This window comes from Hevea brasiliensis, chromosome 5, assembly GCF_030052815.1.
Source record: "Hevea brasiliensis isolate MT/VB/25A 57/8 chromosome 5, ASM3005281v1, whole genome shotgun sequence".
Taxonomy (NCBI): domain Eukaryota; kingdom Viridiplantae; phylum Streptophyta; class Magnoliopsida; order Malpighiales; family Euphorbiaceae; genus Hevea; species Hevea brasiliensis.
This window is the reverse complement of record NC_079497.1, coordinates 104,497,008-104,569,096: the sequence shown is the minus strand read 5'-3', so window position 1 is coordinate 104,569,096 and position 72,089 is coordinate 104,497,008. Positions and strand designations below refer to the sequence as shown.

The following is a 72,089-nucleotide window of genomic DNA, read 5'->3' as shown; positions in this document are numbered from 1 at the left end:
CAATCTTCACCAAAGCTATCACCACTTAGCCTTAGGTTCATTATCTATCTCATCAAGTTCAAGCCAATCAATTACAAAGAGAAATTATACCCAAATAAACTCTAGAGCAATCCATAAACTAAATTGTCTCAAATGATAATGGAAATAAATGAATGGATGAATGATATCTCAATTTCATAGGCAATCCTTTTATTCCAATCTCTACTAGTATAGCAAAATACTATCAAAAGATCAAAAAGACTTTTAAGGGTTGTAATGGGGCTAAGGGGAGTAATAAAGTAGTTAACAAATAAAGGATAAAGGTAAAAAATTATGAGAATAATTAAATTATTAAAAGATCAAGATACACAATTTTTTTTTCTTTTTTTCTTTTTTTTTTTAATCAAATGGGATGAATAACTTTACAACAATTCACTAATGTTAGCATATAACTTTGAAGCTTTTGGAGGGACTACATACATTACATTAACTTTGAATTATAATTGTCCCTTTTAATTCACCCTCAAACTCATTTTTTTGTATACTTGGGTGAATTATTTTACAAACCATGATTGAATTTGCTAGCCTTTTTAATTTAGTTACTTCTCCCATCTAATTATTATATATATTTTTCTTTTTTTTTTCTTTTTTTTATAGTCTATCTATCACTTAAAGAATTATTCTCATGAAGGGTAGGTAAGTGTTTGGGTTTATGGCTAATTAGTAATATGGGTTCCAAATAATTAATAGGGATAAATATAGGCTCAAATTGGTTTCAAAGAGAAATTTTAAAGTAAGGTTGGCTAAGGTTAAAATGTGGGTTTAAAATTCAAAGAATGCTTGGATCATTTCTTTCTCAAGTGTATGCTTGGATTTCGCCTCGAAAGGTTTAGAATGATTGTTCTAGGATTGGTGAGACAACAATAGCTATTCTTACCGAAGAGCTTTTCCTAAGCACTCAAACTCAATGCAATTGATTGGGTGGCCCTTGGCTAAGAAGATATAAACTAAGGCAAGAATCTAATAACCTTATACCTATCAAGAACTTTCAATCTATCAAACCCTTCTAAAAGTAAGTTCAATTATTCTTCAAAGCAACTCTCACTCCTCTAAGGATAAGGTAAAATTTTATTTTTATAATATGCATGCTCCTAAAATGAATGCATAAATTAAATAAAAACTAAGTACAATCTTTATAAAAACTATATGCAAGTGTATATGTATATATATGTGTGGTATTAGTATAAGTATATGGACTAGCTATATATGAATGAATGAAATGCAATAAATGAATGAAAATGCTCAAAAATTTAAAAACTTTACAAAAATTTTACCCCCACCCCCAAACTAAAATGAGACATTGTCCTTAATGTCTATAAAGAATGTAAAGATGGGCAAAATTGAATAAATCAATCAATTCATAAAATATATATGCAATTGAGAATTGAGTTTAAGTAAGCATAAAAAATTCAAAATTAAACTCAAAAAGATATCAACAATGTATTTCAAAGAAAAAATTATGTAAATTTTCTTAAATGTATAGATTGACAATGCTTAAGAAGTTGCTTACCCAGTGTCAGCAGTGACATAAGGTAAGCAATATCATAAACAATAACAATATGCCATAAGCACATATAGCAAAAGGTCAGCTGTTACTTCATGATGATTTTAAATATGCAAAAGATCACGGAAATTTAGGGTTTTAAAGAAAAATGACTTAACTGATGACATGGGGCAGCGACACTAGATATGAACAAAATTACATGCCACAAAGAATATGACACTGGATAGCGACATAGGGTAAGCGATAACTTCAGCAAATATCGGTAGGTTTGTTTAAAAGTTTAGATTTTACTCACTAAAAACATCTCAAAAGCTACCGTAAGGCTACCCTAACTTTCAGCATATACCTAATGCATACTTACACTAGAAAACTAAAAACTTAGCCCAAAAACTTTCAAAAACAAGATAGACACAACATGAAAAATGCAAGTTTAAGAATTAAACAACTCAAATTCAAGCACATTCTATAAATAACATTATGTAGCCCATGAAATGAAAATAAACTTAAATTGATACTCAAACAACTTCATCAGCAACCTCTAAAGCACATATTAAGCACCAAAATCTACATCAGTAACATGAATAGCGACACCTAAAGCAACATGAACAGTAGCATGAACAGTAACATAAAATTTTGCTGTCAAACAAAGAACACCATATATATATACTAGAAAGTCAAAATTACAGCAGATATAATTTGGTACTCTAATAAAGCTAAAATCAATACAAAATTACTACTCCAAAATTTCATACTCAAACTAAACTAAGTTGCACACTCCAAAACACAAATTTCATGCACATAAACATACTTCATCAACCAAATTCCCTCATTTCAGTAAATTAACACACTTTGGCAATAAAAATTACTATTTACAGTTAATTAAAAAGTGCAAAATACTCCCCTGAATAGCAGCTTGTTTTACTCCTTTCTTTTTGTAGCATCTCATAATTTTCCAAAATTTGCAATTCACCTACAAAAGATAGACAAACATCAAATTTGAGATAAATGGGGGAAACTTCAAAAACTCAAAAAGAAAATAAACAAACTATAAAAGGTAAAGCTTGGGATGCCTACCAAAAAGTACTAATTTAAGGCCATTAGCTTGACCCTTTCAGATATGCCAATCAAAAAGTAGCTTCCTTTCATAATAATTATCATATAACATGAAATATGGATCTTGATGTAGAGTGCCTTCAAGATTGGTCTGATTAAAGAAAATTTTGCATTTAGCTTGAACAACACTTGGCTTTGAATCACATACTTAGAATGAAGATTGCTTTAGCTCATAGAAGATATAAAACGGTGCAGGAGGTGTCCATGACAGAAAATGGTCTTCTAGTAGTGTATGTGAAAGATCCATTAATGAACTGAAATTGATGGCGTTAATTTCCTCTTCCACAAATTTCTCTTCTAGCTCTTTTTCTTGTGGAAACTCTTCTAATAGCTCGTCTTCAAGGGATTTTTCTCCTTACAATTTAGGCTCCACTTCTTCTACATGTTCAAATCCCCATGAAGCTTTGTCACAACTTAATTCATTATCCCCACCTTGATTGTTTAGTTCCTCCTCATAAAGTCCATTCATCATCTTAATTGATAGTTCATTTTTCTTCATTGATGTTTCAAGATCATCCAATGTAGCTACTATCTCTTTAAGTTTCATTCCCGATCTTCTTGAATCTTCAATAGTTGGTTAAAGAAACTTTAAAATTTATCTTCTGCCTCTTCAAGTCCTACTCCCTTTTCTTCTTCAAACTTAAATGGTTGGTGTTAAATATTAGGTTGGTAGTGGTATGGGGGATATTAGTGACTCCAACCCTGCAGTAAAGGATCCCAATACCAATGGTAATCAATATCCACCATGTCATTCAATAAGTGAATGACATCCTCATGATTTCTTTAAAGAACATAATCACCATTTGCTCAAACTCCATAATTTACCCAATTTCTTGTCGCTTCATCCAAACCATCGTAGAAACAAAGAATTAAAGACTGATTTAAAAGGTTTGTGGTTGGAAAATTTCTCTATCATATCATTGAATCTTCCCCAAGCAGCATAAAAGGGCTTCAAGTGCATTTGAGCAAAACTTATGAAGACTTGTAGATGAAACATATTAATGTACCTCACAAAATAAGCAAAAGGAAACAAAATTAGAAATATAAAAGAAAAAATCAAAAGAAAAACAAAAGTAAAGTAGTAATAAAAGAAAATTAAAAAGAAAATATCTAAATTAACCAAACAACCAAATCATATGATATCAAACAACAATTCTTTGACAATTGCGCCAAAAACTTGATGTGTGGATTCTGCAAGTATATAGGCCGCATTAAGTAATGAAGTAATTAAATATCATTCCCACGAGAAATTATATTTAAGTGCTAAACTATATTTATTTCAATTATTTAGATCAATGGCAATTTATAGGAGAACTAAATTAGCTAAATGCAGCTATTTAAATAGAAAATAAAGAAAATAGGCAATAGGTAATGTAAATAAAGTCTTAATCTAAGTAAAAATTAACTAAATTAATAATGATAAGCAATAACAAAGACTAATTAATAGTAAAAATGATTCTAGAGTTGGGGTTTATGAATTAAATCTATTGGGATTTATCTTGGTTCATCCAATTTTAAGAAAAAAAATAGAATTTGAAGGTGATTGATTCTAAAATCTTTTGATATCCTTTTTAAGCAAACTAAAGAGTATTTTAAGAAAACCAAACCTACTTTCGTACGATATTTGATTCACTTAAAACCCACTAAGTTTTATAATAAATCGATAAATCCTCTTAAATCTCTAGTTTATTTCTAAATCTAGGTGTTTTAAGTTCAAATCCTTAATTATCTATCAATGATTTTCACCTTTTGGTCCTTCAATCAAAGATTAAAAACTAGAAAAAAAATCAAAACTCATATTTATATAAATCTAGATAAAACCCAATCCAAGTCCACAAATAAATTCAAAACATTACAACCCAACTCTGAAATTTTACAAAAACTATTCTATCATAGTAAAATTTACAAGACAAAATGATAAAACTAACAAAAGAAACATAAAAAAAAAAGACTAAGAATAGAAAAACTCAGGTAAAGGAAAGCCCAAAACTCTGAAAAACTGCGGCTATCTTAGAATAGAAAAACTCAGGTGAAGGAAAACCGAAAACTCTGAAAAACTGCTGCTGAATGTCACTTGGCAACAACTTTCCAGCAGAAATGGCATCCTCCCTTCTCCTTCTTATTCTTTTTTTATTTTTTTCTTTTCTTCCGTTATTCCTTCTTTCAATTTACTTCTTCTCTTTTTTTTTTTTTAGGGAAAAGATTTAAAAAAGATGCTTTTATATGGTTTCAAAAGTTACCCTAAAGTAGGTCTAAAAATGGATAAGGACAAATGAATGGTTACGAGATGAGACGTAGAAATTTTCAGGTCAGTATAATTTTTCATGCTCTGAATTGCCTGCTGATAAAGTTGCTTAACCCTAAGCAACATCTTAAGTAAATTCTAAGTCATGCATTGCTTGCCTGCATAAGATCTTAAGCAAATCTCGACAATTTTTGTGTTGTAATGAATTTTTCACTATGCTTGACTTTCAGCTTAACCCGAGCCACATCTTAAGCATTATGACATACCTTAAGCAAGATCTCAAGCAACTTCTCATGCAAATTTCGGCAGGTTTGGATTTCAAAATTTGATTTCTTCATCTTTTTCTATTCTTCAAGCTTTCAAACCTCCTTAAATTATCTCCTAATACATCATTGACCTTCAATTCACCATAAAACTTATTAAAAATATCAAAATTCTAAAAATTAAATATAAAGTAACTAAAATTAATAATTTAGCTAAACTAAAGCTAAAAACATAAAAAGTACTCAATTATAAGGACAAAATAGATGCAAAACTACCCTAAAATATCTATATGAAATGAGTGTAATACTATTAGCAACCAATTTTAAAATCGAATGCTAATTGTATATTAAGTTTTTTCTAATATCGATTAGTAACCTATTTTATTAATCAATTATAAATCGGTTGTTATTAGCAATCAATTCTTTAATCGATTGTTATTAGCAACCAATTTAAGAATTAATTATTTTACTAGAAAGAAAAACTAAAATCACAAATTGATTGCAAATTGATTGTTAATATGATTCGATTTCAATTGATTGCAAAAATTGATTGCAAAACTTATTATTTTTTTTAGTGAATTCAAAATAAAAATTAAGTTAAAATTAATAAAAAAATATTTCAAGGATTAAAGTGAAATAATCCAAAATTTTCACTAGGGAATTTGTCAATCATATGCCATAAAAATTAAGGTTTGAAAATTGTACGAGAGAATCACTATTTCCCTATGTATCATCAATGCAAAATGCATATTTTGCCAATCACCATGCTAGTAATCAGGCAAGGAGCATCATCTATAAGTAATTATAGATAGGAATAACAAATTTAATATTAATAATTTTTAAAAAAATTAATAAAATAATTAATACGCTCTTATATGTATTAGTTGAATAATATTAGGTCCTATTATTTGTGTTTACAAAATTATGGCCTATTATTTATTTAAAAGAATTATTTAGCATCTATTTATTTTATGAAAAATATTTTTCACATTTTTTTAGTGTTTAAAGTATTTAAAAAATGAATCAACAAAAAATATTTTTTAAATAAAAATATGATATTATTTTTTTAAAAAAAATTATTTTCTCAATTTTGATAAATTTATTAAAAATCTGAAAACACTTATTCTACATTATACAACTATATCTTATTAATTTATTATAATTAAATAATAAAAAATATTTTCATTTAAAATATTTTCTTAGAAAATAATTTGTATGAAAAATATTTTTATATATAATTTTTTTTTGTTAACATCTAACAACAAAATTATAAAATTTTCAAAGATAAAATTGTATTTTATGATATAATTTTTAAAATTGTATAGTACTAATTACTAAAATGAGAAATAAATTAACTTACCGATTAAGTATATTAATTATTTCTCACAAATATAGTGCTGAAGAAAAATATATTTGCTTTTTAAAATGACATATATATTACGACAATCCTTTGTATTTTTTTTATACAAGTGAATTAATTAATTTTATTTATATAAAAATATATTATATTAATTTTTATTTATTTTTTATTCTATTTGCAACTAATAAAATATATTTCATTTTTCATAAAAAAAATTAAAGTTTTTAAAATTATCTATTTCTAAAACTTTCAATGACTAAAAAATACTTATTAAAATTAAATAATTATATTTGTATAAGTTATCTTTGTTGCGTAGTTTACTTAAAAATATTAAATAATAAAATTATATTATCACTTTATATTAATTATAAATAATAAAATTATCTTTCTTTGGATTATATGCTTTATTAAATTACTTTTAAATTTGCATTCTATTTTAAATTTAATATTTAAATTGACATTATTGACAATTTATTAACATAATAGCTATTAGATTGCTTTTCACCACATGTGGAATGATTCTTTTATGTTAATCAATATATATATATATATAATAATAGTGGGTTTTCAGCCATAAAAAAAATTGATGTATTTTCATGTAAACTTTCTTTATTGTCATATAATAATTTATGATATATCAATCTTGTGATATAATGAATTAAAATGAAAAATATACATTTTAATTATAAGGATATAGCGGTATAAGATTTATTTATTTTATTTTATTTTTAACATTTAAAGATTTATGTTATTATACTATTAACACTTAAAGGATAAAAATTATTAAATGACGTCAATATATATAGATGTAACAAGTCTCTTTATGCTCTTAAACTGATAATAAGTGAGTTTCATATATATAGCTGTATAATCATATAATACATCTGGTAGCAAATCAAGAAAAATGAAAAAAAAATAGAATATATTGATATTTATCCTCGTGTTGTGAGAAAATTAACAGATAAATTAATATATACAGTTAAATAGGCGAGCCCACTTGCTTCACTAATTTAAATGCACAATAAGACTTGTCATGTTGGTATATATTTATGCTATTTAATAATTTTATCATTAAGTACTAATTACATAATAACAAGAATTCTTAAATTCAAAAAAAAAATAATAAAATGTACTTATTTCTTAAATTATATATATATATATATATATATTGTGACTATCTATCTTAAAATATTTTTTGGCTGTGGCTCTTTACTTCCATATAGAATTTCTCCAACAATTGCTTCCAAAGTAAGTATATTTATTATTTTCTCATGTTTGAATGATAAAAATATATGGAAAAGTATGAAAATGAAATAAAATTATTTGTCCATCTTAAAAAAAAGATAAATCAGAAGAAAATAAATTATATATTTTCAATTTGCAATTTATCCTTCTGTAAGGTAGTTATTTTATTGGATAATAAATTACAAAATTTTCTAGGTTTAAAATAATGTATATTTATTATTTAAGAATTAATAATTTTAATTTTTAATGACTTATATTATAATAATTAATTATAAGTTCTTTATTAATTACATTCAACAATATTAAATTTTAAAGAATTTTTTTTTAACTGAGTATTCTTAAAACATTCGTTGAGAAGAAGTTAAATTTCCTTATTCACTTATGTTGTTATATGATTTTACTCATTATAATAAATTTTATCAGGTAATTATTATATATGATCACTTAATTTTATAAATATTTTCATAAAACTTATTAAATTTTAATTTCTTTCATAAAACTCACTAAATTTTAATTTAATTTTATAATAGTTATTGTGATCAAGTTAATCTTTTAATCTGTTAATTATTTTATTAATAAAATTAAATTATTTTATTAATTTTAAAAAAAATATGATACATAAAACGCATTCAGCTACTTTCAATCGTTAACTTCCCTTTCTCCGTTTTTTCTCCATCAACAATTAATAAATTAACCTGAAAATTTTTCTTAATATTCGATTATAATAACTTTTATGAAATTAAATTAAAATTAATTAAAAAATACTTATAAAATTAAGTAATTACGTGTAATATTTAACTAATTTAGTTATGATTATGAGTGAATGAGTAAATATGAATCGTTTATTGTAAAATATCGTTATGATGAGTAAATTTTATAAAATATAAATATAGATAGCTATACTTTTTTTAATTAATTACTTAAAAACACTTATTAGGAAAAAAAGTCCAATTTCAAATAGTGATAAAGTAAATTAATTAAATAAGTAATTAAATATGAATTGTTATGGTGGCTTGGGCTGCATTGGGAAGAATGGACTATTAGCATAAACAATTTCGCCAAAGTCAAACCTTTTTGGTACCAAGATAATGCTAATTTTATTATACACTTTAATAACATTCCAAGATTAACATTGATGGAACGTAAATGTAATTCATTGGTCAAATAATTATTCAAACTTCTTTGTAAAGTTTATTGGAAAATTTGATATATTATGTGATTCGTGTATTTTATTAATAGGAATTTGTGGATTTTTTTTTTAATATTTAAGAGTTTATATTATTATATTATTAATATTTAAAGATAAAATTATTAAACGGTGTCAATATATGCTAACGTGGTAAGTTTCTGTGTTCTTAAATTAGTATGACAAGTAAGCTCTATCTATTTAGTTGCATAATCATGTCATCCATCCAATACCAAGTTTGAAAGATTGGAAAAAAGAAAAATAGAATATGCTGACATTTAACTCCTTCTTATTGTGAGGAAATTAGTAGGAAATAGGCAGACCGATATGTGTAATTAAATAGATAGACTCACTTGCCACACTAGCTTGAGAATACATAAAAACTTAACACATTAATATATATTGACACTATTTAAAACTTTTATACTTAAATTTTAATAATATAATAATACAAGCTCTTAAGTTAAAAATAATAAAAAAAAATTCAGACCCATATTAATAAAATGCGTAAATCGCAAGATATTAAAATATACTTACACTATATATAGAGAGAGAGGTTTATTTTGGGATTATTTTGAATTGCGGTTATCTATTTTTTTTACATATAATTTGAGTTTAATCATTTCCAAATTATGATTAATTTAAATATTACTTATTAAATTGTTAAATGGAAAAGGTTTCATCTTAAATTTAGATTAATTCATAGATTGTTGATATTTTGAGTTAAAATATTTATTTTTATAAGATAAATTAATTTTATTAATTTAATTTTTAAATTAAAATTTGTTACTTCTAGACATTATATTAAAAATTTAAACTCTAGTTAATCATTCATGCATTTTATTTTCAATTAATGAAATATATTTTTTAAATGAAATGTTTTTTAATGGTTTCATGTGTATTTTTTTTTCAACAATCTATTTTATTTTACCGACTAGAAAATACTTGAGAGACTAAAAATAGAAATAAAAAAGCTATCAACAAATAAGAAACATGTAAACTTATTTATCTTTATTTTATTATGTAATTTTTTTTAATTATTGGGGATTTATCCATAGAGTTCAAATTACGCTAAAATTATTAATTATGTTCATATTTTATTAGAGTTCTTTTTAATTAATTAAACCCATTATAAATAAAACATTTTTCTCTTAATTTTGAAATTTTTTTTAATTCTAATATAAGTAATATCTTAATTCATGTACAAAGATGAAAATGAAAAATAGAATTAATATTGATGCTATCATTGAATTCAGAAATGAATTTAGATTTGGGCTAATTACAATATTTGAACTATAATTAAATATATCGACTTTACATAATATCATAATTTTTAGATATTTTTAAAAAAATTTTTTATTAATAAATTAAAAAATTTGCAAATTTATAAATTTTAAATTAAATAATAGAATTCAAACGCAACCCAAGTTGATTCCCCACTTGACCAATTCTCCTGTGAGGAAAAGAGTCATGAATAGTGGAAATGAAGTTTCCTACATTTTTCATCCTTTTTGGTACAATGACCTTAGACCATGTCGGCCAATTTGTCAATATCAAGAGGGACCTTAAGCTCAATCAAGCCTGGAATTTCACATGATTGGAAACAATTTTGGAAGGATTGCAAGCTCATTTCTTATATTGGTCCCACTCCCCAGCAATGGCGAAGGAGAAGAAGGGGAGAGAATTAGGCGTATGATGGGTACTATCTTGTTGGATAAAAGGGAAATCAAAGAATGAGGCTGGGTTTTCACATCAACCTTTATTTACACTTGTTTTAAACCAATAAGGCAATTGGCTTTTATTGGGTATTAATTGTATATGTTAAAGAAAAGAAGTTTCCTCCTTAATGCCTTTTTGTTATGTCTAGAGATTCATGACAAGGTTGTTCATTGGAATCTTGTCCTTCCCAAATGTCATTTTCACTTTCTTTTTCTTTTTTTTTTTCTTAAAAAAAATATTTTTTATACTTTATCTTTTAGTAGGACAATTAGTAAATGAATAAGGGAAAATATTATTAGAAAAAAAAAAAGAAAATATAAATCTAATATTTTTAGAAATATATATGAAATTCACAAAGTTTTAAATAGGGTTTATAAATTTAAAGGTTTATGATTTAAATATAACTTAAAGTTTAATTATATTTCTGTACTTATTAAGAAAGTTTAATTATATTTCTGTACTTATTGAGAAAGTTCAATCTAATTTATTTTTAATTTTTTGTTAAATTTATGTATCAAAAGTTTTAATTTAAATTTAATTTGATTCAAAAATTAAGAAAATAATATAATTAAACTTTTCGAGTTTTGGATTAAAATTAAAAATTCAAAAATTTAGCTCCAAATTAAGAAATTAAATTTTTTAATTTCTTATTTAAATCAAAAAATTAAAAAATTTAACTCATAAATTTTAATTTTTGAACTAAATTAAATTTAAATTAAAATTTTTAAGTTAATTTGAGTAAAAAGTTAAAAATAAGCTAAATTTAACTTCTCCAATAAGTACATAACATTTTGCTATCTCATTCTTTGGCAAAGAAGTCCAAAACCTGAGACTGGTCATGTTCTTGATATCTTTAGGAATTTCTTCAAGCTTCTCACATTCTTCTAGTTCTTTAAGGTTTGCAGATGCTGCAGCTTGCAAATGGAATTGTGAGTTTTCTGATCTTACAATTCCTGTGAAGATCAAGATATTTCAAATGCCTCAAGGTACCAATTGAATTTGACAATGCCTCAAAATTTTGGAACTTCTTGGCCAGACAAATTAGTGCATGAAAAAGAAAGATAATGAATTTTTTTTCAACAGTTTGTGCGACTGATATAGCTAGATCATTTACAATATCATGCATTTTTCAGGTTAAAAAGAAACCATGATCCTCAACATCTTGGAGAAGAATCTGGGCCAGAATTCTTTCACATACTGCATCCCATGGTCTTCCAACTCCTGGTCTTACACTGGGTGAGTTAAGAAGTCCATGAGCCATCCAAAATTGTACCAGTTCAAAACTATACAACGCATAAGATTTTGGGTGGAGAGAACAATATGCAAAGCATCATTTTAAGCACGATGGCATTTGATCATTGCTTAACTTCAGCACCAGTAGGATGTCATTTTCCTCCTGTTTCAATTTCCATATCTAATCTATTATGGGCAGCCAATGCCTTTCATCAGTTTATGCATAAAATTAACTTCCCAATGTCCCTACTGCCGGAGGATACCCTCTACATTTCCTCACAATCTCATTCCCAGTGTCCACAAGGTTAGGATATTGCTTATCTTGTCCTACATTAAATGCCCATTTCAGAAACAAAGACAAGAAATTCTTTTGTGGAAGACTAGGCAAATTGTAAGCAAGCTCATTGCCTTGTAGTGACTAATTTTACTTCCCACAGCACAAGCCTCCAACAAGCCTCTTAATTCAACCATTTCACAGGAGTTTCATTCCGAGCACCATCCAAGACAAGCAACAACTTTCTACCACCCAAACTCCTTCGTAAACGTGCCTGCAATTGATCCATTGTCCAATCACATAACTTTTCCCAGTAGCAGAACTGGTGATTCCCTTGGCCAATCTAGTAACGTCAAAATCCTCACAAACCCACATCTTTCATTGAAAATTCCTATCTAGCCTTTCATCATTGCACAACATTTTAGCTAGTGTGGTCTTCCCTAAGCCCCCAATTCCAACTATGGGAACAACTACGAGATTTTCTAGCTCACCATGATGTGAAGAATATTCAATAATTTTATCTCTATCAGACTATCTCCCAAAACATCCAAAGCTTGAGCAAATGAGTGAGCCATCACTGTCAACAAGCAAATGAGTGAGCCATCACTCTCAACAATCTCATTTAATCTCTATCTAATTTCTTTCATTATATTTCCAATCTTGAAACGGAACACAAGTGGGTTATCAAACCTGGAAAAGAAGCGACGAACCTTAATATCATCTGCATCAAAAAGGGCGTCTTTGAACTTTGATAACCTGATGGTAAGCTCATGGTTCTTTCCTTGTTGCTCCTGGGCATCCAAGAGAACGGCTTGGACAGTGGACAGGGTGCTCTTAAGCTTGTCAAGGTAGTCGCTGACATTCCAAGCTAAGCTAATCTCTCCAAGAGTTAAGGAAGCTAACTTTCCAAGAACACTTTCTGCTATGTTAAAGAGAAAAGATTCTGCACTTTCTTTTCGCAGAGAGAAGGAAAGAAAAATGGTGAAAGTGCTTGAGACTGAAACTCGACGAAAAGAAAATACAGAGATGATGATTGATCGTTCGGTAAGGTCTAAATTTTTGCAACTCACTACTCATAGGCCCAGAGATCTTATTATGAGCTCTTCATCCGATACCAACTCAGAATCGAGGTCCTGCAGTGTTGCTACCGTCAGTCTCGGTTAGGAACCAACCTTCATTTCTGATCTCAATGAAGAATGACCATTATCTTTGTCAGAGCTCGCTGCAAAATCAGTAAGACTCAGATGCCGCTGCTTTCATGCATTTTTTAACAGCGATAATAAAAACTTCAATACCATATTCAATTCCTTACTCATCGGGTTTCATCAAAAAGAACATTTTACTAATATATTTGAAAAAGTGAGAATCAAGGAAGTGACGGTAGACATCATGCGTTACAATGTCAGTTGGCACCAGCGAAAATGCATATGACAGACCAAACGTGCAATGCATAATTGCAAAGATGTAAGCCGGAGAATAAAGAAGTATATTTCCAACATATTAATGATAAAAATTTACTAGAATAATAAGGGGGGCAATAATTAGCCCTGCAAAACTGACTAACCAAATGAGTTAATCATTTGTTTTAGGCCTAAGTTTTTCCCACATGTTACTGAGATGGTACAATACGTCTGTATACCGCTTGAAATGTTTGTCCCCCATTCCTAGCAACCTTTTGTCCTTCTTCAGTTGCTGTACTCAAGAGCTTTATGACAGGATCTGCTCCAAGCTCCACCACTGTAAGGGCTTCAAACAAGGGGTGACTTGCCAAGCAAGAATTCATCCATTCTCCTAGTTCTTCCACATCTGTAATTGTGTAGATAATCCCACCAATCTCAAGAACATAGGCATACTCATCTAGCAAATGCGGACTAATAACCCGCCGGCGATGATTCTTCTCCTTGAAGTGGGGATCTGGGAATAGGAAAAACATCTTTGAAAGTTGTCCTTTCCCAAAGTAATTCGGTAGGTATTTCATGGAATTGGTCCGAACCACTGAGATATTTTGATATTGACCTGGATTGGTTGCCCTTAGGGCCGAAATCCGTTCCTTAACATACTCTGTCACCTTGTCCCTAAGTTCCATACCAATCATTAGGGTTTCAGGAAAAAGGGTTGAAAGACTAATAAGTAGCCCCCCAAAACCACAACCAACATCTGCAAATTGGATCTTTTTGTTACTATCCACTTGATCAGATGAGACTAATTGAGGGTAATGAAAGGAATAGTCAACATGACAGGGGGAGATTGGAACAGGGAAGTGCGAGTCACTTAGTGGGTTGCTATGTGCCCGTGCTCTGTAGAAGCGTTTCCTAGGCAGGCCAGTTGACTTGCTGATTGTTGGGTTTGACTCGTTTTCTAACATGTTCTCAATAAGCTACATGGAAGCAACAAATATGAATCAGAAACAGTCACAGTTAACATTGAAAGATGGAGAAGTAAAGATGAATAAGGAGGACAAAGAGAAGGATAGAAGATATTAAGAATCAAATCAAATATTAGCATAACCTTTCGATGGTTCAATTGATTAAAAATCGATAAAATGAGGCTAATCAGGATAAAAATGAAATATATCAACCTAAACAAATTAACATCAATCTATTATCTCAAACAAACTACAGAAAAACTGCAACAGTACATTAAAACATCTCTTCTTGTCTAATTCAGATGCCCATAGTGAATGATCAAATAGTATATAACCCAACAAAAAGCTGCCACTGCCAATAAACAAAGTTATGCTAAATCAAGCAGAAAACAGTCAATTAAGTTCTGCTAATAGCATATGAGCCCTGTCTTAAAATCCACCAGCAGGTTCAATGTCTATCTTATTCTTTATTTAAAGAGATGCAAGAGAATTTAAACATTAGACCTATAGTCTCACTTTGTAAGACAAAGTTCTGTAATGCAGCTCTAAATGTAAATGCACAAAAGCCCATTATTATGCAGTAAGGCTTGATACTAAAATTCAGAAAATACAATATGAAGATCAGATCATCTCAGAATTTACCTACCCTCTATAGACTATAACCACCGAATAGAGAAGAACATACATGACAAATCTGAAGCACCGGAAAGACGCTTTGGAGGTCGGGCGACGTCGGGGAAAATCGACAGGATTCACCAGAGTCAGAAACTGCCGGGAATTTAAATGGTAGCTTCGATTCTCTTTTCTTTCTCCCTTTCCACAATTTTCCGACGGAGTTTCACTTCGCCGGAGCTTCACTGGTTTGAGGGGAGATGTATGGGCAACGGTTAGCTTGAAACACACTGGTAATAAGCCTTTTTTTGGCTTCGCCTGCCGTTTTCCGCAGAGATAAAAGCCCTAGATTCTCAGTTCAACTAAAAAGAGTACGAAATCCTAGGTTATTTCGAATCTGGGGGAAAACGGCATCGTATTAGGGGGCTCCAAACTTCTAATTGGATAATACAACTTAGCTGGGCTTAAGCCTTTAACATTTCGGCTCTGAATTCTAAAATTAATTTGGGCATTGAGTCCAGTTTAAGAATTTATTTAAGGGTTTTTATGAGCATATTTTTTGTTAAAAATATTAATATTTATTTATTTATAATAATATTTTATATTGCAAAACATGTTAGACATCATTAATATTGGATAATTAAATTATATTTGAATTGAGTAAGTAAAAATATAAATTAAAATTTTAAATATTTTATTTTTTTATAAATATTTTTCATTTTTTTCTCACATATTATACACATGATTTTATAAAATTTATTAATAATTTTAAGTTATATTCCCTCTAATAATAAGTTAGAATTTTATTATTTTAAAAAAATCTAAAAATATTTCTTTTTAACATTTTTCCAAAGAAACACCAATGTATTGGTCTCTAATAATTTATAATTTACTATTATAATTTAAATATTACTTGATTGTCATTAAATGAGTACAAATGTTTAATTATAAAAAATTTAATTGATAATTATTATTAAAAAATTAAAATGAAACTTTTAATTATAAGAGCGTTACGATTATTGACAACTAAATTCTTCCATAAAATTATTGATAATTATTTATATTATAAAAATAAAAATATTAAATAATTAATATATAACTTATAGAAATATTTAATATTGTATCATAAATAATTGTTAGATAAAAATGTGACATGTAATCACTTTCCCTCTAGAATTATAATTTCTCTTATGTCTTTTATTTTTTTTTATTATATATGTTAATTTTATATTAATAATTACAAATAAAATATCTAAAAAAATGCAATATTCATATTAAAATACAATTATTAAAATCTTTTCTTACTTTATTATATGTTGTAAGATTTTTTTATTTTAAAAAATAATATAAAATTGTAACATCAAATTTCTTTAAATATAATGATTTAATTTTATTATAAAGTTGTAATCAAGCCAATAGGTCACTCTCACACACACCTAAGCCTCAATAGATTCAAAAACACCTGTACCAAACTAGTGGACACATGTTTCATTCCACCATTGCTTTCTACACTTCCATTACATCATTGGATACCTCTAGTTGTGCATTCCCATTGGATAAGCAACACTTTCATTCAAATAGAAAGGATCAAATAAATAAATTAATTCATTATTTATTTAATAATGAATTTACTTTTAATGATTAAATGTAAAATTCTTTGGATTATAAAAGGTATCACTTTTATTTGCATGATGTTTGCGGATGATATTGTTCTGATAGATGAGACACGAGGAGGAGTCAATAGGAAGCTAGAACTTTGGAGAAGTACTCTAGAGTCAAAGGGTTTTAAGTTAAGTAGAACGAAGACAGAATACATGCATTGCAAGTTCAGTGAAGGCCAAACTGGTGATAGGGAAGGAGTTAGTTTGAATGGAGTGGCACTGTCCCAAAGTAATCACTTTAAATATCTAGGCTCAGTCCTTCAAGTAGATGGGGGATGTGAGGAGGATGTTAGTCATAGGATTAAAGCCAGATGGTTGAAGTGGAGACGTGCCACGGGAGTTTTATGTGATCGTAAGATTCCCAATAAATTAAAAGGAAAATTTTACCGCATACCATACGATGGCTATGCTATATGGTAGTGAGTGTTGGGCCTTTGAAAGAGTCGTATGCATCTAAGATAAGAGTTGCAGAGATGAGAATGTTAAGGTGGATGAGTGGTCATACTAGACTAGATAAAGTCCGTAATGAAAGTATTAGAGAAAAGGTAGGAGTGGTGCCAATTGAAGATAAGTTGAGAGAAGGGAGATTGAGGTGGTTTGGTCATGTGAAGCGTAGACATACGGAGGCTCCAGTTAGACAAGTAGAACACATTAGGCTAGAGGATAGAAAGAAAAAAAGGGGTAGACTTAAATTGACTTGGAGGAGAGTAGTACAGCATGACTTAGAAGCATTACACATTTCTGAGGATTTAACCCAAAATCGTTCAGAGTGGAAAAAGTGAATCCATATAGCCGACCCCAAATTTTTGGGATAAAGGCTTAGTTGAGTTGAGTTGAGTTGAGTTATAAAAGGTATCACTTTTCAAATTATATGCCAAAGATTTTTATAATTAAGGAAAATTTGCCAAAAAAATCTTATATTTTTCAAAATTTGTAATTATACCTTATATTATAAAAATTATCAAATAAGCCTATACTTTTTAACTCTTACTAATTATATCTATTATAGCGTAGCATGACAGTTGACGTAGCGTATCTGTTAATAAAATAACAATTTTGCTAACGATAGATTAAAATTAATAAGAATTAAAAAATTTAATATTTAATTGATAATTATCTTTAATTTTAGTTAAAAAAAGATAAATAGTGTGATTCTTAAATTTCCCTATAATATTTTTTAATATGATTTATTTCGATTGAGACTTGAATTTAATTTTTTTTAAATAACTCTAATATTACTAACGTAAAATTTATTGATAATTTTTAAAATATTATTTTACCAGAATAAATAAAGATATAGTATTAATTTTTTATTATGATTTTTTAACTTTTTATCTTTCTTTTCAACACATATACAAATAGAAAGTCACTGTCACGTAATAATATGTGTATATCAAATGTAATTTTGAAACTTTAATAAAAAAAGATTTTATAAATTATATTAAATTTATTTTTAAATTTAAAAAGAATCATAAAAATTTATTTAAAATAATAAAAATATTTTCTCATAAACATAGATATTCTTTCTCATCACTTAGTTAGTCGGATTTCAAATTAATTAATCATGTAATGACATCTTATCCGAGATAACATTAATCTATCGCACGAGACGTGGGCATCTTGAAAACCCATAAAGCTGATAAAAAGGGCAAGAAAAAACAAATGAATGACGCTGAGAATAAATTTAATAATTATTAAATTAAATATTTATATATTTTAAATATATTTAATTTAATTTATAAATTATTTAAAATTTTAAGTAGTTATGTGTTTAATTAAAGTAATCGTAAATGACTGATAAATAGTTAATATATTTTAAAAAAATAATTTATAATTATATTTATTACTAAAATGATAAAAAGATGTTAAATGATATTTATAAATAAAATTTAAAAATTAAATAAAAATAATATAATAAAATATTTAATTAAATTAATTTATAAATATTAAGATAAAAAATTAAAATTTTAAATTTATTTTTTTAATTTATAAATTTAAAAATTATTATAATTAAATATATTAATTTATTTTTAAATTTTATAAATTAATTTAATTAATCTATAAATTAATATAAATATCATTTATTATTAACATAAAAATTTAATAGATATTTAGTTATGGTAGGAATCATATTAAATAATAAATTAATAAAAAAATAATATATAATAGAATTAAATTTTATAAATTTAAAATCATTCACTTTTATTTATAGGATTTTTTTTAATTTAATTATAATATTAATTTTTTATTAATAAATTATGTCTATGAATGCACAGAACTTATATTTTATTTTCTTTAAAATTATCTAAAAATTAAAGAGATAATAAATAAGGGTAAATAATTTTAATTTAATAAGCATTAATTTTTCATTTTATTTCATGTATCTTATTTTAATTAAACTCTCTGAAGTGGCGTTCTGCCACGTGTCATTTATCTACAGAACTTTGATAGTTACTGTGCGACGCGTGTGTACAGTTTGACTGGTTCACCGCCACTAGCAAACATTGGTGGGGTCGTTGCAATTATCATTTTGGCCGACACTTCTAACCAAAATGGAAAAAAGTGTATTGTGAAGCCTTTTTGCAGACCAGTCCTCGAAGTTTTACACAATTTTCAGCAAGACCCATCTATTAATTATGCCTAGGGGTGTGCAAACGGTCGGTTCGGTTTCGAATCGAACCGAACCGATAAAATCGAAAATCAAAAATCAAAAATTTTAAAAATCGAACCGAACTGATTGATAAGATAAAATCGAACCGAATTGAATAATCAGTTCGATTCGATTTTAAACCGATCAAACCAAAATTTATAAAATTTCATATTTTTAACATTAAATCTAAATAACAAAAACATAAAAACAAAAAAAATTAGAAATCAAAACTCAAAAATCTTAAGGTTCGATTCGATTTTCTTTGATTTTGGTTCGATTCGGTTTGGTTCGATTCAATTTGATTCGATTTTTTTATTTCCTATATATATTAATAATTTCGGTTCGGTTCGATTTTTTTATTTTTTTATGAAAATAACCGAACAGAACCGATTAACCGAAATTATCAAAATTATAAACCAAACCGAACCGATTAAATTTAAAACCGAATCGATTGAACTGAATTAATCGATTCGGTTCGATTTTTCTGTTTAAACTGAAAACTGCTCTCCCCTATTTATGCCAATTCTAGAAAGGATGGGACTAAGAAAAACTTAAATCCATACGATAATGAGATTAATAATTGTTATATTAAATATTTATATTTAGATTATATATTTATTAAATATATTAATTAATTTTTTTATAAATTTAGATATAAAAATGTGATATAGTTATTATTAAATTCATTTTTATATAAGATCGAACTTAAAAGTATTTAATTTAACTTATAAAAATCAGTTTATAATCAATTATTATTTAAAAGTTAATTTAAATTTATAAGTATTTAAAATTTTAAGCAATTACATATATAAGTGATTGATAAACGGTTGATGTGTTTGATAAAAAATAACTTATAAATATATTTATTATTAAAATGATTAAAAAATATATTAAATGAAATATGTAACAAAATTTTAATAATTAAAAAAAAATGATATAATAAAATATTTAGTCAAATTAACTTATAAATATATAATTAAATATGAATAATATAATAAAATATTTAATCAAATAAATTTATAAACACAAACTTTATAAGCACTAAGATGTAAAGTTAGCATCTCCAACTTATTTATTTTACGTTTAATAAATATTATAAATAAATAGATAAATTTATTTTTAGAACTTATAATTTAGTTTGATCTACCTTTAAATTAAGAGATGTAGCCTTTTAGGAATCACTTTACATTACATTTGATTAGTAGCTCAACAATAATTCCAACTCTACTAATTGTAATTAGATGAAGCCTTTAATGGCTAATGTAGTAAAGACATTTATATGTATAATAACTAATAAGGGTATCATTATCATATCTACTATCCATAACTCAATCTTGATGCCCTAAATAATCTATTTAATATAGGAATCTACATGTGTAACTTAATAGGTTGCTATGAGTAATATGGTTAAAAAAGCATACTATTTATTTAAGATTTTCCTAGTAATTAGTTCTTGATAACTTTAAATATAATCAGAAAATTAAATTAGGCTTATTTAATATAAACCCAATCTTATATAATAATAAATTAAATATTTAATAAATTAAGTATTTATATTAAAATATATATATAATTAATTAAAATTATATAAAATAAATATATAATTTAAATATAAATATTTAATTTAATAATTATTAAATTTATCCTTATATAAAATTATCCAACTTTATGTCAATTGCAATGCACCCTATAGCTATTTTGTTTGACTTTATTTGTATAAAAGTCATAAAGAAATATATAATTAATGTAAAATAAGATGCAGACAAAATATGACAATTTGGGAACGTAAAAAAATAGTAATTTGTTAAATTAAAAAAAAAACGATCTCATTGGTTAAAGAAATTATTATATATGATTATATTATACATATAATAAATAAATATAAAATTAATACGAATGATAAAAGATTATACTCTGAAATAAGATGAATGTTTAATCATTATAAATAAAAATAATTTTTTAAATTTAATTTTTTATAAGGGTATAATGAATATTTGTAAAATTTACATATATTTAATAAATAAATTAATTATATATTTTATATAGAAATAAAAAAAATTCTTTCCGTTCATGTTCCTAAATGCTAAATCAATGCCACTTAGAAATGTCCAAATCTTTAGCCCTTTATCTCACTAATAATTCCATTCTTTCATAGCCATCTTCTCTACCCTCTTTCCACACACACGCTAAAAGTCCCCTCTATGCTAAGTGCTCAAGGACCCACGACCAGCACCGCCACTACTAGCGGAGAAACCCGTCATCACGACCACCGCGATCATGATGAAAATGAACATATCCGTGATATCCACGCCCTGACACCACCACACCCGCCACCCGTCCCCCGGGGCCGTTGGGAAACTGGCAGCCATCAGTCACACTCGACGTACATGAGTAGTGAAGGAGCTTTAAGTGAGAACTTCAACACCATGAGCAGAGAGTTCAATGCTCTGGTTGTAGCTGGTTCTGCTGTAGGAAGTAGTATGATCAACAATAATGGTAGCTCTGATCATAATAACGAGGATGTTAGTGGAAACAACTGGTTGGCTCGGATTGGAGAGGATGATGTGCCTGAAGAGATTAACCCTTTGGCTATTGTGCCTGATAATAACCCGTTGGACCCAGACCCCAGTTCAAGCTCAACAACGGTTGGGAACCACCAGTTGGGCGGTGGTGAGGCGGAGGTGTCGTCGGTGCAGAGAGTGAAGAAAGAAGAGGTTGAGACAAAGATATCCGCATGGCAAAACGCCAAGATTGCTAAGATCAATAACAGGTTTAAGAGAGAAGATGCTATAATTAATGGGTGGGAGGGTGAGCAAGTGCAGAAGGCTACTTCTTGGATGAAGAAAGTTGAGGTACGTTATACAGTGTTGAAAGTGATTATTTCTTGTGTGTTGCATGGTGATTAGTTTAGTTAATTAATGAATTAATTAATTAGTACTTTGATTGTTAATTAGTACTTTGATTGTTAATTAACTTTTGGATTGATGATCCAAAAATGAATTTTCTCCTCATGCAGATACCAATCATAATTTCTTTGGTGAATTTTAGATACCCATCATAATTTCTTTGTTGAATTTTAGAACCATATTGACTATAGACAGAAGTTCCTCTGTTACTTCAGTAAGATCTTCATCATCAACAGCTGTATTTATCAAGGAGAAAATGGACCACTAGTTGATGGACAAATGATTGAACGGATGGAATTTTAGCTAATGGAGGAAGGTTTCTGGCTCAAGTTTTTCTAATTTTGTAAATTATTTAATTCTGTATGTCCCAGAAAAGCACAATAACTCGCTTTTCCGCAGGAAAAGTGATTTTGAAGCTTCAAGCACTGAGGATAGATAAGCATATATGTGATTTGCCTTTTACTTGTTATGTTCAAATGATAAGGAATTTTCATATTGGCTTGTTTCCGAAGCAAGTTCTTTCCTTTTATTAATTGGTCTCTTTGTTTTTACACTGCTGATGGATTCTGTTTGTGCAGAGGAAGCTGGAAGAGAAAAGAGCAAGAGCTCTTGAGAAGATGCAGAATGAGGTAGCAAAAGCACACAAAAAAGCAGAGGATAGAAGAGCATCAGCTGAAGCTAAAAGAGGAACAAAAGTGGCTAGAGTTCTTGAAATAGCCAATTTGATGAGAGTCTTTGGGAGAGCTCCTGCAAAAAGGTCCTTCTTTTGATGAGTCTTACTACTGTACTATTTATAAAAACATATTTTTAAGAAATTAAAAAAAAAATGGTACAAAGAAAAAAGAGTGGTGGACAAAATAATTGCCCCAAAATATTAGGGTATCCTGCATCTTTTGAACGTTAGGGTACACTACATGAAATGGGGCAGTGAAGAGTTTGAAGTTTCAAGTGTGTTTGTGGTGAGTGCTTGTTGGTTGAAAGTGGTGGAACAACCATTTTGCCTTGTATAGTTAAACTGTTTCTTATAATGCGAATTAATACTTGTTTAAAGATAATTAATTAAGATGTTCAGTTTTTGGTGCATCTACCACTCAAGGGATAAATTGTTGTTTATGTTCACTGTGTTCTTGTGAGTAGCTAGAATTTCAAGGGCATCATTGATCTCCATGTTCAACCATTTACTAGCTAGAAGTCATATAAATCTTGAACTTTCAGGGATCAATAACAATCATTGTTCTTAAGTTTGAGTTGAAGTCAATTGTACTTAAAAAAAAAATCAAATCATTTTAAAGATGAAAATGCAGGATATATATGTAAATGGACAGATACATATACAAATCACAGTAATAATAATAACAACAATAATTAAACTTTAATATCGAACTAGTTGGGATTGACTATATAGATTCTTTTTCATTATTCAGTTCTATTAGACATTGATGTTACCGATGGTCTTTGGGTCTTGGTTCTGATAACACGTAAGCCTGCAATAAGAAAGAAAGATGAGATTGATGGCCTAATGGCAGGTCACTCTAACGCTCAAGTCAGAAATCTCTTCTTGAGAGAAAAATCAAAGATTATTTTTAGTAAAATCGAATAATAAAGTGAGTAAGTGTACCTTATTTTGATCCTTTGGTTGGTATTTATAAGCTTTTTTTAGGAAATAGTTATTGCTTCGTTTACGGCAGTGATTTTGGCTAAATCTTCAAGGTGATTTTTGTGAAATCCGCTCTTTATTGGATTACTTGCGTGATTATTACTTAGTTCGGGAAATCGGTATCTATTTGACAATTACTGCAATTGTTGTTCGATATGGCTTCTATTCGCCTTTTTAGGCGAACGAAGTTTTTGTTCGATCTTTATCTTGCTCGACTCGTTAGATCTTTTGATCCACATTTTTGTTCGACTTTCTTTTCCACCATATTGAAAGTATTTCTGTCTTTGACTTTCCATGTTGAACATAACTTTGACTATTTGACTTGATTTTTTAGGTAGGTCACATTAGATCCATATCAATATCCAAGACTTGTAAATATTTCGATATTACTTCCCTCTATGTCATTTTAAGCCTCTCATTTTCCTTCTCTCTCATTCTCCCTCTAACCTATCACACTTCCCTGCATTAAACGATAATCATTCATTTTATCTCCAATATGTATTACCAAACCATAGTGAGTTGGCTAAAAAAAAAAACAGAGAAGTTATTCCCAAGCTTGATTAAAATCCATCATTCAGATGAAAAATTAGTGTCAATAAATGGGAAGTTGATAGATCTAATTTCAAACAAAGAATCAACTGTTAAATGAGCCTTGGAATTTGTTAGGGACATAATTAGACATCAGTAGAATGCTAAGAAAACACTGAAAACCATCCATGTTATCGTTTTACAAGCATGAAAGAAAATGTCAACTTCAGCACTGAAAAAATAAACCAAATTATTTAAGTTATAAACAGTGAAAGGCATGTTATGAGTATTTATCAACCGTGATTTACGTTCTCATTGTCTCCCAATTTGGAAGAAAAAGGTCAGATCATGATATTTTTAATTCACATGTATCAACTTGAAATCTCAGTACGTGCTCGCTATCTTCCAATCACTAATAATGCACGTAATAGTATACCAGCATCACTATCAACTTAATTTTCTTTCACCCCATCACTAAAGTTTTGGCATAAACTGCCATGCCAGCATCCTTGCTGCATTAGAAAAATTACAGTACTTACATGCGAAGATTCCTTGCTGATGGCATCTACGGCTTATCTCTCATAGCTACTTGAAAGGCGACACGCTTAATTTATGGTATGAATAGAATCCAAGATACAGAAGAATAGACTTGGTTGATATGTTAATTTAATTTGCAGTAAGTTTAGTTGGTCCACCAATTTGATTTACAGTAGGTAAATTATGTTTATTCAATATGTAAATCATGTTTATGTAGTATAATTTTTTTTTTAATTTTATTTAGCATAATTTATTATCTAAAATTTATTTAATATAAGTAATTAGTTAATATATGATAATTTTATATTATCTGAAATCTAAAAGTCATTTTATTATTACTTGTAAAATAACATAATTTTGAATAATTAAGAATATAATTAATAATTAATAATGTATATTTCTCACTTTTTTCCCTTAGTGGATGAATACATACACTCCCAAGGCAACCCACTAACATTCATAGAATAAGATTAGCTTTATTGTAATTCCTTTCTCCATAATAAATATTTGAAACTATTTTATATTTTCAATTCGGTATACCATAAATTTAAAATATATGATAAGATTCATCTATTGAATGTATTCATGATCCTATATATTTATAGTACTCATCGCATAACCTTATAATTAATATAGGCTTATATAAATAATTAAATTACTTTACATATTACCCTTTTATTTTTTTATATTTTCAACATTACCAACACAGCCAACGCAGGGGACAAATAAAGCAAACATTTTGAACCAACTTAGCAAATTTCAAATCACCACATAACTTGCACGCATTGACCAAAGTTCTGCAAAGCAAGGTTAACTTTGAAAAAGTGCTTTTGTTAATCATATTTACTGCTTCTGAGAAGTGACCAGCTCCACTAAAAAGATCAACAACATGAGCATAGTGCTCAAGCAAAGGTTTAATTCCATACTTTGGCTCCATTATATTGAATAAGCTTGAAGAATGGCCAATATTGTGATCTCATCAGGAGCAATTTCTTTTTTTCTTCATTTCTGCAAATAGTAACGGAGCCTCTTGGCCTTGGCCCTGAAAAGCATAAGCAGAGATCATGGCATTCCAAGATATAAAATCATGGTCATTCATAACATTAAAACATTTTATGAGCACCTTCATTGCTTCCACATTTGGCATACATTGTAGCCACGGCATTAGCTACAGAAAAATCAGCTTCATGTCTTGTCTTAATAGCGAAAGCATGAAGACTTCTCCCTCTTTGTAATGAAGTTTGATTAGCTGATAAACTAGGGAGTCTTGAAAATGACACCAAATCTGGTTTAATACCAGCTAATCTCAGTTGATTAAACAAAATCATGGGCCTTCATCATCTCCACTGTCTTCACTTTCATAACCAAGCTTTATCGCAAATCCGTGGATTTGAAGTCCCAATACCAAGTTTTTACACTCTGAGCAGTAATCAAGACTGGTAGTCAACAAACTAGACTCAAAGTTTACACCAAGATCATGCAATTCCAAGAATGCATCAACAGCTTTTTTGCCATAGCCACTCCTTGTGTAGCCTGATATAAGTGCAGTCCATGAAATCAAATTCCTCTTAGTCATTGCAGAAAGCATTCTCTTGGCCTCCTTCCATTCCATTTTTTTCCATACATAGTAATAATTGCATTTCCAACTGAAAACTATAAATTGAAGAGTCCACTTCTTGTGTACATAGCAATCAAAGAAGTATCAACACACATTCTCAAGAAACCCAGATTTTATGACAAAACAATGGATCTCTGTTCCCCCAAATCTTATCCTCCGAGAAGCTACATGCTTGAAAAATCACCGTGCAAGTATGCTTAACTGCTCATTGAAATTGAGGTTTAAGCCAATCAGATTGTGATGGAACCTGCGCTGAAAAAGCCACTGCGACTTACTAAACCAAATCCCAGGCTAAGAGTGGCTGGCTAAGGTTTAAAGCTTCAAACTTGGGCTTTGATTATATGGTCCCCAACTGTATGGACCCCTTTGTTATATTGTGGCAGAGGTTGGGCCTATCAGAGAAATGAAAAGTGCCCAACCTCTCATTTTTATCGCTAGTTTCAATAACACCATGACAGCCTCATTTGCCAAATCCATTCTCTCCTCCTCTCCGTCTCTCGCTCGCTGACTGAGAGTTTTAGGAGTGAGCGAGCAATGGAGATGGCAATTAGCTTCAACAGTTCTTCCTTCTATTTGATAAACCCTAACCATGTTCCTAAAAGGACTGCTTCTACTCTTCTTACTAAGCGACTGTTTGGTCTCAGTTTATCTTCTTACCCAAAAGCTAGAACATCACTCAGGTGTCGTTCATGGAGTCCTTTTCACCGTCCAATCAAATGCTCTGCTTCTCAAGCTACTGAAACAGCCACTGGTAACATTTCAGTTTCCTTATTAGCCTTAGAAAAGAAGATTTTTAGCAATTCAAGTTGTTGAAAGATGGTTTTCATATTTTGTAATTGTGTTGAATCAATGGATCGTTAAACAATGGGATTTTGATTGGAAAAGAGAAAAAAAAAAATTATCCTTGCACTTGTTTCTTTATGCATGCCAAACATGTCCTTGTGCTGCTAAGTTAATCTATCCTGGTGCTCTTGGAAATTTTTGATCGCTTAATCTTGTTACACAGCCTCTGAGAAGAAGACCCAATTGAAGAGGAGGGGAGATATAAGGAATATAGCAATAGTTGCTCATGTTGATCATGGAAAGACAACTTTGGTTGATGCCATGTTGAAGCAATCCAAGGTAAATACTTCAGAAATTCATGGCTAAATAGTTATACCCTGTGTAAATGAAACATGCTACTTGCTCAAGACGTGTTCATCCAATCATACTGTGATGGAAGGTCAACTATGTACACGTAGGTACATGTGTAATATCTGTATATTCCTAATTAGTTTAGATTCTAGGGCTTAATTATAGGAATTTATATTCTTAAATAGGACATATAATTGTAGTATGTATTTGTATGATTCTATCAAGATGATTATGAATGATATACAGAATTTTTCAGTACATTTACCAAGCCAACAAACCAAACCAAACAGGCCTTACTTGTTTGATTAGAAAATTTAGTTCAGTGTTGTTTGACATTTCTGAATATCAGTGTAACCTGAACCGATACAAAGCAATAAGAAATATGTGAGATTGTGTGTGTATGTGTGCATAATATTGCTGTTTTATCATCTACTATACTTTTCAACAACCAGTTATCTTTGATAAGGACAAATAGAGACATTTATGCATACTTTTTTTTTTCAATCGGTTAAGGTCTGAAATGTTTTAACTGATTTTGACCAATCTGACATGAATTCCCCTACAAACTGCATTAAACCAACCTGTTAATATGCCTAGTTAGCCCCTTGATAATAGTTGAACTTGCTATTTTAATTGTAGATATTTAATCAGATTGAAATATTACCACCTATTGCATTGTGGAGTTATACAAGGCTGAATTGTCACAACTAAGACATTAATATTAAAAATAATAACAATAATTAAAAAAAAAAAAAAAAACCTCTAGAACCATCACTAGAGTTCTCCTTTATTGATGTCGAAAATCCTAAATAAATAAAATTCAATTGGAACAGCTAACTAGGACCATCTCATGAAAAACCATTCTGGCCACTTTTTAACTATGCTGACTGATAATTTTTTTATTGTGAAGAAAGAAATGAAAGAAAATATATTTATGTCCAACATTTTTGTGCAGGTATTTCGTGATAACCAATTTGTACGGGAGAGGATAATGGACTCAAATGATCTAGAGCGTGAAAGAGGGATTACAATACTCAGCAAAAATACATCAATCACTTATAAGGATACAAAAATTAATATAATAGATACCCCAGGACACTCTGACTTTGGAGGTGAAGTGGAACGCATCCTCAATATGGTGGAAGGGGTTCTTCTAGTGGTACTCTTTTTTACATACTATTATATGGAACCTCATACATTTAAACCTTGCAATTTTATCAGAATCATTCTTATATTGATGCTTTGTGATTATTTTGGTAATTTTCCCATGTCATCTGCCAAAATAAGCCCTCCAGTGAATATTTAGTGCCTTTCATTTTCAGAATCAAAGATGCACATGAAGTTAGCTTCCTGAAGATACATAAATTGTAAGAGATATTAATATCTGGATGATAAATTATAAGAGAGATTAATATCTGGATGATTCTCCATGTGATTTTGGATGAGAAAGCTGGGTTTCTAGGTCTACTCCCATACTGGCATGTAGCTCCTGTATAGTTGGATCTCAAATGAAACAATAAAATATTTTCTTATCAAAGCCTTTTCAAATACATAGAATCATTTTGTCAAGCTGAAACTTTATCTTTCTTGAACTTATTGTGCTAATCTTGTTTAACTATTTGTCTACTTTCCTTTGCAATCTTCCATAACACAACCTAGGCCTTATTCTATTAATATTTCAACAAGGCAAATCATTTGGAAGAGTAGAGTGAGGAAGAAATGTCAGTATGCTGAGTTCAGGTCAACATGACAAGGCCAATTATTTCCTGTTTCAGCTTGGCTTATCATTGATAGCATCTGTTATTTTCTTATTCTAATTGCTTCTAGCCTTGAAGGGATTAATCATGTCACTTGATCACGATATAAAAGCCCTCAAATCTACAGTGTAAATCCATGCAAAAAATTACTTTGCTTATTGATAGTACTTTGGAAGTTTGGGCTCTTGCATGTTTGATACTATTTTCTTGCCCTGCTTTGTGTTGACTCTATAATTTAATGAATACTTCAAGAAGGGGTTTGAATGGAATTTTTTGTTGATAATGGATTACATGAGATTTGTCCTTATTTGGTACACCCCCTACTTCATAAAATTTAGTTTTATTCTTCAATAATAAAACTGAAGGACTATATTCTCAACTTCTCTGGTGCTTTGATCATTAAGCCCTTTTAGTATTTCTTGGGTGTTTGGTTTTCCCTCCCTGTTTGTTATTTTGTTCACTGGGTTTTCTTTCAGTGCCCATCTTAGATCATTTAGGTAATGTATCGTCTTCTTTTATGGGATTATCTTACCAGAAAATTGATGCTGCTCTTTTATTTGTAGGTAGATTCTGTTGAGGGACCAATGCCTCAGACAAGGTTTGTTTTGAAGAAGGCTTTGGAGTTTGGTCATGCTGTTGTTGTTGTTGTCAATAAGATTGATAGACCTTCTGCACGTCCAGATTATGTCATCAATTCCACCTTTGAACTATTTATTGAGCTAAATGCTACAGATGAACAGGTACTTCAATCTTGTATTGCAAGGATTTGCAAGCGTGTAATTCATGCTGGGTATTGAGTTGAAATTCTCAATGCTAATCTAATTGGACCCATATCATTTTTAAATCTCATTATGACTATAGTTTCTGGGCTAACCAGATGCTGTGATAATTTTGTAAATTATTAGTTAGTTGTTACAACTTACAAGGGATAACACAGACAAAATGTACAAGAACCTAATGAAAAATCTGTGGAACAATTAGTAAACTAAACCCCCACTTTCACATTCTCTTCATGCTTTCTGCTTCATGTCTTTGAAGCACAACACTTGACGGCTTTATAGATGCTTCAATGGAATCAAAAGATAGTATCTAAATTCTGGTCTGATAGCATATTACACTTTTCATGCAGTGTGATTTCCAAGCAATATATGCAAGTGGTATAAAAGGAAAGGCAGGGTTATCTCCTGATGATTTAGCTGAAGATCTTGGGCCACTTTTTGAATCTATGATCAGATGCATACCTGGACCACACATTGACAAAGATGGCGCACTGCAAATGCTTGTTAGTGGTTGTTCCTTTTATTGCTATTGCAATTCTGTGCTTTCTGTATGCTTTTATTTATTTATTTACTTATTTATTTCTTTTTGTCTTTGTCTTTGGATTTGGCTTTCTTCAATTCAAATTTGCCTGTATGGCTCAAACTAGCACAAGAAGGTGCTGTCAAATTTTTGTTGTGTGGGCTGAACATTGTAACGAGACTAACCAATAGGATTTCGCATGAAAACACTGCCATGTAATAGATCAGGTCTTTGTGTGGGTATGTGAAGCCATGACAGGAAGGTTCAAGGAGAAGGATTGTCCTCGTAAATAGGCCAAGTGACATCTAGTAGATGGAGAGTGATCCTGGTTATTACTGGCTTTGATGCTGTTTCATATGAATAATCTTTTTTGAATTATCTCCAATTATAATTATAGGATGTTAGGACACATATCAATTTAGGAATGGGAATACTGACGGGAGTCTTTCCATAATTGGGAGATAGTAGACACCCTTAGATGATACTAGCAATCCAACAAACACATTTCTGTTCTACTTTCTAAGTTGAAGTTTTCCTTCAGTTCTTGGGGCTTGAGCTGTATCGTTTCTTTACTAAACCTACTCTTTGTAAATTGGGCATGAGTACATCTCTATAAGCATGTGTGCTGCATTGATATAAGGCTTTTACTATTCAGTATTGACAACAAAGTATAGGACGATTGTATCATTACCTGCATTTGACCTATTGTGAAAACTCCATGCCTGAAGATGAAGTAGATGCCAATAGTCAGAATTTTAAGATAGTTTCAGTTTCACTTGCCTACAGCAATTGGTCATCTTTAAATTCTTATATATAGTTCACATTTAGTTTTAACTTCAATTGGATCTTTTGTTTTAATCTCTTAACTTCCTGTGTGAACGTGATATAACATTGAAACATGTATTTTTATTTTCCATGACATATTTTAGGCAACAAATATTGAGTATGATGAACACAAAGGACGAATTGCTATTGGACGTTTGCATGCTGGAGTTCTGCGGAAAGGAATGGATGTGAGGGTGGGTTGTCCTGCATTCTGGAATCTGATTTAGACCATCTTTGTATCTACTAGTAGTATATATGATGCTTAGTCCTGCTATGATTTTGATTACTTTTGATTTTGGTAGTTCTTGAGCCATAATTGGTAATATTTGCATTCCTTGCCTAATCAATTTCTGTTCCTTGTTTTCCATGGCTCGTCTAGGGAAACTAATATGCTGATCTTAATTTGTGATCTATATACAAATCCCATTTGATTAGGTATGGCTTGAACAATCTTGAAAAAAAAAAAGGCCTAAAAACCATGATTTTTATAAATGTGATCTCCCTTAGTTTCTGAACTACTGCTGTGGACATTTTTGGTGATATATTGTCGTACTCTACTGAGTGCATAAATGATTACTTGCAGCAACTATCTGAAGAAAGTTTTTTCACAAATTAACATAGTGGGGTATGCAAGTTTATTCATTGTTATTGGATATCTTCACTGCAGAAGGTGGTTGAGACATCCACTTTGAGTCTTTTTTTCTCAAAGAAATATCTTTCTAAAATTTTAACTTTTAAGTGCTGCTAAATCCCAATATGCATCTGTTAGCATGAATTTCCTTACAGGCTTTTATGCTATACTAAGAACTGGTTTGATATCATGATATGTCTAATACGTATTTACTCGATAAAGGGAGTGTTCTGATTCTGAGCTTTTATGCAAAAATGGATTTTCCTTCCCTATTGATATTACTTGTAAAAAGTGATTGACATGTTGACTGCAAGCCTCAATTTTAGACCAAAATCAATGACAACCATCTAAGTGATGATTTTCTAGCGGTACTTGCAGTAGTTTCCAAAAATAAGTATAGGCTTCCTACTTCTTTAGTCATTTCCTTCCCCTGTTTGTTCATGATTATTTCAAGTTAGAAGGATTTTGGCATCCAAAAAGAAGCAAGCAATTTTTTCCCTAATTGTGGTTTCAATTTATCAGGTATGCACATCAGAAGATTCATGTAGATACGCAAGAATTAGTGAGCTTTTTGTGTATGAGAAGTTCAGTAGGGTTCCAGCAGATACTGTGGAAGCTGGTGACATTTGTGCTGTCTGTGGAATTGATGATATTCAAGTATGACCATATTCTTGTTACGCCCTTTTTGTTAATTCAAGTAGGGAATACCATATATTGTTTTGCATTGAGCATATGCTTTAAAAGTACTCATGTATTTCATGGTCAATGAAATGATTTAACTTTTCTCTTAAAACAAGAACCTTTATTTTTGGATTTGAAATATTTTACATTCATAAATTAAACATAAAAAATATATCTAAAAGTAACAGCTTACCAACAAAAAAGACAGAATTCTCTCTCTCTCTCTCTCTCTCTCTCTCTCTTGCATGGAACAATTATTATTCCTACTATGAGGCACCTCATTTACTGTATGATTTAAATGTGATATATCTAATGAACTTAGCTTTCTTCTGAATTTTTTTACAATTGATTTATTTTCGTTGATCAGATTGGGGAGACAATTGCAGATAAAGTATCTGGGAAGCCATTACCTTCTATCAAAGTGGAAGAACCCACAGTGAAAATGGCTTTCTCCATAAACACTTCACCATTTGTTGGCCGTGAGGTAAGGCCATTAAACAAAAACCTACAATTATAAAAATCACTTAGTACTTCTCTCTTTATCTCTCTCTCTCTCTCTCTCTCTCTCTCTCTCTCGTCCTTGCCTTTAGAAAACTTTGGCATGTAGCCAAGGGGCTTCCCATCTATTATGAAACTTTTAATTCATCTCATGAGCCTGCATACTGTGAATTTCATGATATTTTCATGCCATTGAAGCTTTGACATTCCTTTGGTCCATTTTAGGGGAAATATGTTACTAGCAGGAATTTACGAGATCGACTCTATCGTGAGCTTGAGCGAAATTTAGCTATGAAGGTTGAAGATGGTGAAACTGCAGATACATTTGTTGTTAGTGGGCGTGGTACTCTACATATCACCATATTGATAGAGAACATGTAAATAATTAAGTATAAGCTATTTTCTTGCAGTTCCATTTCTTTGTTTTGCATATTTGTTTTATATGCTCATGTTTTTCAGGCGAAGACAAGGATATGAATTCATGGTGGGACCTCCTAAGGTCATTAACAAGAAAGTGGATGAAAAAGTGCTAGAACCGTATGAGGTGAATTCCCAATTGAGATTTTCCTTTATTTCTACCAAGAGGATAGCATGAGGATATGACATAGATCTAAATGCATGATTGACATTGGTGTGGATGTTTTCTAATGTTCTTATTATTAAAATGCTTATATACTTCTTTCCTCTCTCTCTCTCTCTCTCACTTATATTCATCAGTTTAATACTTCATACACATGCATACTCATGCATAGATATATGCATGTATGTATCTAATTATGTGTGTGTATGTTCTTATGTGCATTGATGCGCAATGGCATAAGATTTTTACATTATATTATACATATCCTCCTATTGCTATATTTACCTGTTTTCCATTTAATTTATTTAAAAACAATTTTTTCACTTGTGCATGTTGACATGGATAAATAAAAGGCCAAATGCATATTTCCCCCTAAACTTTACCAAAATAAGTCTAGTGGCACTTCACCTTTTTTTTTTTGAAATCTCATCAAACATTTATTTTTGACACTATTAGACAGAAATTTTCCTATTCAGCAATGTGGTAAAGCCATGTTTGGTCAGGCAAGTGAAGTGAAAAGAAGAGGTATATGTAGCATGTTAAATAATTAAATAATATATTAAATTCCCTTTCCTACATTTTACCATTTCGTGCTCCACTTCTAATTACCCTCATCACCGTTCCCCTCCTTTTTAGCTCTTTCTCGTTTCTCTCTTGCAACAAAGTACCAATCATTGTTTCTTGGCCGAATCAACATTCACTGAAACCAAGTGATATCCATGGATGGCAAGCGTGAGCGAGAGTTTGCAAAGACAAGAAGATTAAAAAAAAAAAAAAATCTTGGGTAAGGGCTGAGGGAGGGGGCAAGGGGGAGCCTTGGCTCCTCCAACCCCTTTAAAATTTTCTTGTATGTATATATGTAACTAGGTTATTTTATTTTAGTTATTGGCCCCCAAAAATAATTTATATTGTTTTATCATAATATAGGTAAAGTGAAATATTAGAACTATTTAATTCTCATCATATGTTCAATAAATTTTTATATCATTTACACCTTCAAAACAAATTTTCTAGTTTAATTATACTCTATTGTAGCATTTTTTGAATATACAACATTAACCCCTCAAAATATATAGACAATGAGTGTAGTTAACAATTTTTGAAATCAATTTTATGTATAACATTGGCCCCCTAAGAAAAAAAATTTATGGCTCTGCCCCTGACTCCAAGCCAAACCTAAATACATCCTTCCATGCTGACCTCAGTACCCAACCATCACAAACTTTGCTGCCCTTATGTCTTCTTCCTCTATAACTCATCTCAAATCCTTCCTTCTAAATCTATCCAACACCAATGTTGGGGCTCCTCACATTTTGTTGTCTTCTTGTGCCCAATCCGAGAGAGTGTATCTAGGTGTAATTGCGACTGTAAGAGGTGCAAGCAGGGAGGTGCATATAGGTTTGAACTTTTGGGCTTTGAGGTGGGCATGGGCATGACAAGCGAGTGCAGACCAAGTTGTGACTGTGGGTTGGATTGCAGGAATTTGCTTAAAAGAAGAAAGCCTATAGAAAGTGATTTCATTGCTCCATTTGCACCCCTTCCACTATGTGCCCTGTTGCCTTGACCCTTTGCTGTTTTATTGTCAAGCTTCCACCCGTTCAATTGTTGATTTGGTTATCACAAGCCCTCCTCATCACCTCACCTCCCAGATTTGGACGGAATTTCAATTTCAATTGAATGTAGCTATTGAGTGATAATTAGGTTTTAGCTTTTAATTTGTTGTGGAAATTTTCAAATCAATTTGTGACTTTGTTGATTCTCTAAATTGGTTTGTGAAACAACTCTCTAACTTTACTTTTTTTTGTTAGCATCAATTTCTCACTCACGTTCATTTCTTCTTAACATAACCCTTTAATTTTATTGTTTTCATTGAATTTGCAATTTTTTTCCCTTTTTGGGTCACAACATGAACCGATTTCCCATCATTTTGGCTTCTCTGCAACTGGTGTTGTTTCGACTCTGGCAAGAGATGAAATGATGAAGGAGAAGGAAGAGGAGCTCCTCTCTCTAAGGAAAAAGAAAAGCAGGGGATGGAAGACAATGTTCCCATTGGAGGGAAATTTTGTTTTCCTTTTAGCTTAAATTATTACACATTAGAGTAATTTCTTACAAGTTAGCACACAAGTATTGAACGTTATGCCCTCTCTCGCTCAGACACTTGTCTAATAGTGTCAAAAATAAAAGTTCAAGTGTGTGATGGGATAAATTTTATTAAAAAAAGAAAAGGTAAAGGTATCATCAGGATTTTTGGTAATGTTCATGGGGCAAAATATATATTCACCTAAATAAAATTACAAGAAACACAACTGACAAGGTGATCTAAATTTTGATACAACAATCACTCCAGTATGTTTTGTTAACCGCTACAAAATTTGATGCCATGTTTTGATACTAGTAGGTAATTAAATCCTAAAATTCTAAACAGAAAATATATCTAACAAAAAAAAAGTAATCATATGTGGTAAAATGCCACATTTTTCAACTGCCTGATATCATTTATTCCTAATATTGGGAAGACTTGCAGATTGCCACTGTGGAGATACCGGAAGAACACATGGGGTCTGTGGTTGAGCTTCTTGGTAAAAGGCGTGGGCAGATGTTTGATATGGAAGGTGTTGGGTACGTAGAATTTTCTGTTTGGTGTAATTTCATCTTTACTGTTCAACTTTAATTGAAATATTTCAAAATTCATGGAATATTTAATGTCATACAACAACAAATAAGGGAATAAGTGCATTGTATATGTATGACATGAACATGACACAATAGTGGACAGTCTGAGGTGAAAAAGCCATGGACATATAGAAAACACAGTTTCATTGGTGCATGCATATTTGCTGACCATGTTAGAAGGAAAACCAGCACATGCTAAGGACCTTTCAAAGAGGGGAGCCTATACTCCTATTTTCTTTCGAAATATGTGTTTATGATTCTTCCAACCCCATGCTCTACTGGTCACAATCTATCTATTGGATGCCAACTATCTGTCATAATATCACCATTCTTAGTCTGCCACCAAAAGAAAACAAAATGCTCTTTTCATATTTTACCTATGAACAACACCACAGCAAGCATTGCAAATATTCCCACTTGACCAGTCAGCATGTTTGATGGGATCCATATGCTATTCAACAGAATTCAGTAGTGTTGGTATACTTTGGTAATTCTCAAGTTTTCCCTCTTACAAAAAGATGGTGCCCATTGTTCCATTACTGTTTTGCCATTTGTTCATATCACCACAATTTCAACAACGTTAAGTTTATGTTAATTGGCACCCATGTTTGTGTGGATATTGATGTTCTATTGTGGAATTCTTTTGTGCACAAGGTCGGAGGGAACAACACTACTAAAATATAAGATTCCTACACGTGGCCTTCTTGGATTGCGGAATGCAATTTTAACAGCTTCTCGTGGCACAGCAATTCTTAACACAATATTTGATGGCTATGGACCCTGGGCTGGAGATATATCTACACGAGATCAGGGTTCATTGGTAATCACTAACTTTTGGGGTCATTTTTTATATTGAAACTACTGTACTAAAGGTGGTATTTTTATAATGTCACAGGGATTACACATAAGCTATATTATGTTTGATGAAATTGAATGGGTATCCTTTACCACATGTTTGTAAAACAATAACATCAACAAATAAAAATAAAGTAGATGAAGAATAAGAAGAGAGAGAGAGAGAGAGAGAGAGAGAGAGAGAGAGAGAAGGTGGGTTTAAGAGTGCATAACCAGCTACGTTCAACATCTTAGATAACAAGGAAAGACGCTGAATCTTAAATCTAAAATAAAACAGAATAACATAATTACTAATTTTATATCACAGAATTTTATGATGCAATTAAGGAAAAAAAGGTGTAGGAATTATTTTGATTTAATTCTTTTTTTTATGTAAAATATTTTATTTAGGAATATTATTTAATTTCCTATTTGGGATCTTACATCTAGGAAATATATGGTTATCACTATTTAGAAACTCTGTTATTTAGAAAACTGTTTGCTTTCTTTTCTGGTACCAATTTAAGAGTTTTCCCTGGTTTGGAATTACTAGACCTAATGTTAGGATTAGTCATTAAGTCTGTAAATACATATGTAACCAGTTATTTTCTTTGGCTTCGATAATGGAAAATGCATTTTGATTTGATTAGAGGGGCATTGGGGCCAATATTAATTTTTGGAGATAATATTGCTATATAATACTTCATTTGAAACAGAACTGAACTTCATTAGAGGCTTATGCATAGATACTGTAAATTCTGCAAAACAAGTGATGAATACTATTGAACTGTAATTACATCTTGATGAGGTTCCCATACTTTTTGAAAGGTAAATACCTCTTACATTTTTCAACAGTAGCAAATTCAATGACAGAGACTGATTTTCAGGTTGCCTTTGAGGATGGAACATCTACTTCTTATGCCCTTTCTAGTTCACAGGAGAGGGGGCAGATGTTCATTGGTCCTGGAGTGGAAGTTTATAAAGGTCAAATAGTTGGAATCCATCAGCGACCAGGGGACCTTTCACTTAATGTGTGTAAGAAAAAGGCTGCGACAAATATACGTTCAAATAAAGAGCAAACAGGTGGAAAGCTACTCCTCATTGCCTTAATTTAGTTTCTCCACCAAAAAAAAAAGGAAGAGAATTTGATTTCCTATGTAATTTGCTAGAAACTGCTAAGCTTGACCAAATGATTGTCAGGAGATTGGGGGTTCTGGCTCTGTCTTTCTTTTTCCCTATTGCCTTGCAAATCCTCTATTGTTTGATTTTATTAGATTGATAGCACCTTAAAATACATTTCTCCATAAATTGGATTTTGTCTGTTTTGCTGACTAAGCAGTGCCCCAATCAATAGTGGGAACTCTTTTTTTTCCAACATAGGTGTCTACTTTTTGCTGTTAATCACGTATGGTTTGCTTGTATTATATGTGTGTGTTTTAGGCAATTGGAGCTATTCTAAAGGAAGTTGTCTTTCCAAAACAAGTCCCAGTTAAATTGCCAAATAAGAAGAATGATAGTATGAAACAGAGTGCTGAATGCACTTAGTGAAGAAAAAATTGATGATGATGTCATCTATGGAATTGCTTTGCCCCTTCTTATTTACGATAACATTAGGAAAGCCTGCCCTTTAGTGAACATATCTCCATTGAACAGCCCAATTGAGGCGATTAAGCAATTCCTGTCATTTGTATTCATGATTATGCGTCTTCATCCTTGCAATCTGCCATCATTTACCTAAAGGAAATTCAGAACCATTGAACCTTTAATTCATTATTATGCTAATGCTTGTTTGTGACATAACTATCCATTTTGTCCTCTATATGCTTGCATGTCTAAAGTGGTGAGGTTTCATTTCTTGCATCTAACAGCCTATATTTTTTTTTTCTCTATGCAGTGGTTCTTGACACCCCCTTGGATTATAGTCTCGATGACTGCATTGAGTACATTCAAGAAGATGAGCTGGTGGAGGTCACTCCCTCAAGTATCCGAATGTGCAAAAATCCAAAGCTTGCAAAAAAGACAAGATAAGCATTTCATAGACTTGCATCCAGTGAATCTGCTAGCAAAACCATCCTTGCTTGACTAATCTCAATGCAATAGAAGCCTCATACTTGCGCATTTAAATTCATATCATTTGCCATTCATCCGACTTGATATAGAATGAATCATTGTTTAGGAATGCCAAGCATTTTAAGTTTTGCTTCCTGATACAAGTCTGTATATAACTAGTTATATGGCACATTCAATTGGTGAATTGTATTGCTAGGAAATAAGCAAGTGAAGATTCTCAAGTCCTGTAATATCAGAATCAGGCACAGGCAGTCACTCTCTAAGAGGGGCTGAAATAATCTATTTTTGCTGAAAAATTCAGGATGTTTTAAGCAGAAGGTATCCATACTTCTGGTTCTCTTCTGCGGTCTTGTCTGCAATGGGTTGCAATGATCACATTTCTTTTGTCCTGCTAGGCTAATGAAGTATTGGACATGAATTAGCTCACTATGAAGCATAAAGATTGTGACATAAACAATATTATATGCACTCGGGGACCTGGATTTAGACCAATGTTTTTGTTAAAACGATTCAATCTTCAACAGCCGAGTCAATAAGGAAAAGATTAGGGATGGCTATGAAGAAGCCGTCCTACATCTACCAACTATATTTTAAATTTTAATGCATGTATCCATGGGTGGTTAGAAAGTTCACGAGCTGGTTTTTGTTATAAGAAAAATTTTAGTTGTTTGTTATTTTTTGGTTCTTTCGTCTGTGGAAAGGACTTTTGCATCATTGACTTCTATATATAAGAAAAAAATTTGAAGAAAATTATTATTTAGTTTTTGTATTTTAAAAAAAAATTAATTATTTAATCTTATTATGAAAATATATTATTTAGTTTTTCTATTTTTAACACAAGTGAATTTTTTTTTTTTAAAGTAATTGTTTTCTAATTCAATTATTCAGTGTGTAATTTAAATAATATAATAAATTAATTCTCGTAATTTTAAATCTATCAACTTTTTAATCTCTATGATTTGAATAATATAACTATAATGAAAGAGATTAAATAATTCATGGACTAACAAATGGGGGATTAAATAGTGTCTTTTTAAAAATAGAGGGATTAGATAGTTACTTTTATTAAAATATAAAGATTAAATGATAATTTTTTTAAAAATTTTAAGTCTCTATCTGATGAAAAATTTATAATTTAGTCTCTAAGTTTTATCTTATATTACACTTTAGTCCTTGTATTTTGGAAGATTAATCTTTAGTCCCTAAATTTTGCATTATATTACATTTTAATCCTTAAATTTTGTGAAGTTAATCATTTAGTCTCTTTAATTTTAATATATAGAACAATTTAGTCCATATAATTTTAATATTTATAACAATTTCATCCACTAATAGAAGGATTAAAATTACAAGGATTAAAGTGTAATAAAGTATAAAATTTATGGACTAAATAACTAATTTCTCAAAATTTAAGAATTGAAATATAATATAGTGTAAAATTCAAAGATTAACTAATTAATTTTTTAAAATTTAAAGACTAAAATATAACATAGGATAAAATTTAGGGATGAAATTGTAAATTTTCCTTATTTGATTAAATCAATTGTTGTCGTGAATGACTAAGTTCATCATCAAACCATAGACTTTTACATCTCTTTCGCTTTCCTCTAGACCTTCTTCCATTTAACTGAAAATTAAGGGAAGGTAGGTATAGGCTATGCATCTTTAATCACCTATGTTAAATGGGTATAGACCATACACTGCAGAATACAGAAAACTTCCATGTTTTGAGTTCTTTAATATTTTTTTTTATATATTTAAATGGATATTAACCATAGGTATGTATTTTCTAGAGTTCTTTAATTTGGAAATTTTTTTTTTCCAACCTCAACAATTATTTTTTTCTTTTAATGTCAATAACAAATTTCTTATTTTTTTTTTATGTATGTCTTAAAATTCAAAAATTAAAACAATAACATTTAATTTAAAAAAAGAAAAATTTAGAAAAAAATTAACAGAAGGCAGCTGTTGGCTGTATTGTAGGTGAGGATATTTCAGAGGATTGATTGACTATGGGCCTTCTAGAAAGGAAAATAAATTAAGAAGAAAATATGTATCTAAATGGATAAAATTGAAGAAGCTTCTCTTTTTTTTTTTTCTCCTAAGTGGGTATGGGGATTGATAGGAGAAGTGTAACATCACCCTCATTGACATTAAAGGCCAATGCTTTCCATCTAGAAGAGCACCACCACTTCAAATCATAGAAAGATAACTCCTCCACCATTTTTTCTTGAGTTTCTTGTGAATTTCACATGTAAAAGTTAGAAGTCATATTATATTAATATTAAAATATAAATATTATATCAATATCAATTAAAATTAATTAAAAAAATTTTAAAATTTATATTTCTAACCAATATAATTGATAATTAGCAAAAGTTTTTATTTTAGTTTATAAAAAAAAACTCAAATTTATTTTTTTAAAAATTAATTAAGAGATGCATAATATATTTGGTCATATTGTATGGTATTAAGAATAAAATAATTAATCATATAATGATATATTTTTTCATAAAATATAATACATTTACAAAAAAATTAAAATCAAGGAAAATGTTTACTTTTGTTATATTATTTTATTTTTTTGGTTATTTATTTGCTCATTTTATTTCTTTTAAACATGCAAATAATAATAATAATAATAATAATAATAATAATAATAATAATAATAATAATTCTTTTGACCAATTATTTTATGAGAATATTTAATTTAAGCATACTGTTAATTATAAAATTCTCTCACCAATCATAATAATGAATAATATACCCAAAATTTTCTAAGAAAATAATATAATAAATATCCATATTAAAATATAAAATATTAATATTCATCCAAATTTAGTTTAAAAGTCAAGCTTTGTTAAAGAAATTCAACATTCTAGATTACTAACACTGGCTTTGTAAAATGACTAAATTTTTATTTTTATAAATCAATCAATTTTAACATTGTTGAACAAATAGTTCAATTGTTAAATATCTAGAATTTAGCTAATAATTCAAATTTTTCTTTAATAAAATTAAGAAAATCAAAATAAAAAATATTCAATGATAGTGATGGAAACAATAAAAAATTTTCAAAATACTAGCAAAGACCTAGTTAATAATAATAATAATAATAATAATAATAATAATAATAATAATTTCATAACTTCTTGATTCAGCGTTCGAAAACATATTATTCATCTAATAATTTCATATTTGAGTCCTTAAATTCTTAATCCTCTAGCTCAAAATAATAATTGTATTTTTTTAAATTATTATTTATATTCTATCATTGATTCAATAAAATAAATTTAATATGTTATATGATAATTAACTAATATTGTAATAATTAAAAAATTATGAAAATTATTGTGATGCACAGCAGTCGCGTACGATTTTGATTTGATTTGGGGTTTATCTAGAAACTAAAATTGAACCAAAATTTCAATATGATTTAGATTTAGTTCTTCGTTATTTCAATTTCAGTTCAGTACGATTATTAGTGTCTTAGTTTTAGTTCGGTTTTAGTATGATTTCGATTTTGTTGTCAATGAAGAATTAAAATCGAATCAAGATTTCAATTCGGTTCTTCGTTATTTCAATTTCAGTTCAGTATGATTCTCGATTCTTTAATTTCGGTTCGATTTTAGTATGATTCTAATTTTGTTATTAGTGAATAATTAAAATCAAACTAAAGTATCAAAAAAATAATAAAAAACCCTCCATAATAATCTTTCTTATGCTATATTATTCCTATTTTCATTAAAAAATAATAATAATAAAGTCAAGACCCTCGAGTTTGACCCGAGCGAGCCCAAAAGAGGAAACAGGGAAAGCGTACAAGGGGAATTGTAATATGACAAAAGTACCCTTTTCAGTCCCAGCATGAAATGCGACGGATATTGGCTTTCTGATTTCTCGAGTTTTCTTTCGGAACAGGTTAGCCCCGACGCGATTGGGAATGGGCAATTATGTAATTTAGAATGTGAAATGCGAAATGCGATGGCGAAGAGTAAGTTCTATGCAAAAGTTTACCTACTTATTAATTTTTTAATATTAAATTTATTTTAAATTCGACTAAAATTTTTATAAATTATTCATAATTATTCTAAATTCAATTATTATTTAAATAATATTTAAATCTGTTTATACATATAAATTATTAATTTATATAAAATATATTTTTATTAATAATTTATATTTTGAAAATTTATTAATTCCATAAAATATTTAAATTATATTTAATTAAAATATAATATATTTTTATATATAATTTATAAATATTATTGTGAAACATATATATATATATTTACATTTACTTAATTATTTATATAAATGAATTTAAATAATAAATAATTAACACATAAAATCAAATTTAATATGCATGTTATTTTCTAAATTCAATCTGATTATATATTATTTAAATTATTTTAATAAAATTCAATTAAAACGAGCACATAAAAATATTTGACTTGTTCTAATTACATTAATTCTTAGGATCGTTAAAAATTAATAATTTTTTAAATGTGATTACATTAAATTAGTTGAATAATTAATAAAATGCTATCCATATAAATGCATATAAATATATAAAAAAAAATTACCAAATATCATAATTAGGTTAAAGTGATAAAAATTACACATTTAATTGCTAATATAGCTTATGAAGATGAAGATTAGAATATTAAGCTTTTTAAATTTATAAAAAAATTTATTTTAATAAATGTTAGATATTTGATTAGTGTGCATTTTAATCATTGAAATTTATTTAAGTTTCACTAAAGTAAAGTATTCCATGAATAATTTTGAAAAGTTGAGGTTTATATATATATATATATATATATATATATATATATATATATATATATTCATCATATGGAATTATGTAGGATGGCACATTATAGACCTTTAATTGGTTTTTACACAAAACCTCATGGGAGTGATGATGATGAAGGTTAGGGGTGTGTAAACAGTCGGTTCGGTTTGGAAACGAACCGAACCAATAAAACTAAAAATTGAAAATAAAAAATTTTAAAAACCAAACCAAACCGATTAATAAGAGAAAATCAAACTGAATCGAATCGATAAATATCGGTTCAGTTCCATTTTAAATCTATCAAACCGAAATTTATAAAATTTTATATTTTTAATATTAAATCTAAATAATAAAACATAAAAAAAAGAAATCAAAACTCAAAAATCTTAAGGTTAGGTTCGATTTTCTTTGATTTTGATTCGATTCGATTCAATTTGATTTGATTTTCTTTGATTTCTTATATATATTAATAATTTCGGTTCGGTTCGATTTTTTTTATTTTTATGAAAATAATCGAACCGAACCAATTAATCAAAATTATTAAAATTATAAATTGAACTGAGCCGATTAAATTTTAAAATTGAATCGATTGAATTGAATTAAATCGATTCTGTTCAATTTTTAGATTTAAATCGAAAATTGCTCTCCCCTAACGAACGTGACCAAAGACAAAGGAACCCAAATGATGTCTAGAATAATGATGATGATATTATTATTGACTCTTGAATGGCATTAATGATGCACATTTAAGGATGATTAATTAATTAAAAAAAATTTATTCTTCATAAGAACTTAATTAGGACCATAAAGAGATACAAATATCCCTTTTAAATCCTACTTTTCATCTAGTCAAAATACAATAGATTTTGCATTCTATGCTTAATAGAATTCTTTGCCTTGTTTTATCCATGATGATGCAAGAAGGTTAATCTTTGTTTCACATTTTCTTGATTAATAATAAAATTTTGAAATTATTTAAAAAAAAATTGTAATTTTCATAAGAATAGAGGATAAATTTTATGAAAAAATAATTTTTTTTATAAATATAATAAAAAAATATGAATTTTCGTTGAAATTAAAGTGATTACTTGTTATATATATTTAAATAATCAAACATAAAAATCAATCTTTAGAAGGTGGGGAGGTTTAACTTCAAGTCTTTTTATTTACCTCTTTTAAGATAAAATTATTTTTATTATATTATTTATCAAATATTTATTTAGAAAATTGTTTATCTAATATTTTAAAATCATATAAAAATTAAATTGACATAATAAAATTAATAATAAATTAATTCAATAAAAAATAATTTATTTTATTTATGGGTAAAAAAAAACTAAAAGTAGGTAAAAATAAAATAAAATTCAAATGAGAAAGGTCAAATGTAGAGAGAAGTGAGTGAACAGATTTAAAGAGAAATTACATGAAATTTTTGTGGTTATTTTGGAAAAACATATCATAACTCTTCCCTCTACTCCTGCTTTCTTTCTTCCCCTCTTCCAAGAAAAGGGGAAAAGCAAAAACAAAATCCTAAAACAATAACATAAAACATAAAAAAAATTGTCAAGAGAAAGGAAGGAAAAGAGGTTAGGAGGGCAGTCTCTCTAGAAAGGAGGTTTGACCTCTCTTTCTCTCTCTCTTCCTTCTCTTTGAATTGATCCACTGTCCTTTTGAATTCTTCTAATTCATCAATATTTTCAATATTTTCATGCCTCTTGCCTTGTAAATTCTTCTCATCCTTATTCCCTCCTTCCCTTCTTCCTCCCGATATATCTCCTCTCCAATTCTATTCCCTTTGTTCACATGCATACCTTCTTTAGTTTTCTATTTTTTTAACTTTAGTTTCCTGAAAGTCAAATTCTTCATTTTCCATTAAAATTGGCTTTTGTTTGGTCTTGTCCTCCAGAGATTTGATCATTTATAGCTGGATCTTGGATCTTCTTTCGCAATTACAAATACCCATTTCTTGATTTGCTCAAAGCGTTAGATTTTGACTGGAAAGACCAAATTTTTTTTATCTTCTGAATCCATTTTCTCTACAAATCTAAATATCCATCTCACCAGGAGCCGCAAAAATCCCAGCAAACAAGATTTTTTTGGTCAAATTTATATCTTTTTAATTTCTGATTCATGGGTAATTGTTGTGTTACCCCGTCAACAGCCCCAGATCACGATAATAAGAAGAACAAGAAGAAACAAAACCCATTTGCTATCGAGTACGGCCTCAACAATGGAGTCCAGCACAGGCTAACCGTCTTAAAAGACCCAACAGGAGGAGAAATCGAGCAAAGATATGAGCTAGGCAGAGAGCTAGGTAGGGGTGAATTTGGAATCACATATTTATGTACGGACAAGGAGACTGGCGACCATTTCGCCTGCAAATCAATCTCTAAGAAGAAGCTAAGGACGGCAGTGGATATCGAAGATGTCAGGAGAGAAGTGCAGATTATGAGACATTTGCCTAAGCATCCTAATATTGTGAGTTTGAAGGATACATATGAGGATGATAACGCAGTGCATTTGGTGATGGAGTTGTGCGAGGGTGGAGAGTTGTTTGATAGGATTGTGGCTAGAGGGCATTACACTGAGAGAGCTGCTGCTGCTGTTACAAAGACCATTGTGGAGGTTGTTCAGGTAAGAGACCTTTTTTTTTATTGGATCTTTTGTTTATTTCAATCTTCAATTTATGTGGATATTGGCCAAACGAGAGAGAATTGGATGCTACTATTTATTTTGATATAAGATGAATTTTGCTCTTCCTGAGTGCAGGGATCTAGGATCAATCCACAAGTTCAATTGATAAAAATCTAATAACTTGGAAGTGATTAATGAATAATATCTGATTGAATTATGGACTTTGTTTTCTTTAAAGGAAATTTGTTTTGAAGAATATACATGGCAGATGCAGATGATGATTCTTGTTGTCTGAAAATTTTGACTTTTCTTTTATGGATTCCCTTTTTTCATATTTCCTATTCTCCAACTTCCCCTTTTCTTCTTGTGCCTATCTTTTGTAACCTCCAACTTCTTCTATTAGCTTTTTTAATTATTTTCCTCCGCAAGCGTCTTCCTATTATAAAAAAGCTTGGTTACCATGGGTTCTGCCTATTTACAATATTAAATATTTCCTCTTGTCACTTTTAAATTATTTGTCTGACTTTTTTTTTTTTTATCGATAAATGGTTTACTAGAATTCTGAAAAATTGTTGAGTTTGCTGTAAATATTACTTTCTTGATAGTAAGTTCTATATTGTCTTGTATCCATTGAAGTGGTGGCTAACAGGGGGTTGACTTCTTGTGGTAGGTTGCCAAATACTGAATTCGTATATGATTCCAACAGAAACATTTAGCTGGTTTGCACTGTACTTCTATTGAGTTTAATGCTTTTGTTGTCTGTCAGATGTGCCACAAGCATGGGGTGATGCATCGGGATCTAAAACCTGAGAACTTTTTGTTTGCAAACATGAAGGAAACTGCTCCTTTGAAGGCAATTGATTTTGGACTTTCTGTGTTTTTCAAACCTGGTAATGCCTTGATCATTACCTATTGTATTTTGTAATCCCACTTTTTAGCCACAGTTAGTGGGTGTTCACGGTTCACCTTCCAAGTACATTTGCTGAAGTTTGATTAATTTTTGCAGGTGAAAAATTTAATGAGATAGTTGGAAGTCCATACTACATGGCTCCTGAGGTTTTAAAGAGGGATTATGGCCCAGAAGTAGATGTCTGGAGTGCTGGTGTCATACTTTACATCTTACTCTGTGGTGTCCCACCCTTTTGGGCAGGTTGGTATTTTTTGTTTTGGTTAAAGAAAAATCATTCCTAAACATAATGATGTTTGCATTTGGTGCATGTGTCAAAAAATGCAGATATGTGAATACTAGTTATGCATCTGTATTCATACAGGAGAAACCACTTTGATGTTTGTTAGAGATGTAAAATTATTCTTGGGGCCCTCATCTATAAACTTAAACTTTTAAAATTGCATAGTTTCTTGACATGGTATTAGGGGTGTCTTTGACCAAAATCTCCATAGTTCGAGTCTTAGCCACCTCCATTTATTAATTAAATATTTTAGCATAAGGTAAAGTGGGCCTATACTTGTTCATGCTTCAAGCCCAATGCGCATTTGCGTGGGGGGGTGTGTTAGAGATATAAAACTATTCTTGGGGTCTTCACCTATAAGTTTAAGCTTTTAGGTTGAGTGGTTTCTTGGCAATGTTGATGGGTTCAAACATTTATGCAAGACATTTTTCTAATTTTATAAGTTTTCTTTTCTCCCTTTCATATCCATAGTGATCTCTAAATGGCCAATAAACTAAAACCCATATGGTTATTGACATTGCATGTTGGGAAAAAGTTGCAATGACCTGTCATCTAAAAGTGTTGTGTTATGAACTTATGTTATCTAAAAATCTGACAATTTTTTACTGGTAATATCTTTAAACTCAAAACACTGTCATAAATGACCTTCATTGGAGGCTATCAAGTATCAATTCATTGAACTTTCTACATTGCTACATGGGTCAATTATCATGCATAGTCCACTCTATGGCAGGTCATTTTTTGCATGTATTTATGCAAATTAGTAAAAAAAAAAAAAGAAATAAAGTTTAATTTAATTGAACTGTTGAAAATTCTATGTTTAGATTTCTTTTCTTTTCATAAATTTATTGTATCTGTTCCTGTACTTGATTTGTTAATTTATCCTCCTGTCTTCCTACACAGAAACTGAACAGGGAGTTGCACAGGCAATCATTAGGTCTCGTATAGATTTTAGAAGGGATCCTTGGCCCAAGGTTTCTGATAATGCCAAAGACCTTGTGAAAAAGATGCTTGATCCTGACCCAAAGCATCGGCTTACAGCACAACAAGTGCTAGGTAAATGTGATTTCTAATCAAATGGATGTCTCATGTTTATGAAGCTTTTCTTGCTTACTGTTTTGAGTGACTAAGAAAATTCTCAAAATTGAATAATTGCTTGTTCTTTGAGTGCAGATCATCCTTGGTTGCAGAATGCAAAGAAGGCGCCTAATGTTTCCTTAGGTGAAACGGTGAAAGCAAGGCTCAAGCAATTCTCTGTAATGAACAAACTCAAGAAAAGAGCTCTTAGGGTAATGTCTCAAATCTTTGTTTTCCAATTAAAGAAATATTTGTTTTGGCCTCATGATTCAATGTCAAATTTAGTTTTAAGTCCTATCATACATGTTATAGTTAATTTGTTAATTCTTTTCAATGTCAAATTAACAGGTAGTAGCTGAGCATTTGTCAGTCGAGGAAGTTGCTGGCATAAAGGAGGGCTTCCAACTGATGGATACTAGCAATAAGGGAAAAATTAATATAGATGAGCTAAGAATTGGGTTGCAGAAACTAGGTCATCAGATCACTGATACTGATCTTCAAATGCTAATGGAAGCTGTAAGTCCTCAAGCACTAACTTGATTGTTAAAGGCTTTTATCCTGGTTTAGATGCCGTGCTGATCTTAGCTTTAGGAACTTACAAACTTGTTGCCTTTGTATTCATTGCTTTGACTGGATTCAAATTAAAAATGCCCCTGATAAAATTCTTATATCATCTTGTATGGAGCCTTTTAAAAAGCTTTGAGTTGTGTCTTATCAAATCAAATGCAAATGGACAATGTGATATTGTTATTTCTGTTCGTTTTATGATAGTGCCAAATTTTTGTCTAAAATATTTTTTTTATTTTTTATTTTTTGATGAGAACTTGCACTTGAACACTCACAAACATTAGGTATGTGTTCAACCAAATAACATTGAGAAAGAAATCATATTTATTGTTTAAATTTTTCTTGAGCAAAAATGATTGTTGATATACGAGACAATAACTTTTATTATTCTTCCTTCTACCCAAACAGAAACAAGAAACTGTCTACATTTTCTTTTTGGCTATTGAAAACGATAGATAAATAATGACTTCAATGTACAATAAAGTGCCATCTTATGCTATGATCTTAATAAGCATTTTCTATATTTTTACAGGGTGACTTAGACCGGGATGGGCATCTGGACTATGGGGAGTTCGTGACCATTTCTGTTCACCTAAGAAAGATGGGTAATGATGAACACCTTCACAAAGCCTTCAAATTCTTTGATAAAAACCAAAGTGGGTATATAGAAATTGAGGAGCTAAGAGATGCCTTGGCTGATGAAGTTGATGAAAACAGCGAAGAGATCATTAATGCTATTATTCATGATGTGGACACAGATAGGGTTGGTCCTACTTTCTTGTCAATTGCTCTGCTTTTGGTTTTGAAAGTAGCGTACGCATTTCCAAATTTGTGTGATGCTTTCCTTTCAAGTAGTTATTTTTGCATATATGCAGAGGCATGCATCTTTGATAGCAGCAGATTATGGAATTGGTCATTCTAAACTACTTTGTTTTTTTTCTTTAAAATTATATTTCTTCGGAAGTTAAAAATCGTACCATTAATGCTATGCTTTCTTGTTTGTGCATAACCCCAATACTTGTGCTCTGACCCACTCACCACCTGAGATGTTTTCTTGGAAATCTTCTTGCTTTTTTGAGGAGAGTTGATTTCCTCTTTATGAGGACTGATCTAGTATATTTTATGGAGCCTTGGCAATCTCAATTTTCCTTTACATCATATAAAATTATTAGTTCATCATATGTTCTTTTTCTTCTTTAGGAATCTTACCTGAATATTTTCTTTAAACTTACAGGATGGAAGAATAAGTTACGACGAGTTTGCCACGATGATGAAGGCTGGTACAGATTGGAGAAAAGCATCAAGACAGTATTCGCGAGAGCGGTTCAATAATCTGAGCCTCAAATTAATGAAGGATGGGTCATTAGAACTGAACAGTGAGGGTAGATGACTCAACAAGAAAGAATCATGACTTGTGAAAAGGCTGAAAGTACAATTTTTTAGTTTTTGGTTTCCAGATTTTCTTAACCCTTTTGCAAAATCCTTTTTTGGTAAATAGGATGTGAGCCCTGGTTGTTGATTTTTGTTATGTAATTTTCACCTGAATTTGGAATGTTTCTTGTTCTTGTTGTGAGAGAGTGGTGGGACAAAACTAGTGATGAAGGTTGAAGAAGAGGCTGTTATTTGTGGTTGTAAATGTTGTTACAATGTTATTATTAATTCAATGCTTATAGAAGAAATGTTATTAATTCAATCCATCCTTACATGAAAATTTTGAAATTTTTATTTGGATGTTAATTGATATATATATATATATATATATATATATATATATATATATATATATATATATATATATATATATAACTTTAATATTTATCATAAAATTATAATTTCTTTGTAATAAAAAAAAATAGCTTGGTTTTGGTTTTGGTTTTGGTTTTGGTTTTTGGAGCTCGTCTCCTTCGTTTTTGCTGTTGGTGTGCAGCTTCCCTCTGCCTCTTTGGGCATGGGAGCTCCTCCTCTCTACTCACGTAGTTTTTGAGTTTTATGGTATGGGCTTATCATGGGCATCTGGCAACATAGCTGGCCCAAAAGGCGCAAGTGGGATGCCAAAGAATACCTCGCCATTTGCCTTCTGCGCTTATTGGTTCTGTTTGGCTGCATTTATTGTCATTTCTAGAGTTTCTTTACTGGTTGGACTTCCTGGAGGCTATTGGGATGAAATTGGAGGAAAAGCTTTCTATGAGCATGGACAAGCACAATGACCTCGTATGGTTTGCTGTTTTACTCTGAATGAACTTCTCTGGTGCTCCTCTTTGTGTTTGTAATCGGCCCAACGGCTAAAAGGCTAGTTGATGGTAGTGCAGCACTGTATTGGGGACCGCTGTGTTTTTGGCTACCAGTCATGGAGGTGTTCTCCACGTTGAACGCCCATTGCTTGCCCTAGGGCTTTGCTAAGTGGGCTATGGCTTTCCTTTTATTGTCGACTTTGGGGTTGTTGAATTTTCTATTAGATTGAAATCTTGTAATTGGCCATAGGTTTTGTACCCAATCCTTTTAATCAAACTGCATCTCTATCTTGAAATAAATAAATAAATAAATAAATAATTTGTAGCCTATAAACTAAAATCATTCTCATCATCACAAATCATGATCAAAACCTTTATGATTACAAGAATTTGTGTGATGATGACCCACTCCTTTCTACATTTTGATGCCAATCAATTGGGTATAGCCATACACATGGATGTTGCCATGCCCACATGTTGGTGGGTCAAATTTTGATGGTGGCTTCTTGATTTTAATTTTAATTTAACAGTTTTTATATATATATATTTTTAAAAAAAGTAAAAATCAGATTTTAAACTTGATATCAAACCGAAGGATCTAATTAAAAATAATTTTGATAAAAATAAAATTTTTAATCTCAAATTTTAACTTTAGTCAATAAAATGAATATTTGGAAAGAGAGCATATTTAATTCTTAAAAGTTTTATTCATAATGGTTATGTCAAGTTATGCATCAAACACTTAATGCTTAATTAATTTTGGTCCAAACTGGGGGTGGAATGAAAAGGGCCTATACAATTGCAAATTGGACTTTCCTATCTAAATCTATTAATGTGGCAATTCTCAATACCAAGTTATATGATTAATGGCAACCCTTTAAAGTTTAATAGCCAATAACACATTACCAATCATTTGGATTTCTTTGTCTCTATTCAAAAAAGGCCATGATATGATATTACATGTTAATTAATGAGTTCTTGGAGATGATTAAACTAAATGATGTTTCTTTTAATTTATGTCAATATATTCTTTGATTAATGAATTATATATATATATATATATATATATATATATATATATATATATATATATATATAGTTAATTTTAATTGAGATTTGAATTTTTAATTTAATTAGTTTCATCAATTGATACATTAAAGGGTGTTTGATTTAACTTATAAGTTTGTCAAATTTACTTATAAATAGAAAATTATAAGTTGATTAATATTTAGTTTGACTTATAAGTTAAAAATTTACTTAAAATCAGTAAGAAGTCATAAACAAAGTATCTGTTACTTAAGATTTATTTACTTATTTTAAAACTATGTTTTGATTAAGTAAAAAACTATATTATCCAAATAATTTTTTAAAATATCAATATTGTCCTATTTTAACAACCACAACACTCAATAATATATCACTTTTTATCATTTTGATAAATTAAATTATTTTTAAGTATTTTTTGACCAAACATATAACTCATTTAAAAATTAATTTTAAATAGTTTTTCTCAAATAATTAATTATTTATTTTTAAATTTATTTATAATTATCAAATACAATCACTCAATTTTATAAGTTACTTAATTTTAATTTATTTTATAAAATTTATTAAATTTAAATTTAATTAAATATAATTACCATGGCTAGAAATTAAAAGTCAATAAGTTAACTTAATAGTTTGTTAACTATTTTACAAATAAAATTACTTGAGTAGTAATTGTTATTGAAAAAAAAAAGATTTTCATAGTCAAGTAGTAACTAAATATATATTTTCCTTTTTAAAAAAATTAATAAAATAAAATAATTTTTTAAATAATTAATAACTAATAAATTAATTTAAAAAATTTTAATTATTAATTTAAATAACTAAATAAATTATTAATAAATTTAAAATTCATTAATAATTTAGTAATCAATTACAAAATTTTTTAGTAAATTACCAACGGAAGTTGAATCCGTTGATAATGTCAACATCCAAAATTTTTTGTATTTTAAATTACTAATGGATTTAAATCGATTAATAATTTATCATTGGTTGTGAATAGGGGTAAGCATTCGGTTCAAATCGAATTAAATTGAACCAAATCGAATTAAATTACTAAAACAAAATTACTACATTTTAAAATCGAACCGAATCAAAATAAATGAAAAATCAAATCGAACCGAATCACTTTATTTCGGTTCAGGTAGGTTCAAATCGATCGGCTCCAAATTTTACTTATTTTTTAATTTAGACTTGATTTTCAAGTTATTTGATTTGATTTTAATATTAGTTTGAACCTAATAACTATTAACCAATGAAATTAAGCAATATATATATATATATATATATATATATATATATATATATATATATATTCCCCATAAAAATAAATTAATTCAAAAATAAAAAATATTATTCCGTTCGGTTTGGTTCAAACCGATTTTTTTTTCCAAAATCGATTCGAATCAAAATAACTAAAATTTTTAAAATACAAAACTAAACCGAATAGAATTATATCAAAAACCAAACCGAATTATCGAATTATGATAGTTTGGTTTGATTTTTTCAGTTTAAACTGAATAATGATCACCCCTAGTTGTGAATGAGTTTGTGTGAACTTATAAAAGCTAGCATATATTAATAAAATTATCATGATTTTATTGAGAAACACGTCTATTTCTAAGCTTGTGTGTGCGCGCACGCATGCACATATTTATCTTTGATTAAAAAAGGTAAAAAATACCGAGAAGTTAGCTGATGTCACTACTATAAATATTGTCTTTTAGAGAGATATATATCTTGAGACAAATAAGATATTTGTTATTAATAACTATTATATAAGGTAAATTTTTATTAGTATCTAAATATTATATTATTTATCTTTAATGACTCATTTTTTGAAATAAAAACTTATTAGCCTCTAAATATTATATTATTTTTTTTAATTCATTAAAATTAACTTTATTTATATAAAAAATTTTAAGGTCTTTTTTTTTTTAATTTGCCACTAAAAAAAAATCCCTTTTCCATATTAAAAAAATTTTAATAATTAATATATATATATATATATATATATATATATATATATATATATATATATATATATATATATATATATATATATATGAATAAATTATGTAAGACGTGTTAAGTATGTATAAATTATATGTAGTTAAATAAAAAAGTAATTTTTAAAAAATGTAACATGTAAATACATAGACATATATACTTATATTGTATTATGTTTATCTATATTAAAATAAATATATTATATATTTTTTAATCTATATAATTAAAACTTTTAATCAACACATTTTTGTTAATCATTGAGCTAAAAAATAATATTAATTTCTTAAGGAAAAAACTAAAAAATTTGATAAAAACACTTTTACCATTAAACTTAGAAATATTTTGATGATTTGAATTTATTAATTAAACATATATTAGCATATTTATTTTCAATTATTATCTTTAATTAAAATTATACTTAAAAATATATAAGTACTATAGTATATAAAAAATTAAGCTTTAACGATTTTAACTACTAATTTTTATTTTTATTGTTAAAAATTGAATCTAATAGCCGAACTAAATATATACTAAATTGAATTTATTTAAATGTAAAAAATCTATTAATTCAATATATATATTAAACAAGAATTTAATTTTATATCCAATTTCATTTACCAAATAAATAAAAGATAATATTTATTTTTTTTTGAGAAATTTTAATGGGCTGTAATATGATATAAAATTATCATCAAATTTTATTATATTAATACATAAAAGATTTAAATCAGAAAATTTTCCACCCCAGATTTGCTTGCTTAGATTATTGGCAATGACGGAGTTAGGAAATTGAGTTGTTGGGTAAAAAAAAATTATTTTAATTATTTAAAAAATATATTATATATATAATAAATTATTTATTAATAAAAAAATATAATAATATGTGCAAATATTTAGTATAATACTATAATCGTAAAAAAATAAACTAATTTTATAAAATAATAAATTTTTACTATAAATTAATTTTATAATTGTGCTAAATCAGTTTTATTTTTTAGATGCATAGTATGATTTTTTCATTATTAATTCTATTATTGACAATTTTTTAATATATATAATTAAATAATTTTACTACTAATATTCCATTTGATTTTCTAAATCAGTCTTCACAATTTTCATTGTAAAAAATAACCTTTCAATAAAAATAATAAAATATGAATTATGAACATATCTATTAAGATCGATTATTATCGGTAGATCCTCAGTGAATAAATTTTTGTGTATGTATAGAAGTGATTTATTTATTTATTTTTCCTTGAAAAGAATATTTTACAAAAAGCCTATACTTTATTCAACTGGAGATTTAAATTTAAAAGTTATCTGTTATGATTCGTAAAAAGACCGAATAGAGTGTATAACTAGCCTATTAAGTGATCAACAAGCTCTGTCAACAATATTTAATTTTTAAAATTTTTTATTATTTTATATACAAATGATTAATTTTATTTATATAAAAAAATTACATATTAATTTATATTATAATTTTCATTTTCAGAAATATCATTTTAAATATTTAGAAAACGATATACAGATTTTTTTCTATTATTTAATTAAAATTTTTGGATTAAAATATGTAAATTTTATTTGAAAATAATTTGCAATCTAAACAATATAATGACGTTTTTCTTAATGTAACTCAAATAATAATATAAAATTTGCTTCTCTAATTTCATTAAATACATTATTCTTAAAAATTAAAAATAAAAATTGTAAAGAAGTGTTGCTATTAAAACTGCTATTAAAAAAAATCACTTTTTTAAATATATTAATTAAAGAATATTAAAAAATTTTAAAATTAAATTTAATAGATTTTAATCCTAAAAACAATACATTAGCAAAATATTTTTTTTTCTAAATTACTATTTTTAATATCATTTAAAATAATAATTTTTTTTCTTGAGAAATAATTTTCACCCTCTAATATTAATACCAAATAGTAGGGGTGAGCATTTAGTTCAAACCGAATCGAATCGAATCGAACCGAATTAAATTATAAAAATCGAACCGTAAATTTTAGAAATCGAATCGAACCAAAATGGGTGAAAAACCGAATCGAATCAAACCGCTCTATTTCAGTTTGGTTCAGTTTAAACCGATTGGTTTGATTTTTTATTAATTTTTTAATTTAGACTTGATTTTTAAGTTATTTGGTCTAATTTTAACTTTGGTTTGAACCTAATAATCATTAATCAATGAAATTAAACAATTAATATATATATATAATTAAATATAATTCATAAGTTTTTCATAAAAATAAATCAATTCAAAAATCGATTCGGTTTGATTTAGTTTGATTTGACTATATAAATCACTATTCAGTTCGGTTCGATTTAATTGATTTTTTTTTCTTCAAAACCGAATCAAATCGAAATAATCGAAATTTTTATAATTTAAAACTGAACCAAACCGATTAAATTGTAAAACTAAACTGATTGAACCGAATTGACTCGATTCAGTTCGATTTTTCGATTTGAACCGAATTCTGCTCAACCCTACCAAACAGTCACTTATTAATACCGAACACTCTCATGAACCTTTATATTTTTATCTCTTTTTCCCCTGTTTTGTTTAAAGCGTATAAAATCCAATATATTATAGTTAAATTATCAAACAATATAAATCAAAGTATTAATTGGTAAATTTAATAAAAGAATTTATAAATTATATCTAAACTAATAAAATTATTATTATTATTATCAATTTTTTTATTTAAAAATTTCATAGAAATAAATTATTTATAAGAAAAAATTCAATTAAATTTTCACATAATAATATTTAATTTTTAATTTTTTTAAAGTTAACAAAATTAAATTCTTTCTGATAATATAATTAATTTTTAATATTTTAATTTCCAAACAAGGTTAAAAAAGTTTGTCTAGACAATAACTCATTTCAGAAATTAAAAGTTTGATATTCACACCATTTTATATAAAAAAGAAATATTTTATTATATTATTAAATTAATTAATTAAAACAGTGATTGTGCTTTTGATTAAGAATTTAGATTCGATTTTTAAAAAAAATATTATTAAAAAAAATTATCATAATTCTTAAAAGAATTATTTTTTTATATTGTAAAACTGATACGTGGAAATAAAAATATCCGATAAAAAAAATTAACAAAATCCAACGGTTGTAATTACGTCAAAAATTAACCATTTTACTGTATTATTGCATTGGGAAATCTATTGTGTTACAGTCAGAGCTGACGTGTTTTGGGCCCCACACACTGTCATGATTAAATCTAATAATTATAATTAAACTATGGCTAAACCTCCACCTACCCACCCAACCATTCCAATTCCAGGTGGGTGGCTATTGTGACTGGAGCCTGTCTCTGTACAGATACGAAGCCAACGTGGCACGAACGACCACGATAGGATATTGTCTCTATATCTGACGTGGAACTGATGCGTGTTAATATGTAAGTGGGCCATGCATTTGAGCACGTGACCACAGCGTCACGAATTTTTGTTGGTTTGCTTAGTGCCTGATTTTGCAACTTGGCTGATAGTTTAGCGCTCATTTTTATTTTTATTTTATTTTATTTTATTTTATTCTTTTATTTTTGATGGAAAAGTCATCAGTGTAAGCCACGTAATATCTAGTGATGTAATGCATTTTTTTTAGGAAACTGATGTAATGTATTGTGTTGTTATGCTTTTGCTTTTCCAAATTTCTAATTTTCTATGAAAAATGGACTTTTTATTAAAATAAGATTAATATACAGTTAACGACAGTTGATTTAATAGATTGGGAGTTTAAGTTTTATTAATATAAAAAAATAGATTAAATCAGATTTAATTTTATCTCCAAAGTTAGTTAAAAAATATAATATTTGTATAAATTTTATATATAGCATAAATATTTTATTATAAATTAATGTGAGATATACATCATTTTTACATCTAAATATGAAATTTTGAAGCGTGAAATTTATAAATAAATATGTTTATGAGTGACTCAATATTAAAACATGATAGATTCTAATAATATATAGAAGAAATGAATCGAATTTAACTCTACTTAAAAGTTAACTTAAAAAGAGAAGGTTTGTCCAAATTTTATATATAATGCAAACACATTATTTTAAATTAATGTAAAATAATAATTAATTATTTTTTTATGAGCGACATATAAATCTCAGTGCAATCTTTTAATAAGGTTGATAATATATCCTGGGGTGAGAAATCTCTTTTTTTTTTTTTTTTTTTTATCTAGAAAAAACTGATAAAATCATTAAGAATATCACCAATTAAGTGTGGCTATTAGTTTTTATTTTTTAAATTTATTAAATTATATTGCGCACATGGTCAATTTTTATTGGACTTGTACTAACCCTTCAATAAAAATATCAATATGATGGCTAAATTGACATGAAATAGTTAATATTGAAACAATTAGGGTGATGGAAATATAAAATTTTTTAAAAACTAAATTATAAGATGATGAATTTTCAAAATTTGAATTATAAGGTAAAGGATTCAATTTGATATAACTAATAAGCTTAGTCAGTATTCTTCCATCTATTTCTATATGTCAGTATTTAGATTTTTCTTTTATTTAAAATTATTTATTACATTTAAAAATTTTAAATTAAGAAGTTTTTTTTTTCTAATTTTTCTTTTTATCTCTATTAAATATAATAAATATTTATATAAAAAATAATTAGATGAGAAAAATGATAATTTAGTCCATTACTATTCATAAAAATGAGATTATTTTATTATTTTTTTAATTACTATATAAAATACAAATGCGAAAGTTAAAAATGGATGGAGTTAATATAAAAGTTATTTTTAAAATTATGAAATTTTGGATTTAAATATTAATTAGAATGAAACAAAAAAAAATCAATCTCACTCAAATTATAACATTTACTGATTTTTAAATTAAATTTGAAGGCCAATATTAAATATATGATAAACTAGAAATTATAAATGAATAAAATTTATATTAAATGGCATGTAAAGTGTAAAAATGCAGTGGTGTATGACTTGACAAAAATTGAGGCAATAGGAATAAGGCTATAATTTCATTCTTGAAAAGTTAAGAAATTAAAAATGCAATTAATTAGATAATTGTAAAATATTGATGCATATATAAATGCGTAATCACTTTTGAATTTTTATTAATTTTCATTGTTAATTTTCTTAATCCTTATATTAGAGCATCTAAATATCAAGAATGCCATACAGGACTTGTGTTGGCATTAAATGGGGATAGTTTAATGGGCAATATCTTGTCAAGATATTTTCAGCGTATAGCACTTAGACTGCTACCTATAAAGGGCTAAAGTTGCACTTCTACTAATAATTTAAACTTTTGGTAAGTGCTCGATTCTATAATTGACATCAGAGTTGAGATCATGGGTTTGAATCATTGTTAGGTGGTGGAGGGATTGTTGAGACTGAGTATAAATAGCTCAGTAGGCCAGCATCTTGCTTATGTCATTTAGCCCATGTTGCTTGGACTATTACACTATAAAGAAGCGTTAGAGTTGTGTCTCTATTAATAATGTAAGCTTTTAACATGGTGGCTCGATCCTACAACTTGTTTGGCATTGTTGTTAGAGTTGTTGTTAAGAAAAATATATATATTTTTAAATATACTAGTTAAAGAATATTAAAAAATAATTTAAAATTAAATTTAACATGTTTTTATCATAAGAATAATAAAATAATAAAATAATATTTTAAAACTTTTTTTCAACAGTGATATAACCTGCTTAAAACCGAGTCAAAAAGTTAGCAAAACCAGCATGGCGATCATAAGAGCCAACATGACAGTTAAAGAGTCAAAGAATTAGAATGATTGAAAAGGTCATAAGAGGTTGCTAGCCTGAACGTTAGATGGCTCGATTTGACTAGGCCGAGTATCATATTACTCAACGAGGACTAAGCATCATATCGCTCAGGCAGAGCCGAGCTGGGCATCAACTTATGTGGAAGCTGCCAAGCATTAGAAGCACCAGATGCTCGTCTAACTCACCAAAGCAACACCCAACTAAGCGCTGCTATGGGAAGTTAATCACATATAAGATTTTTCTCGTGACTTCAAAAAAATTAAATGGGCCAAAATCAATTCATTTAATATGACTTGATATTAATTAATTTTTACTTTAATTAAAATAAATCATAATTATAATTGTATAAAGATTACTTGATGGATGTACCAAATTAAGTATTGAATAGATATATAAAAATTGATTTTCTCTCTATCCATAAGGTTATACACATCTTCTTTCATAAAGTCAAAGATATTAAAGTCATTTAAAGAAAGTATTCAATCGCTAAATTTTGTGTGTAAATAAAAAAGGGTAAAGAGGGAGAAATTAGTTTGTTAAATCAATGGGTCTCTCTCAATTATTATCATGGTATGAGAATTTATTTGTTCAAAATTTATTATTAAAGTGATAGTTAAATTTTTGAGCTTTCAAACGATAAATATTAGAGAATAAAGTTCAAATTAGGTATGCTTTTCTATACTACTAAGACTCTGTCAAAATTCTACTTAACATAGGCGTTGGAGTGGTTGGCCATTAGGCCACCAACATCTCCTTATATATATATGTTACAGACTGACATGGCACCAAAATCAGTCAATGAGACTCATGACAATATCAATATATATAATTGAATAATGAATAAAGGTAATCAATCAAGCTCATTAAAAGAAACAAGGACATTAGACCTAAAATTTCGGTGCATGTTTTCCAAGATCGCCGGCTTCACCCTACAATAGTCACGGGACTACTACTGCAACTTTGGCCCTTTTATAGAAGCTTAAAAGATAAATTATAATTAGATGGCAAAATTCACATATTAATTTTTAATTTTTTATAATAAAATTTTAGTATATTGATATTTTTTAATTTAAAAAATTTAATTCATAAAATTTTATTTTATTAATAATGTGTATATAAATTTTATATTTAAATAATAATAAATATAAAAATATTCAATATTTTATAAAATATATAATTATTTAAATATAAAATAAATAATTACTTAAAAAAATTTACAAATGGAGATTACTTTTTAATAAAACAAAATTTTATGAAATTAATTGTTTCAAATTGTAAAGTTGTTAACACTCAATTTAGATTGAAAAACTAATTTATGATTTATCACTAAAATTATAACAAATTTGTTTATAGTAAATTATAAGTATTACATAATTTAATTTTAGTGTAAATTTTATTATTTAAATAAATAAATAAAATTCAAGAGATATCAAAATATTATACTACATTCTTAATTACATAAAATTTATAAACTTAAAAATAAAAATATAATCTTACATTCTAAAAAAATTAGATTAAATAGCATAATAGTGAAAAATTAAAAAATTAATAATCACCATTTATACAAATTAAAGAGACATTAAAAAAGAAATTAATATATATAAATATATATATATATATATATATATATATATATATATATATATATATATTAATTTAAATGATATAATAGATAGAAAAATTAAGTTTCGCTTGTTTCACGAAAAATAATTTGTACATAGAAAATATTTTTAAAAAAAATATTTTTCATTGTTGATTGTTATATTAAATTAATAGTATATATTTATTTTATATATATAAATGTGTTTACATTTTAATAAAATTGATCAAAATTTAAAAAATAAAAAATAACTTTCTCTTTTAAAAAATTTAAAAATGACTTCATTTTTGATATATAATTTAAAAAAAGAAAGTCATTTTTTTTATTTTCTAATTTTTGATAATTTTATCAAAATGTGAATATATATATATATAAAAGAAATAAGTACATTTTATTATTTGTTTGGATTTAAGAATTTGAATTATTATGTAATTAGTACTTAATGATAAAAGAAAAAAGTACATTTTATTAATTTTTTGGATTTAAGAATTTAAATTATTATGTAATTAGTACTTAGTGATAAAATTGTTAAACGATATTAATATATGTTAACATGACAAGTCTTCTCATGCTTTTAAATTGATGTAGCAAGTGGGCTCGCCTATTTGGCTGTATAAACTAATTTGTCTGTTGATTTTCTCACAACACAGAGATAAATATCGATTATTCTAATTTTTTCTCCTTTTTTTCTTGATTTGATATTAGATGTATGATATGATTATATAGCTAAATAGGTGAAATCCATTTATCACCAGTTTAAGAGTATAAGGAGATTTGTCACATTTGTATATATTGACGTCATTTAATAATTTTTATCTTTAAGTGCTAATTGTATAATAACATAAATCTTTAAATGTTAAAAATAAAATAAAATAAAATAAATCTTACACCCCTATATCCTTATAATTAAAATGTATATTTTTCATTTTTACTCATTATATCACATGAGTGATATATCATAAATTATTATATGACAATAAAGAAAGTGTACATGAAAATATATCAATTTTTATATGGCTGGAAACCCACTATTTTCTTCGTAACCTTCTTCTATTTTGTAGGTTTCACGTCTACAATCCTTTAAGATTTTTATACTTTTCGAAGCTTATTAAGTATGATTATGGGGAATTGATTTCATATAACGTGCACGCAAGAGATGAATCAATTGATTTAATTTGTGAGTCTGTGGTGAAAAAATTGAAGCACATTCATTTCTCAGTACATTGATCTTTTGAGATCTTATATCAATTATGGAGTGCGTGTGAATGCAAGTTACATAAGAATAAAAATTTTGTTAAAATTATCATAATTTTAACGGTAATTCATTCTCGTCACTAATCCGTATATATGTGTTCTATTTCTGATAAAAAAAATTTAAACAAAAATTGATTGCCTATATTAAATTTTATTAATTTAAATAATATTTAATTCACTATATATATATATATATATATATATATATATATATATATATATTGTTATTGATTAACATAAAAGAATCATTCCAAATGTGGTGAAAAGCAATCTAATAGCTATTATTTTAATAAATTGCCAATGATGTCAATGTAAATATTAAAATTTAAAATAGAATGCAAATTTAAATGTAATTTAATAAGGCATATAATCCAAAGGAAGTTAATTTTATTATTTATAATTAATATAAAGTGATTTTATTATTTAATATTTTTAAGTACACTACAACAAAGATAACTTATACAAATATAATTATTTATTTTTAATAAGCAGTTTTTAGTCTTTGAAAGTTTTACAAATAGATAATTTTAAAAACTTTAATTTTTTTTTTATCAAAATGAAATATATTTTATTAGTTAAAAATAGAATAATAAATAAATAAAAATTAATATAATATATTTTTATATAAATAAAATTAATTAATTCACTAATATTAAAAAAAATACAAAGGATTGTCGTAATTTATATCTCATTTTAAAAAGCAAATATATTTTTCTTCAGTACTATATTTGTGAGAAATAATTAATATACTTAATCGGCAAGTTGATTTATTTCTCATTTTAGTAATTAGTACTATACAATTTTAAAAATTATATCATAAAATACAATTTTATCTTTGAAAATTTTATAATTTTGTTGTCAGACTCTGTTTGTTAACAAAAAATAATTTATATATAAAAAAATATTTTCATTATTTACTTATAATAAATTAACAGTATACAGTTGTATAATATATATATATATATATATATATATATATATATATATATATATATATATATATATATATATAAGTATTTTCACATTTTTAATAAATTTATCAAAATTGAGAAAATGATTTTTTTAAAATTATTTTTTATTAAAAAATATTTTTATTAATTATTTTTAAAATACTTTAAATATTAAAAAAATATAAAAAATATTTTTCACAAAACAAAGGAATGCTAAATAATTCTTTTAATGGAAATAATAGGCCATATTATAAACACAAATAATAGGACATAATATTATTCAACTAATACATATAAGAGCGTATTAATTATTTTATTAATTTTTTTAAAAAAATTATTAATATTAAATTTATTATTCCTATTTATAATTACTGTAACACCCTAGGTAAATCCCACGTCGGCAAAACATGGGAGAGATGCTGGGTTTATAAGTTGGTGGTTCGTAACTCCTTAGTGACTCGTTTTAAAATCGTGAGGGCTTCGGCCAAGAGTGGACAATATCACTAGTGGGCCGGGCCATTACAATTACTTATAGACGATGCTCCTTACCTAATTTCTAGCATGGTGATTGCTAAAATATGTATTTTGCATTGATGATACCTAGGGAAATAGTGATGCTCTCGCATATTTTCAAACCTTAATTTTTATGGCATAAACTCAAACTCAACTCAAACTCAACTAAGCCTTTATCCAAAAAATTTGGGGTCGGCTATATGGATTCTTTTTCTACATTCTGAACGATTTTGGGTTAATTTTTATGGCATATGATTTACAAATTCCCTAGTGAAAATTTTGGATTATTTTCACTTTGATCCTTGAAATATTTTTTATTTATTTTAACGGGTGATTTCACATGAAAACAGGGCTGTGGAAAAACACATGCAAACTTTTCTTCATCGTAAGAAGAAAAAGGCAAGATTATTTTGTTCTAGTTTAAAATTTTTGCTTTGTTTTTCATCAACAATTTTGAACACAGCTACGATGAAGCTGAAATTGTCAAAATCTCGTGTCCATTATTTTGGTCTTGCATAGTTGCCCTCTTTCCTTGACTGGTTTGGGTGGTGCACTTGGGATGCATTTTACAATAATGTCACAGCTGGGGGTGTTGAGGAAGGCCTTAAAAGGTATTTCAGAAATGATGTTGGAGAGTGAATTAACTCTCAATTTATATATGGAAGTCCGAATTAATGAGCAACTATAAGTTAGAAGATTGAATGACTGACTTGTGGTCTTGTTATGATTGCAGCCTATCCGAGGGAGGGTCTCCACTACGATTTTTGATCATAGATGATGGTTGGCAACAGATTGAAAATAAATCTATTGAAGATACTAATATTATTATGCAAGAAGGGGCACAGTACGAATCTCTCTCTCCTGTATCTCGTTTATTAAAGCTGAGATCATGAATCTCCCATCTTCCGTTAATTAATACTAAAGGAATTTATGGCAATTGGCAAGTTGTGTTTCGCTAACAATATATCACTAGGACCAATGAGAATAAGCCTTCGATGTTTGTGATGATGTCTTTGTGTATTGATTTCTATGCTTGTTCTTTGATTTAAGCTTTGAGGGCCAGATTAGGTAAATTATCCTTTAACAAATATTTGTATGTCTTTGGACTGATATAAGGACTAAAGTCTGCATCATTGTCAGTCTAAGCTTAATATTTCCACTTCAATGCGTGTTCTTATATGATCTTCATGAAAAAAGTTTCCCATTTAGCATTTTGTTGATTAAATTAAAATTTCAAGTTGTTAAAAAAAAAAAATCCTGCAGATTTGCAAGTAGGCTCACTGGAATAAAGGAGAAAGCAAAATTTCAGAAGAATGGTGAAAAGAATGAGGAGGCTAGAGGACTAAAGCATGTCGTGGAAGATGCCAAGCAACACCACAGTGTGAAGTGAGTGGTCTTCATTGTTTTGTTTCCTTAGAAATTTTCTAGTTTTCTGCGGCTGCTAATGGAGCATATTCATGTGATTTCATAACTTTCATAAAAGTTGTTTTATAAAGCTATTTTTAGTAGTTGAAAAATAAATTGAATAATAGGTGAACTTAAAAAGAAAAAGAAGTAAAAGAAAGAAAAGCAATAACTAATTAAAAAATAATGCACCTGAAAATTTCATTCTGGTTTATTATTTTGCATAGGTCTGTATATGTATGGCATGCTTTGGCTGGTTACTGGGGTGGAGTGAAACCAGCATCTGCTGGTATGGAGGATTATGACGCTGCGTTGGCATATCCAGTTCAGTCTCCTGGTGTATTAGGCAACCAACCAGACATTGTCATGGACAGTCTCTCTGTCCATGGCCTTGGTTTGGTGCATCCCAAGAAGGTTTTCAACTTCTACAATAAGCTTCATGCCTACTTGGCCTCATGTGGTGTAGATGGAGTAAAAGTTGATGTTCAGAACATCATTGAGACCCTTGGTGCTTGTCATGGTGGAAGAGTTTCCCTCACCCGCAGCTATCACCAAGCTCTTGAGGCTTCGATTGCACGAAACTTTCCTGACAATGGATGTATTGCATGCATGTGCCGTAACACTGATGGGATCTATAGCGCCAAGCAGACTGCTGTTGTGAGAGCTTCTGATGACTTCTACCCTAGGGACCCTGCCTCCCACACTACTCATATTTCTTCTGTGGCTTACAATACCCTTTCCTTGGAGAATTTATGCAACTTGACTGGGATATGTTCCATGTGAGTAAAAGAGGATAACTTCAGTTTCTCAGGACATCAATTACTATATATTAACAAAATATGTGGTTGCAGAGTTTACACCCTGCTGCAGATTATCATGGCGCAGTTCGTGCTATCGGTGGATGTGCAATCTATGTCAGGTACCTTCATCCTCACGACTGATTCAAATTATGCATCAAGATTAACATCAAAAGATGAAAATTAACAAGATTTTAACAACTCCAGCAAAAAACAAGACTTTAACAAGCGAATGTTTTCTCATTGTTTAATGTAGTGATGAGCCTGGCAACCACAAACTTTAAGCTACCGAAGAAGCTAGTCCTTCCTGATGGTTCAGTTCTGCGTGCTCAACTTCCTGGCAGGCCAACCCGTGATTGTCTCTTTGCTGATCCAGCAAGAGATGGCATCAGGTGTGTTGTCCCCGTGTAGCTCAAAATGAGCATTGATTTTGATGATAACAAAACTCAAACAGAATCTATCTAACCCAACTTTAAAGTGATGTGTAGATTCTTTTTCTTATTCATAAAGAATCTTTGAAGTTGCATCTAAGTAGGAAGAATACTCAAAGACATCTCAAGACAAATCCAAGATGAGAAAGAACAAGATTATGTAAGCCAAGACTCAAAGTAAAGGTATGAAAGTCATAGAGTTATAAATTGAGTCTTAAGACTTGTATAAAAAGAATAGATGAAAGTTTAGTCAAATGGAGCTCAAAATTAAATTTTTTCTTTTAATTATTTTATAAAATTTTCTCTCATCATGACCTTGGATATTACTATTGGAGTATATATTTTTCTTAAGGTCTAAATCATTTTTGTAAGATTACAATTTGAAACAGGCATCTGGTAAATTAGTTTGCTAACCTGTTTGCTAAAATATTAGTTTGCTAATGTGTTTGCTAAAACATTAGTTTACTAACTAGTTTACTACTGTTGCCAAAATTTCATTAGTTTGCTAAATGATCAGAGTTGCTTAACTTTGCACAAAAAGACAAAATAACGGCTATTTTGCCTAGAACAGAGTGTATAACGTTCCAAAAAGGTTTCAAACGGTTTAAAATGATTTGGGACTATAAATACACCTTCTTTACTTCATTTTACACTTGATGAAAGCCTACATTTGCACTCCAATCTTGATTTTTTATTTATTGCTTTCATTCAAGAGCTTTAAAATCTTTGAGCTAGCATTGGCAAATCAACTCATCTCTTCTTTATAGTTTAATTTGTATTAAGTGAAAGTGAGTGTTAAAACATTAAATTGCATTTAAGAGAGGTTGTACAAGCACCTATTGAAGCTTGAGAATGGGAGTGCTTGAGATAGCACTTGTCAAGGATTCAAGCTATCTTGGTAAAAGCTTGGTGTTGAAAAAGTTGTAAAGGGCTTTTGATCTCTTGCCTTTAAAAGAGCAAATAGTAGAGAGAAGACTCAAAGAGGATTCTTTGAGAGAGTGAATGTAGGCTAATTAAGCCGAGCCACTATAAAAATCATTGTATTTGATCTCTCTAACCTTAATCTCCTTACTTTTATGTGATTTAATTTCTATGCATGATAGTGAATGATTGATTGAATAGATTGAGTTGATATACTTGAAGATATATTGAGTAGGTTGAGAAATTGGTTGAAAATCTTGTGATGCATGTTATGACAAAAATTGTTATAAATATTGATTGAAACTCAAACTGAAATTTAGGGACATATTATTGAAACATATATCACTTTCACAATATATATAAAAGAGCACCTAGTTGAACAAAGCCACAATTTTTCAGTAGGCTACAAGCAAGGGCCGAAAAATTGTAAAGTCCAATTTACCCCCCTTTTGGACTATTTTGGGACAACAAATTGGTATCAGAGCCTGTCTCTCTTGCTTAGGGTGTTACAACCTTGGAGTGATCCATAATGGCTTGTTCATCTAGCAACACTGCCAGTATACCCGCACCACTAGCTGAAGGCTACTCAATTACTAGACCACCACTCTTCAATGGCACTAATTATTCATTTTGGAAAGTAAGAATGAGAAATTTTATACAATCTCTAGATATTGATGCGTGGAGAATTATTAAAACTAGTCCACATCTTCCTCAAAAGAATGGTCAAGAAAATACTAAAGTTCCTAAAAATGAAGATGAATATGATGATAATGATTGGAAGAAAATTTCTATAAATGCTAAAGCTATTAATATTTTGCATTGCTCACTTGACCTTAATGAATACAATCGTGTTTCAGGATGTTAATCTACTAAGGAAATTTGGGAAAAGCTTGAAGTAACTTATGAAGGAACGGATGTCGTCAAGGAATCCAAAGCAAACCTCCTTATCCGAGATTATGAGCTATTTGAAATGAAGCCAGGAGAATCAATTACGGATATGAGTACAAGGTTTACCGATCTTGTCAATCATCTCAAAGCACTTGGTAAAAGATTTGAGGAAGCTGAACTTGTGAAGAAAATTCTTAGATCACTTCCAAAATCTTGGAAAGCAAAGACTACAGTTTTCCAAGATACCAAAGATTTGAAAACTTTCACCTATGATGAACTCATTGGATCTCTCATTGCACATGAGATGGTATACAAGAAAGATGAAGTTGAAAATGAGCAAAAGAAGAAGAAAAGCATTGCTCTCAAATCGAATAAGGATGAAGATAAGAAGAAAGGAGTTGTACTTAAAGTTGACTCAAGTGACAACTCAAGTGCTTCAAGTGATGATGATGATGAAATGACTATGCTTGCAAGAAAATTCAAAAGAGCTTTCAAGAAGGGAGGAAGTAAATACAAGAAATTCCTAAAAAAGTATACTCCCAAGGATAAACGTTTTAAGGATTCAAAAGAAGAAGTTGTATGTTATGAGTGTCACAAACCTGGACATATTAAGCCCAAATGTCCATTACTCAAAAAGAAGAAAGGAAAAGAAGACAGGAGCAAGAAAGCTATGAAAGTAGTATGGAGCAACAGTGAACAATCTTCAAATGATAAATCAAGTGACAAGGAGACTGCTCACCTTTGTATGATGGCATATGAAGAGAAATTCGAGAGTTCACAAAAGGAAGAAGAAAGTGACAATGAGGTAAACTCTTATGAATCTCCTAATGTAGAAGAACTTGAGCTTGCATTTGCTAAAGTATATGATGAGTATAGAAAATACAAGAGAAAGTGCACTAAAATGAATTTAGAAATTGAATCATTGAGATCACAAAATATTGCCATGTACAATGTGTATAAAGAAAATGAATTTTACAAAGGACAAATTGCCTTGTTTAAAGAGCTAGATTTAGAGTTAAAAATCTCAAAAGAAACTTGTGAAATGCTCATTGAGAAAAATAAAGTTTCTGAAGCTAAAATAGTATCTTTGACAAATGATTTGGCAAAATTTACAAAAGGAAAAGAAACTCTAGATGTACTTCTTGGAAACCAAAGAATTTCGAATGAAAAATATGGAATTAGTTTTGATGGTTTCATGAACTATGGCAAATACAAGAATTATTTCATTAAAGCATCTACATCCTCCTTGCCCATTATCACATGTTATTATTGCAATAAAAGAGGTCATATGATTAGTTCTTGTGCACTTAGGAAGGATCTTCTTAAGGTAAAGAAGGTATGGGCGCCAAAGGGAACCTTACCTAAGGTCACTAACCCCCAAGGACCCAAAGTTGCTTAGGTACCTAAAGCTAAATGATTAAATTTCAAGTTTGTTTCAAAGGGATGAAGGAAAGTGAAAAATGGTATATAGATAGTGGTTGTTCAAAGCGCATGACAGGTGAAAAGGACAAGTTTTCAAAAATCACAATGGAAGATGGAGGACATGTGAAATTTGGAGATAAAGGAAAAGGAAAAATAATTGGAAATGGCAAAATTAGAACCAAACCTTGTATTGAAGATGTGTCGCTTGTTGAAGGTTTGAAATACAACTTGCTAAGTGTAAGCCAACTTTGTGATAAAGGTTTTGAGGTAAAGTTCACTTCTTCTCTTTGTACAATCAATAACTTAGATAATGACACATTGTTCATTGCCAATAGATCTAATAATATTTACTTGCTTGACATGAATAATTTTGAAACTAATCATGGTACATGTCTAGTATCTTTTGATAATTCTAGTTATTTATGGCATAGAAGATTAGGTCATGCAAGCATGCATACACTCTCAAAATTGTCTAAGAAAGAACTTGTTAATGGTCTCCCTAAGATTAATTATGAAAATGAATTTCAATGTAGGGCATGTGCACTAGGAAAGCATACTAGAGCATCTTTTAAATCTAAAAATATTGTGTCTACCACTAGGCCATTAGAATTGCTTCATCTTGATTTATTTGGACCCGTATCTCCTACTAGTCTTGGTGGGAAGACATATGCTTTAGTTATTATTTATGACTATTCAAGATATACATGGACATTCTTCCTTGCTCACAAAGATGAGACTTTTGAGAAATTCACCTCTTTTAGTAAAATGGTTCAAAATGAAAAAGGTTTTTGTATCACATCTATAAGAAGTGATCATGGAACTGAATTTGAAAATCATTTATTTGAGAGATATTGT

General features: G+C 28.7%; 4 protein-coding genes and 2 pseudogenes across 4 annotated transcripts; 4 read left to right on the top strand and 2 right to left on the bottom strand.

The window, feature by feature from the left end:
* Positions 1-13,652: 13,652 nt before the first annotated feature.
* Positions 13,653-15,529, bottom strand: LOC110652924 (tRNA (guanine-N(7)-)-methyltransferase). The gene is made up of 2 exons (XM_058147287.1): positions 15,232-15,529; positions 13,653-14,558 (listed from the first exon to the last, which is right to left on the bottom strand). The coding sequence occupies exon 2, from the start codon at positions 14,544-14,546 to the stop codon at positions 13,791-13,793; it is 756 nt and encodes a 251-aa protein (XP_058003270.1). The 5' UTR covers positions 14,547-14,558; positions 15,232-15,529; the 3' UTR covers positions 13,653-13,790.
* A 6,039-nt stretch (positions 15,530-21,568) lies between these two features.
* On the top strand, positions 21,569-23,458 carry LOC110631549 (remorin 4.1). Its single transcript, XM_021779418.2, has 2 exons — positions 21,569-22,321; positions 22,954-23,458. The coding sequence occupies exons 1-2, from the start codon at positions 21,671-21,673 to the stop codon at positions 23,143-23,145; spliced, it is 843 nt and encodes a 280-aa protein (XP_021635110.2). The 5' UTR covers positions 21,569-21,670; the 3' UTR covers positions 23,146-23,458.
* Positions 23,459-25,794: 2,336 nt separating this feature from the next.
* LOC110631558 (putative pentatricopeptide repeat-containing protein At3g15130) lies at positions 25,795-27,192 on the bottom strand (annotated as a pseudogene).
* LOC110631552 (putative elongation factor TypA-like SVR3, chloroplastic) lies at positions 27,043-40,039 on the top strand. Its single transcript, XM_058147286.1, has 14 exons — positions 27,043-27,466; positions 27,722-27,837; positions 28,805-29,008; positions 30,170-30,346; positions 30,736-30,888; positions 31,835-31,924; positions 32,884-33,018; positions 33,410-33,526; positions 33,766-33,917; positions 34,000-34,084; positions 36,645-36,739; positions 37,448-37,613; positions 38,515-38,710; positions 39,522-40,039. The coding sequence occupies exons 1-14, from the start codon at positions 27,250-27,252 to the stop codon at positions 39,653-39,655; spliced, it is 2,037 nt and encodes a 678-aa protein (XP_058003269.1). The 5' UTR covers positions 27,043-27,249; the 3' UTR covers positions 39,656-40,039.
* Positions 40,040-46,003: 5,964 nt separating this feature from the next.
* LOC110631554 (calcium-dependent protein kinase 32) lies at positions 46,004-51,656 on the top strand. The gene is made up of 8 exons (XM_021779422.2): positions 46,004-47,129; positions 47,896-48,019; positions 48,136-48,279; positions 49,223-49,375; positions 49,493-49,608; positions 49,745-49,912; positions 50,496-50,726; positions 51,198-51,656. Exons 1-8 carry the CDS (start codon positions 46,626-46,628, stop codon positions 51,351-51,353), a joined length of 1,596 nt encoding a protein of 531 aa, XP_021635114.2. The 5' UTR covers positions 46,004-46,625; the 3' UTR covers positions 51,354-51,656.
* Positions 51,561-67,983, top strand: LOC110659542 (probable galactinol--sucrose galactosyltransferase 2; annotated as a pseudogene).
* The last annotated feature ends 4,106 nt before the right edge of the window (positions 67,984-72,089 follow it).

Excerpts from the sequence above, each read along its gene's own strand:
- LOC110631552 (XM_058147286.1), top strand. The coding sequence starts at position 27,250 with ATGGAGATGGCAATTAGCTTCAACAGTTCTTCCTTCTATTTGATAAAC. Across the intron at positions 29,009-30,169 it reads TGGAAGGGGTTCTTCTAGTG|GTAGATTCTGTTGAGGGACC; the intron begins GTACTCTTTTTT and ends TTTTATTTGTAG. Across the intron at positions 30,347-30,735 it reads TAAATGCTACAGATGAACAG|TGTGATTTCCAAGCAATATA; the intron begins GTACTTCAATCT and ends CTTTTCATGCAG.
- LOC110652924 (XM_058147287.1), bottom strand. The coding sequence starts at position 14,546 with ATGTTAGAAAACGAGTCAAACCCAACAATCAGCAAGTCAACTGGCCTG.
- LOC110631554 (XM_021779422.2), top strand. The coding sequence starts at position 46,626 with ATGGGTAATTGTTGTGTTACCCCGTCAACAGCCCCAGATCACGATAAT. Across the intron at positions 47,130-47,895 it reads CCATTGTGGAGGTTGTTCAG|ATGTGCCACAAGCATGGGGT; the intron begins GTAAGAGACCTT and ends GTTGTCTGTCAG. Across the intron at positions 49,376-49,492 it reads TACAGCACAACAAGTGCTAG|ATCATCCTTGGTTGCAGAAT; the intron begins GTAAATGTGATT and ends CTTTGAGTGCAG.
- LOC110631549 (XM_021779418.2), top strand. The coding sequence starts at position 21,671 with ATGCTAAGTGCTCAAGGACCCACGACCAGCACCGCCACTACTAGCGGA. Across the intron at positions 22,322-22,953 it reads CTTGGATGAAGAAAGTTGAG|AGGAAGCTGGAAGAGAAAAG; the intron begins GTACGTTATACA and ends CTGTTTGTGCAG.